General features: G+C 34.2%; 2 protein-coding genes and 2 non-coding genes across 4 annotated transcripts; 2 read left to right on the top strand and 2 right to left on the bottom strand.

Moving 5' to 3' along the window:
• Positions 1 to 1,267: 1,267 nt before the first annotated feature.
• Positions 1,268 to 12,523, top strand: LOC121230473 (rRNA-processing protein EFG1-like). Its single transcript, XM_041115366.1, has 4 exons — positions 1,268 to 1,369; positions 1,460 to 1,621; positions 1,673 to 1,747; positions 12,359 to 12,523. Exons 1-4 carry the CDS (start codon positions 1,268 to 1,270, stop codon positions 12,521 to 12,523), a joined length of 504 nt encoding a protein of 167 aa, XP_040971300.1.
• A 16,390-nt stretch (positions 12,524 to 28,913) lies between these two features.
• Positions 28,914 to 32,236, bottom strand: LOC107963281 (uncharacterized). The gene is made up of 6 exons (XM_041115367.1): positions 32,210 to 32,236; positions 31,498 to 32,123; positions 30,550 to 30,738; positions 30,314 to 30,443; positions 29,920 to 30,010; positions 28,914 to 29,425 (listed from the first exon to the last, which is right to left on the bottom strand). The coding sequence occupies exons 1-6, from the start codon at positions 32,234 to 32,236 to the stop codon at positions 28,914 to 28,916; spliced, it is 1,575 nt and encodes a 524-aa protein (XP_040971301.1).
• A 20,950-nt stretch (positions 32,237 to 53,186) lies between these two features.
• On the bottom strand, positions 53,187 to 53,293 carry LOC121231484 (small nucleolar RNA R71). Its single transcript, XR_005929543.1, has one exon. It is a non-coding gene; the product is annotated as a small nucleolar RNA R71 (small nucleolar RNA).
• A 13,728-nt stretch (positions 53,294 to 67,021) lies between these two features.
• Positions 67,022 to 67,128, top strand: LOC121231462 (small nucleolar RNA R71). Its single transcript, XR_005929521.1, has one exon. It is a non-coding gene; the product is annotated as a small nucleolar RNA R71 (small nucleolar RNA).
• The last annotated feature ends 4,961 nt before the right edge of the window (positions 67,129 to 72,089 follow it).

The following is a 72,089-nucleotide window of genomic DNA, read 5'->3' on the forward strand; positions in this document are numbered from 1 at the left end:
TATGCATAGCTGCTCATGTCATGTACATCCAATTCAACAAATTTCCATGTATATTTAGACATTAGTCCATAAGATAAACATGGTATTACATATAATTATAATTTTGCATTTGTTACAATATATAATCTTCATATAAACTAAATAAATATCCATCACACAATGTTAACACATCAATTTAAGTTCAAGTATGAACAATAATATTATTGCATTATCATTGACATATGAACTTACCTCGGTTTCGGGTACGACTATTTATTTCGAGTTTGCGCTTAACCTTGTTCGACCTTGTTCTAAGTCTGAATCTTGTTTTCCTTGATCTATAATATCACATTTAGCCTACTAATTAGTCACATTATTCATAGGGGTCCAAAAATCATATTTTTGAAAATTTTCATTTTGACCCTTAAACTTTTGCATATTTACACTTTTGCCCCAATGTTCGAAAATTAAACTTCATCCTATTTTCTTATGTTTTATGACATGCTGATCATTTTTCATAACTATGACAGCCCCCAATTTCCACTAAATCACCCTTTTATGACCAATTTTACAACTTTTATAAAACGGTCCTTTCGGATGTTTTCATCAAAAACCGCTTAGTAAAAGTTGTTTATTAAACATGAAACACTCATTTTCTTCCATTAGGCATCAAAATTTCATTTCTTCCATTAGACATCAAAATTCATGCATATTACTCATGGGTAAATTTTTAAACATAAACCCTAGCTCAAAATAATGGTAGAAACAGCTAAAACATGTTACCGAGATTTCAAAAATGTAAAGAACTTTAAAATCGAGGTTCGAGAGCACTTACAAATGAGCTTGGAAGCTTGACCCAAACCCTAACCATGGCTTCCATGGGGGTTTCGGCTGATACATGGAGAAGATGACCAAATTTTGGCTATTTTGGCTTTTTAATTCTTTTAATTATTAGTTTACCAAAATGCCCCTAACTTAAAAATATTTTATTACACCCATTTCATGTCTATTTTTTTCCAGCAAGTAACTAATGGTCTAATTACCATTTAAGGACCTCCCATTTAAAATTTCATGACAATTAGACACCTCTAACATGTAGAACACAACTTTTGCACTTTTTACAATTTAGTCCTTTTGACCGAATTGAGTGCCCAAACATCGAAGACCATAAAAATATAATAAAAATAAATTTTATTACATCGAATTTGCGGTCCCGAAACCACTATCCGACTAGGCCCTAATTTGGGATGTTACAAGTATAGTCAGACTGATTCTGGATAAATTGAAAATGGGTTTGGATAGGCAGAAATATTATGAAGATCTGAAGCGGAGGGAAATTGAGTTCAGTGCTAGTGATCGGGTTTTCTTGAAAGTATCTCAGTGGAAAAAGGTATTAATGTTTGGGAGGAAGGGCAAGTTGAGCCCTAGATTCATTGGACCCTACTAGATTCGTAAGAGAATTAAATTGGTGGCTTATTAGCTTGAGTTGCCTCCCGAGCTGCAACACATTCATGATGTGTTCCATGTATCAATGTTGAGGCGGTACCGATCAGACCCTTCTTACATAATCTCGATTAAGGAGATTGAGGTTAGACCGAAGTTGTCTTTTGAGGAGAAGCTTGTGTATATTTTGGATAGAGAGGTAAAGGTTCTTAGAAGGAAACATATCTCACTAGTTAATGTTTTTTGGCAGAACCATGGCGCCAAGGAAACCACTTGGAGTCGGAGGACTCAATTCGTCAATAGTATCCTCATCTGTTCGAATCAGGTAAATTTTTAGGCCAAAATTACTTTTAAGGGGGAGAGTTTTCACATCTTAAATTTCTAACTAAAAATGTTGTAAAATTATAACAAGATTAAGTAATTAGCCTAATGGTTAAGAGTTATTGAAATTGTCCTTAAGACTAGAGTTTAATTCCCTTCACTTGCAATTTCTTTTTTCTTTTAAGCATGTACCGTCCACCCCTAGCAAATTGTTAGATTTCAGCCTGACTCAAACATTGGAAAATCTGATAAACTTGAGCATTCAAAGACTTTCTCTAAATTATAAAAAGGTTATCAGTTTTTTAAGAGATTAAACCAATTTTTATGTAGAATTTATCATCTTTTTTTCCCCTATTGTCGTCCGACACCCTTCTTTTCTCTCTTCTTCCTCAACTTATACTCTATTTTCTTCCATTATTATGTCATTCCTTACCTCTTCCATTATTGATACTGTTTTTCTCTTTTGCCTCTTCTTTACTTTATCTTTTATTCAACATTTTTGTTACTCTTTTGCCCCTTTTGTTGTTTTCCCTCCTTCCATTGCCACACATGGAGCCTTGATTGCTTCCATATCCTTTTTTTAGTTTTTCTATTAATTTTTACACACTTTGGTTGAACCCTCCTTGATCTTTGTTAGGGGTTTTTCAATTCTGTGATAACCATACATCATAGATCTAGTAAATGGGTGAAGCGTAAGTGTCAATTCTATCAAGACCTAACATTGTTTCTCCTTCTTTTAATTTTCCTACTTTGGCTGATTGTGTTTAATGCCATAGCCGATCTTTTTATACTGATTATTTGTATTATTTTTTTTGAAGGAATGAATCTGAACATCTCGGATCAGCAGTGATAAAAAAGGCTATTCATATCTTCATTGTTGCCAAAACAATGTAAGTAGGGATCCTGAATACCAAATCTAAGTGGTCGTTGTGTTTTCCTAATTTGGTCAAACCCTATAGGGTTGTTTTAGGTTGGTCTTAACTCACGTTTTTTCATGTTATGTATAGATCTAAGCGAGATCTATCTAGATCTAAGTTGTAGAAGTTGCTATTTTATGTTAGTCCATTGGATTCGCATAAATCAAGTGTGGGTATGTCCTTCGTATGTATTAGTAATTCTAAATGATATATTATATACATGTGGTAAATACTGTATGTTGATTTTGGGCATGATCGAATAGTCGGTTACAGTTTAGAGGTATATCAAGATTGGTAAGTAATATGAGGTAATGGCCAAATGTTAGGGCTTAAAGTTGTGACTGATTGTGTGATATTTGGGTTGTTTGATGTGTAATATTAAATCATGCTGTTGATTGACATTGTTTCTTGTTTTCTTGTAAAAGCATGCCATTGATTGAGATTGTTAATATTGAAAGCATAAAAATATGCCATCGTTACCTTTGAATTCAATGCATGTAAGCATGCCACTGAATTGATATTGGTATTGAAAAACATGATTTGCTTTATTGAAAGTATGTCATATTGCATTGCATGGGGTTGGGTTTTTTGGATGATAGAGGAGTTTCACAGAGTACCGATGGTTTACCTGCAACATTGGTTAGTCAGTATACTTCACCCCGGAGTATTATGGTGTATTGGCATCTTGTCTGCAAAATGGTTATTCGTGAACTATTCGCAAACCAAATTGGCAGTTTATCTACAATATTGATATTGGTGGTTCAACCACATTAAGTTTCAACTCCTATTGTCTTGGTGTTCAGATGACAAGTTCTGGAGAACTCGTAGTGTGTAGCAAAGGAATGGGTAGCACTTTGTATTGGTGCATAATAATGCCATGTATATGAAATTGGAAAACTGAATGCTACGATGCCATGTTTATTGTAAGATTGTTACTAAAATGATTGAATGCTAAATTGATTGATAATCTAGTTATTCACTGTTGCCATGTTTAGACTCACACTAAGCTTTTTAAGATCACCCCTAGTTTTCTCTTTACAGATAACCTCAGGACTAGGGTCAGACACAGTATTTGAAGGTCTCATCACATATTTTGTAACACTTCTTACCCGTGTTTGACACCGAAACAGGGTATGAGGCATTATCTAACATAAACACATGCAATCGTATAAAACTGGGTCATAAATTTGCGTTCAAATTTAAAACTTTTCACATTTCATCTTAAAGTCCCTAATATGGGCCTACGAAGCCCAAATCATGCTTTAGAAATGGTTCGGGACCAAACTGAGAACTTTAGAAAACTTTGAAAATTTTCATGAAAAGCAGAGGCACACTCTTGTGTGATATTAGGACACGGCCGTGTGGCTCCCATGGCCATGTCCCTAGCCCATGCACTAATCTGACTTGCCATTGCAAACAAATTTACGTCACACATAGATATCACCACTCATTCATCCACATATGTAAGCATACACATACTTGAAATGCATCATCATGGACTTATAATATAGCCAATATACCAACATCAAATGGTCTTGCACAACAATGAACTTTCAAATAGCATAGGCCAACATTTTAGGCCAAAACAATTATGAAACATACAAAAATAACCAAGTCCCCTATATATGCCATAACCGTGAGTATAAGAATTATCAATTCCCAATTTGTTAGTTTGGTACTGTGATAGGTTCTCTGGCGACTTCCAACCCGAGCTAACATGAGGACATTATAAACACAAAATAAACGGAGTAAGCTATATAGCTTATTAAGTTGGTATGTAAATAATAAGAAATTTATTAACATGCTTTTACCAATTCTCACAATATGTTCTCAAGATAATACAATCATAATTGCTCATAGTTCCACTATTTACTCTTGTTCATCTCAAGTTGTCTTCTCAAGTCATAGTCACTAAATTATTTATATCTTGAGCTACGGAACTCCAAATTAATATATAATAATTTTCACTAAAACTAAACTCACATATCTTCTTACCATAAAATTTTCAGAATTTTTAGTCTAGCCAATAAGTACAATTTATTCTTTAAAGTCTCCCCTATTCTGCTATTTGACAGTTTCAACCCTTCTTCACTAGAAATTAATCATCTCATCGTATGGGATTCGGATGATGTTCCCGTCTATTTCAATTGAACATAGACTCAATAAGAATTTTAAAAATATAAACTGTAACCAATATTTATTTTTAAACAATTTTTAATAATTTTCCAAAGTCAGAATAGGGGATTTCAAAATCATTCTGACCTTGTCTCACAAAAATTAAAATATATCATAATATGAATTTTTTTTCTTACATTGTTTCTTTTATGTGAAAATAGACTCAATAAGCCTTAATTTAATATCTTATTCAACCTCTAATTCGATTTCTACCATTTTTGATGATTTTTCAAAGTCACACAACTACTGTTGTCCAAAACTATTTTACTGCTAATTTTACTCTATCACGTTTTCTTTGTATTAACTTTCATTCAACATTCACATAGATTTTGTATGTCCCCGTATCACTTAAATCAGTTATACTTTCATTTTGTTTTTCATCTTGGCTATGCCAGTTGATACACTTAAACCTCAATGAAAACACATTATTTCAATTCAACATCAAATCATATTATTGGTTCATAATTCTTTCACATTTAATCATCACATAGTCATTTTCATTTTCACTTATTCATTTCCATTGAACACATCAGAATAATAACGGATACACGGTGGCCTCCACATAGTATTTGTAATAGTCTGATTTAGTCCCTAGTCAAAATAGTGGTTCGGGACCACATATCCTAGTCAAAAAAATATTTAAATATTATTTTTCACGTTTATGATATGTGAATGAGCATGTGTAAAAGTCTCGTATGAAAATTTGAATGTTTGTGTGCTTAATTTTGAAAAAGGACCTAATCGTGTAAAATGTAAAAGTTGTCTGCTACTTGTTAAAAGTGCCTATTTGATTTGGCTTTATGAATGTGAGGTCCTTATGAGGTTATTTGACCATTGAATGAATTAAATGACTTAAATGGGCATTATATCATAATTTATTTATGGTTTAATAAAGGGCAAAATTAGTATTTAGCCTATTATGTTAATTATATGAAAAAAAAATAGAAAACAAAGACATTTTATGCTTAGCCTTGCTGAAAATCACAAGAAAAATAAAAGAGAAAGAACATTAGGTTTTGGCCATTGATTTTCTTTGATTGAGGTATGTGTTTTGTTCTTTTTTGATAATTTTTACGTTTTTGTAATCATTGCTTTGTATACTATCAAGCCCATGTCTCAATTTCTGATTTTGATGATGATTTTGAAATGTGTCATGGATGAATTCATGAGCTTTATGTTGTTAATTGATGAAATATGAAAGTTTGATGTTGGGTTTATATGTTTTGTCTTTGGATTTTTGATGATTTTGAGTAAAATGGGCTAAATTATGAAATTTGTAAATTGAGGGACTAAAATGTGAAATAAATGAACTACATGGACATATATGAACCTTATATAAATTCAGCTAAGCTTGTGTACAAGCAAATATGTGTATTTTGTGATTTTGTGAATTAGGGACTAAAGTGTCAAAATATGAAAATGTGAGGGCAAGTTTGCAGAATGCCCTAAATGTGTGTTTGTGGATAGTTTTGAATGAATTTGTGATTGAATTAGTTAAATTTGAATTTATATAAATCGAGAATTAAAGAATACAGAGTTAGATCGGAGAGGTCGAAAGTTGTCGAGTAACCGATTTCATTCATCCGAATCCGTACAAGGTAAGTCTATATACAAATAAATGTATTTGAAATGGTTTATTTATGCTTATTGCCATTTAACTATGATGAATGAATATATGAGTTGAGAAAAATAAGACATTCGAGAAAGTATTGACAAAGTTCCGACGTTCGAAAAGCCCCGTACGAACTTTAGGAACAGTTAGGATACATATGTCATGACATGGGATTCCGAAATGTGTTATCGTGTAAGGGACATTGGCATTGTTTATGCTTTTCGAGCTTTCTATGTATCCTTATGTTTCCGAATGGTTCAAACGGGCATTCTGAGAAATGAATGGCTTTGTGAAATGCATATTCGATTCAAGTACGTTTGAATTGTACATTATGTTGAGAATGAAAGGTAAGTACATGTATCTTTGAGAACATATGAATTATAAGCGAACCATATGATATATGTTAGCATCTTGGTCATAAAGTACATGTATTCTTGATGTTTATATGCTTATGTTGATAAGTTTTTTTGTATATGGCTTACTAAGCTTTTGAAAGCTTACTCTGTGTATGTTTGCATTGTTTTATAGATATCAAAGCTACATAACCTCGAGGATCGTCGAGGATCGTCACCACACTGTCGAACCTTATTTTGGTACTTTTGAAAATGTATATATTGAAGTATGGCATGTATAGGCTAGAAATGTTTAGAATTTTTTTGTGATATATATTTAGCCATGTAATATGGCTTGGTATGGATATGATTATGATATGGTTTTTGGTTTATGAAATGTGAGGCAATATGATATATTTGGTCTGTTTATGTATGGATAAAAGAAATGGTAAACGTGGTAAGCTTTTGGTTTATGTTAGTTATGGTAATTGATAAGTTTGATCATAAGATTAAATGATGTATTGAAAGAAATGTTTTGATATGCTTTTGTCTTATATTTTAACATAGATTGCTAAGGCTTATGAGCATGAAACTGGTTGGTAATGATATGCCATGAATGGCTTATGTTTTGGTTGTGAATTGGTCATAAAAGGTTGTGTAAATATGCTTAGTTTGGTGCTTGTAGGTTTGACCCAATTGGGGTGGCAAGTTGGCTATTCAAATGGCCTATTTTTTTCCACATGGGGGTGTGTCTCAGCCGTGTGCGACACACGGTTACGTTACACGGCCGTGTGTCCCCTGGGGTACCCTACGAATTAAAGTCAGTATACCCTCTAGTTTTGACATGGCCTAGACACACGGGCGTGTCTATTGATCGTGTGTGGCACACGGGCTGGCACAAGGGCGTGTGGTTGGCCGTGTAGCCAAGTCAGTAGCCTCCCTAATTTTCACACAGTCCAGCACACGGGCGTGTCTTATGGCCGTGTGGATAAGTCGGTATTTATGCCCTGTTTTTCCATGGCTTAGACACATGGGCGTGTCTAATGCCGTGTGAGGCACACGGCCTGTTCACACGAGTGAGTGACCTCTGAAATGTTGAAATATTTTCTAAGTTCTGAAACTTTCATATATTATCGATTTGGTCCTGAATGCTTGGTTTAGACTTTGTATGCTTGGTTTAAATTCATATTGAATATGAATAACTTGTATTTATTGAATTGAGATGATATTTGATATTTGATTGTTCTGATCTGAGTTATAATCCGGTAATGCCTCTTAACCTATTCCAGTGACGGTTATGGGTTAAGGGTGTCATAGTACCACCCTTGTAGCCAAAGCTATTTTATTCACAAAGTGGACTTCACATAGTACCACACTTGTGTCCAAAGCTATTATATTCAAAAAGTGGCCTTCACATAGTACCACACTTGTGTTCAAAGCTATTATAGTCACAAAGTGGCCTTCACATAGTACCACACTTGTGTCCAAAGCTATTATTTCACTTAGCACAATTTCATATCCTAGATGTGGTCTTACATGCAAATCACTTATTTCATTTAGCACATTACCATGGTCTAACCATGGTCTAACCATGGTCTTTTACCGTTAATTCATATTTCACTACGCAACGATCGTGATCAATCCTGCATTTTTACTCAATTCGAACGTTTACTTTAATTTTCAAATTTTAATCAAATATATAATAGTATTGCATAATTAACACAAATCAATAACGTTTATTAACATACGAACTTACATAGACCAAAATGGCGAAAAGGACCAAATCGTCTAATACTCGTTTTTCCCCTGTTCTAAGTCTGAACTTCGTTTTTCTTGATAATCGAGCTTGGAAGGTTGAAAAACCCTAGCCATGGTTTCCCCTTGTGAAATTCGGCCTTGGGGTTGAAGATGGACAAAAATTGGCTTTTAATTTTGTTTTTAATTCATTTTAATTACTAAATGACCAAAATGCCCCTAATTTAAAAATATTCTATTTCACCTATTTCATGTTCATTTTTGTCCAAAAAATTAACCAATGGTCTAATTACCATTTAAGGACCTCCAATTTAAAATTTCATAACAATTGGACACCTCTAACATGTAGAACCCAACTTTTGTACTTTTTACAATTTAGTCCTTTTGACTAAATTGAGTGCCCAAACGTCGAAATTTTTTAACGAAATTTTCATAAAATCATTCCATGAAACCGTAGACCATAAAAATATGATAAAAATAAATTTTTTCCTCATCAGATTTGTGGTCCAGAAATCACTGTTCCGACTAGGCCCAAAATCGGGTTGTTACATATTTTCATACAATAAAGTATTTTAAAATTTTACTTAATTTTTTTGTTTTATTTTGGGACTATAATTTTTATTAAGTATGGATTGTGGTATGGGTGGTTTTTATTTGGGATTTTTGCATGCATGAGATATTTGAATGGAAACAAAAAAAATTAAATATTCGACCTAACACAATTTAAAATATGGGATTTTAAACAAACACCAAAAGCAACTCTTTTTTCATTGCGAAATGGTGAAGCATAGTTTTCCAAAGGTTTATCGACAAAATAAATTGAGGAATTTTATTTTCAAATGACACATCTTTTGAATAAAATTAGACTTCAATTATGGGTGGTAAAAACATGAATTTTTGCAGGGCGATAATACTTTAGCAACAAAAATTGTTTGGGATGATAAGTGACATTGATATTTTGTGAACTTTACATTAATGAAGTTAATGTCAGTAATAGACCGACAACTCATCTAAACTCAAAAGGATGAAAAATGTTATTTCTTTCTTTTCAAGAAAAAAACAAAAAAAAAATGGAAAACCTCAATTGTGTCATCCCAAACCCAGTCGGGATGGTCCGACCCAAATTTAGAATGACACATTAGTCACCAAAGTGACCCAGAAATAAACACATACAGAATTTGAGCGTAGATATTTTTTTTCTACATCTAATCAACATTTAGCATACATTTTAATCATATTCAGTCATACAAATTCAAATAAAACCTAATTGCATGCATTTCTAACATAAAACATACAATAGGTACTTAGAGGTGAAATGGTCAATTCACTCAAAACATGTAATTACGCATGGTATACAAAATTAATCACATAATCTAGTTATAGTGACTGGTTAAAACCATTCCTAAAAATTTCAACTTAATCCGGTTATTAATTCATGGTTAATTTTTAAAATGTAAATCCTGGGAACTAAATCATAAAAATGTCAAAATATCATATTAATTGAATCATAAAATTAAATGTAGATATATGAAATTAGGCATCTAAGGTACAGGTGTAAAAATTTTCAAACATAATTCAAATACTTTCTAATACTCCTAATCAACAGTTAAATTATGTTTATTCACATAATTGGATACATTATCAAAATATGACTCATCAAGTAGTCTCATTATGCATACACGTTAACTAAGGCTTAGAATTCAACTACTCAACTTGTTAAATTTGGCCTAACATGCATATCTAAAGAACCTACGTGTCCAAAATATACCATTTGGTTCATTAAAACATGCCGCAAACATCAAAAAATTTCTTTGACCTCGAAGTATCATTTTAGCCATTAAACATGTCTTTAACACTTATGCATACAATTAAAACATACTTTGCATCATTCCAAAGCAATCAAAACAACAAATTAAAACCACAATTCAAATCCAAAATCCAAAATTAGTTTATAAAATCTATTCCCAAGGTATAGTCCTATATTGCCTTTAAACCACATTTAAAACTAAAGTCACCTACGCAAAATTATTACCTTGCTTGGATCACCTTTCTTGCTTGCCTCTCACCCCTTGCTTCCCTTATTTTTATGCATATTTAAAGTGGAGAGTGTGAATTTAAACAAGCTTAGTGAATGTTCAAAAATACTAGTAAGCATACACAATTTCAAAAGTTAAGCAAAAGCATACTATAAGCACATTTGCACACTCATGAACCACAAGTTAAAAACACACTTCCATGTTACAAAGGCCTCTCAAATATGGTCTTATCCTCACATATAGTTGCACACTCATCACATATACATCAATTTATGATAATATTTCACATTGAAACTATGAAACATACCTGTATAAATATACACCTTGCATTAACGGAACTCTAAACACACCTAAATTCATAGAGCCTAACACATCCCATAAGTGTAGCACAAACTAAACACTCTCCAAACACACCAACACATCCCATTGAATGGAGCTTAACTCAACATTCCTTTATCTCTCCAACACATCTCATGAGCCTCTATACCCATATCACATATCAATAACGGTTGAGTACTTACAATCCTATGGCATGCCAACTATATCCAATGGTTTCAAAAGATTACAATGCCAATATATTCACATTTACACATGTTTCATTACTGTTTCATGCACATTTTTGTATAAAATTTGTCACATACATTTCACTTTTCACATACACTAAACATGCTTAGCATAGGCATGTATTTTGCACTCTCAAGTGCTATCACATTGATCTCATAGAGCCACATCCACTTTAAATCATATACACGTGCATAAAGTCAGTAGATTACATATCACAAACATTGTTTACATCACATTTCACTATTTTAACACACTCTCAACACATTACACATAGCATAGACACAATTTGCACAATTTTAAGCAATAGATTAGAAATGTTTACTGTAATATCCCGAATTAGGGCCTAAACGGAATAGTGGTTTCATGACCAAAAATCTGAGATAGAAATAACTATTTTATAATTATTTTGATGTTTATGATATGATTTCATGATTATGTGAAAATTTTGTGATGAAATCCTATGCCTAAAGTGCTTAAATTGAAATTAGGCACTAAATCGAATAATTTGCAAAACTTGCATTCTAGGAGTTTTTAGTATGAAATTGGCCTAAATTCCATGCCAACAAATTGTCATATCAACTTGTGGGAACGTACGTATGATTTTGTACCTATACGCGAACAAATTGTTAGAATGGGTTTAGCGAAATCTTCGGATTACATGGCATAGTTTAGACTTAATGGTAAGTCATATCTATTGTTGAAACAGGAAAGGAGTAGACAAATTTGTCGTAGAAGGCCGGCACGACCCCATACGAGGTCACAATCAGGACTAAATGCATCGAGTTCATTATCATCAGCTCCAACCTTGAATCCTATACTAGTGGGTGCACCTCTCAGTCAGTGTAGTTCATACTTTTTTGGTGCATTTACTAACAAACCTATGTTTTTCACACAAGTACCAAACTATGCACCATCATCGATATATGCCCCATTATCCATTCCACCATCATATCATGCATCAACACCTTCCTCGGGAATATTTTTTACACCATGTTATCTGCAGAAGCATATTATACATCATTGTCACCAACAACACCATCATTTCCATGATTTCTTAAAATTCCAGCATTTTATGCACAATTGGGTAGTTCAGCACTGTATATTTTTTCATCAATAGTGTCACAAGCACTACCAAAATCAATATTCTTTAAAAATGGATCATCTTCACAACCATCTACTAATACAATCGACAATATATGATCATAACCTAGGATGCAAATGCAGTCTAGCACGGAAAAACAAGATGAGGATGAAGATAAAGCTAGAGGTGAAGATGGAAATGAAGATAATGCTGGAGGTGAAGATGGAGATGAAGATAATGATAATGATGACGATGAAGATGATGGGGACAATGAAGATGACGATGATGAGACAGAACCCCAACCATAATGAAATCTTCATCATACCAACACCAACTGGGTTGTGGCACACATTCGGCCAAGCGATGGAGATTATTTTTTCATATTAAATTTTTTCATGTACATCATCATTTAGTTTGTTAACTTTTAATTTTTTTAATTTATATATGCAATGCTTCCATTTATATTTTTTTTTTGTATTTTTACATCACCAATCTACGTATTTACACTTTATCAAAAAAGTTATTTATTTTGTATGTTTAATTCAATTTTGAATTATCCATTAATTTTAAAATTGGTCAATATAATATTAGAATAGATTACATAATTAATGATTTTTTTGTTATTCTTTTGTTAAAAAATGTAAAAATATAGCTAAATTAATTAATTTTTTAATTCAACTTGTTAACTACTAAAATTTCCATTCTATATAGGTAATTAGCACTGTATTTGTTTACTCCCAACAAATTCTCCAACATTTCATGGAATCGATGTTAGACGGGCTCATACCCTGTCGAAGAAAATAAATAGTATATCATAGAAAATAATATTTACTATGTACCCATGTTAATAACATATTGTTGTTCCTCATCTTTTTGGAATTAGTCTAGGTAATTTTCCCTGATATGACGTATACAATACCTATGGTGTGCACGATCCTATAGGCTTTCACGTCGATTAATTGCAACCTATATTTTGGGTTCCCTATTAGAAATAACGCATATATCGAGTTGTGGCATAACATGCTGTCTCAAGTTAGTCAAGAAGAAGTCCCAGGCATCCACAGTTCCTTGTTCAACAATTGCAAAAACTATTGATAGGATTTTCTGATTATTGTCCTATGCAATGACCAATAAGAAGTGATGCCCATATCTCTCTTACACGAATGTACTATCAATTTGGACTAGTGGCTTACCGTATTGGAATGTTTCAATGCATGGCTTGGATGTCCAAGAAAGATGATGGAAAATTCTTTTGCCTTGGACCATTCGGTTTTCATGATACAAAGGTTCTGTTTGTAAATTGATTAGGGTACCTAGGACATACTGATTCAGTACATTCAACCATTGTCGCATATCATTATATGATTTATCCCACCCATTATGCATTCTTTTCCATTATATTTTATTTTGCAACCCATGCCTTGTAGTACGACACGGTGTAATCATACTCACTATGGATATTGGCAATCAAAATTGGCAAGGAATCTTAGGATTCACTTTCACCATAGTTAAGCTCATGTTAGAGATAAGGTCATAATTCAATTTCAAATGATCCTTAACTTATCTACAACAACACATATGGAGCGTAATATTTCTTTATTGTCTAGAACCTCGTATTCTTTCTCATCGATGTCATGATTTTCCAATGACATCTACTGCCATGCATTGCACACTTCCTCTCATATTTTTTGCTTGCGATTTTGTAATATGAAAATTGACCCCATACTTTACACTATACTATTTCATTGTGGCAATAACATCTTTGGAGGAAAACTCTATTCTAACTTGTAAATCGTCGAAATTTGTAGAAAAACTCTCATGACTCAAACTTCTATGAGGAAGTTATGAAAATTCTAACCCATCTTGAATATCAATGTCGACATTAATCATCTGTGGTGGAGGTTCATACGCCATAAAATTTGGATGGGTTCCTCCAGCATTGCCTTGACCTTCACTGTCAGAATTACTCCCCTTTGGTTTAGTAGGAACAACCTATTGTAACATCCCAAATTTTTAATTTTAGATTCGTAAAATTATGACAAGAATGAGCTGGTGGCTCAATGGTTAAGAGAAAATATAGAGAATGGAATAATCTTTGGGACCTAAGTTTGAATCCCTACTATTACGTATTATTGAATCTTATGCAAAGTTTTCTCATTGCTCCTATTGCATTGCTGTCCAACTAAGTAACCCTAAGGTTAAATATATTTTTTTGTACAACTTCATTGTTCTCTTTTTGTTGCTGTCGTCCAACATACCATCTTCATTCTCTCTCAATTCATTTTTTTCCTTTCTCTTTTCCTCTTTTGAGCCGCCCAAACCCTAGTCTTTTGCACCCTCTTTGATGTATATTTCTCCTCCATTAGTGGTGATTTGATGTTCGTTTTCTTCACTTTCTTGTTGCCTTTTTTCCATTCATTTTACATCTTTCATTTTTCTATTTTTATCATACGAAAACAGCCCTCATTGCCGCCACAAAAAGATCGCCATTGCCACCCTCTCTCCTCCTTGTGTAGGTGATGTTTATTTTCTCTTGTTCTCTTCCTTTTTAGTTCCGTTTATTACTGATTTATTTCTGGAATTTTGATGTTATTTTGCTATTCAAAAATAACCTCATTTCAACCTTATAGTTCCCTAAAGATTGCCCAATGCAAACCCCTAAATCGTCGTTGTTGGGGGTGTTTGTCGTACCTTAAAATCTCTCTAGTGGCTATCGATTTTTGCCCTTAATATATTGATATAATCTATTTTTTCTATCCCTTTATCATTTATTTTTGAAACTTAAAACAGTCCCTTAAGCTCTTCTTTGTTTTGTTCCTAAGCAGCCCATTTTTTTGTTATCCATGATGGTGTGCCGCCCATTTTATCACTTTTGTTGCCCTTTCCTAGTTAGTAAAATATTTTCACTCGTATCATCTAATTGGTTTTTTAATCATGTTATTTTTTTAGGTGAACTCGTTTCCCTTCATTCGACGATACAAAAGTAGTTAACGGGTAGTGTAAGTGCAAAATTTAGTGAAAGCTAGTGCTGTATTAATTTCGCTTAAAGTTGTTGTTTTGGCCAGTTATTTCTAAGGCTTTTTGCTAATGCTTAATTATTGAATTTTCTTATATAAAATTTATCATAGGTGCTGATCGTAACATCCCAAACCAGTAGTAAAATTGGAACCTAATTGCACTCTCACTAGGCATTGTTTTAGTGTAAGATTGATCGTTTTAGCGAATCTAAAAATTTGTTATTGAAATATTGTTTTGGCCGAACCCTTATGGGTGTTTCAAGACTTCTTAAGTGTAAAATTAAAATTTTAATTTTTTTAGATCAATGATCATTTAAGGTGCGAAAGTGCAGATTTTTATGACGTAGTGTTGCGAGTTGCGAATTAAGGTGTGGAACTTTAAATTATTGTTTACAATACATTCAAATATATGTTCAATTGGTAAATATTTCTTATTGTTCGGACATGACCGAATGGCCAAATAAGTGTATTGAATGGTGCCAAACGAGGTACGTTATTTACAATTGATCGAGTGATGAGCCTTATTAAATTTGCATGAATGCAAAATTGACGTGTTTGATTAATTGATTGCATGCTTGATATTGATATACTGTGAAATGACATTATATGGATTTTTATTGTTTATTAAGTGTTTGTATAGCATTCGACTCATTAAGTCATTGTTTGATTGCATATTAAGTATTTTTGATTGTGATGTCATTGTATCAGTTAACTGAAAACTTGCAATCCATGTACTTAAATTGTTACCGTAAGCATCTTAACGTGCCACTGAACTGAATATGTTACTGTAAGCATATTAAGCATGTCGTTGAATTGAATATGTTACCGTAAGCATGTAAAACATGCCATTGTACTGAAATCGAACTGAAAGCATGATTTTGCTCAATGATTATATGTCATATTGCATATGCATGGGGTGGGTTATTATGGTGTGTAACGAATGGATGGGTAGGAACCTTTTTACATTGCATCATGCTCATGATATATTTATAAGCTTATTGAAATATGCCATGTACCGTATTATAATGAGATTGTTGACTAATTATATTAATATTGACTCACATTGAGCTATTTTAAGCTCACGCTTTAGTCTTAACTTCTTAGGTAATGATCGAAATTAGGATCGGACCCGACATGCAGATGTATCATGGACTTCGGACTATTTTTACTATTATTAATTTTTAATAAGTATTTATTCAATATTTGGACTGTAAAATATCATTTTGGACTGTAGTTTGGGGTTTTTGGATTTGGGTTTTATGCATGTATTATTCAAACACATTGATTATATATTTTAACCGAAAAATGCATGTTACTCGACCTAATTAAAATCTGACCTGAATAGTGTTTTTCCACTACTTTGAAAGATAACAAAATTTTGTAAAACTAAGCGAAAGACAATGGGTTTCTAAAAACATCACTATCAATAATAAAAATGAGGCTTAAGAATAGATGGCTCAATAAATGAATATTTTTCAAACTAACTCAAGTGCAACCGTAGTTTTCCAAAATTTTGGATTGTGTTATGGGTTTTTGGATTTGAGTTTTATGCATGCATTATTCAAACTCGTTGATTATATATGTTAATCGAAAAATGCATGTTACTTGACCTAATTAAAATCTGACATGAATAGTATATTTCCACTATTTTGAAAGATAACGAAATTTTGCAAAACAAAGCAACAAACAACGAGTTTCTATAAACATCAATATCAATAATAAAAATGAGACTTAAGAATAAATGGTTCAATAAATGAATATTTTTCGAACTAACTCAAGTGTAACTGTGGTTTTCCAAAATGAGTTAAATTAGGGTTTTTATGGTACGAAGGTTTACTTAGTCATTTCAATGGCTAATGTAGTATTCACAATCTGGCTATAACGTCTAAGCTGATATGGTTTAGAAAATAATGCAATTTCCAAACCATCAGGCCCTAACTACCAAATTGGATCATCATCAGTTTCAACTTCCTATTCGTCCTCAACCCCAATTGCGATTTCATGTACCAGATTGGATATCTCTTCTCCAGTGAAGGTTGTAAGGAGAACATCATTTGTTCTCATCAACCCTACGCTAAAACCAAGATTACTTACGGATTGCCCACCTATGTCACTTGGTGGCATACTTGCATAAGTGTTTGCAGCATAAGACATCAGTTTTTCAAAGTTGAAATCAAAGGTGCTCATAGAATGTCATGTTGAGGTCTCTGCGTTTGAGTTACCAATTAACCCCGACTGCAAGCCAAATTTTAAATTGAAGGCTGAAACCGAGGAATGCATTCCCATTGATGATTTCGACATTCTCAGATATGTGTTATACAACAATGCCATGAAACCATTGTAAAATAGTGTGGTTGGGCATTCTACTTCCTGTTCCTAAAATAAATTAACTGAAATTGTTGTCAAACTCAGACTACCTTCCACTACATTGCAAAACTGAGCATATAAATCTACTATAGCATTTCTAGTTGAGCAATTTGTATCAAGCATTAACTCGATAATGTATCATATCTTATAGGATTCATTGATGTTAGATATCTATATTTCAAGCTCAAAATTCTCCTTTGCCTTAAAGTTGAGACTTTCATTCTAATTATTGAAAAAAGCTCATTCAATTTGATACTTCAATTGAAAGCCAATTCTATAGGTTGGGCTGATACAAAAATGGTCTCAATTTCAGTATCACAAATTTGACTGTTGTAATAAATAACTACTTTAATTCATTTACTTATCTTTTCCAAAAAAATATTTTTCACATGTTTAATATAAAATTAAAACAAAAACATTATACAAAAAAAATAAATACTCATTAGCCAAATTCAAACACCGACACTAAATTTACTTGAACTAATTTACTTTGTTGGGTTGATTTTCCAACTTCAAATTTTTAATATCAACAATCTTATCCTTAGTATGCTAATCTTCTACTCGAAATTTAACTGTGAAAACCTCTCCATATTAATCTACATTTTACAGGAAACTTTTAACAGCCTGATTTTCAACGATACCAAAAATGGTAGTTTCAAAACTCCATTTTCTAATGATTGAGTCATTAAATATTAATAAATATTTATGAGGTTATTACAGTATTATACTCAATTATGGTCTAATAATTTTAATTATGTGGAAAGTTAGTCAAGGTACAAGTGTATCAGTTCAAAAGTTAGTGGTTTTGGAAATTGACGTCTTGGGACCTCGTTTCTGTAAATTGTAAATTAAATTTTGAATATGTAACTTTACAGAATTAGTTATTAATTAAGGTATAAGGAGTAAATTGTAAATGTTAATCGTTATAGATTTTTAGTTGATAAAAGGATTAAATGGGAAACATTTAAGGACTTGCATGGAAATTAAGCCTTAATGCATTTATTTGGACGGTTTAGTCATATAATGACATTAATTTTATTATAAAATTTGAATTATTATAATAAAATATATTAGAAAGGAAATAAACATGAAATAAAAAGAAAGATAGTGAAATGAAAGAGAAAAATTTCCTTCCATCTTCTTCCCATGACCGAATTCTCCATAGTTAGAAAACCAAGCTTTGGTCAAGTTTCTTCCTATTGCATGGCAAGTAAATCAAACTCGTTTTTCGTAATTTTTATATTTTTGAGATCGTTGTAGCTTAATCTAGCTAGCTTGGGTACTAAATTGTAAAATTGTTAAAGTTTTAAAATGTTGTCATTGATGGTTTTTGATGTTTTTGTTGTTAAATAGCTTCGTTATAAGCATATATTTGTTATGGACTAAATTATAAAGTGAATTTTGTGAGTTTTGAACTGAGGGACTAAAATGAAAATATTTTGAAATTAAAATAAAGTTTCTGTAGTTTTTGAATTTAGAGGGTAGTATAGGAATGAAACTAAAATCGGATTGAAAAACAAAGCTTAAAATTTATAGATATATCTATTTCGATCTTAATGACTAAATTGAATAAAATGTGAAACTTTAGAGAACTTTTGTAAAATGAAATAGAATTGATATATTTTGTAATAAGCTGTTAAAAGATGTTTAGAATTGATAAATTTAAATGAATTATTATAGATCGAGATTTGAATCAATCAGATGATAATCGAGAAATTACAGATTAGTCCTCAACTTCTTGTTGGTTGTTGTTTTCCAAGTAAGTTCATATGGAACTTATTGTATTCTATTATTATGTTTAAATTTTGTGTTTATACCTATTAATTTTATATATATACAAGTTTAATTTTTATTAATACGGAATCTATCGAAATGAATTGTAAAATAAGAAATTTAAATGATAATAGTAATAGATGGGTAGAATTGACAGATCGAAGTTGTGTTATGATTGAATGAAGTGTATATGGTGATAAATCGTCGTAAATGTATGTGAATTATTATTGGAAATACAAAAAGCAAGTGTACAACTACAGAGATTGAAAATGGATTGAATACAAGGAATAAGGTTTGTTTGAACTTAGTGAATTAACTAGGATACAAATGATATGTCGTTAGGGTTTATACAGTTTTAGATGTTGGTCTTGGATGTTTTACCGATGGCTAAGGTCCTACATTTTTTGCGGATTCTTCATAGCTAGTGTGAGCAACATCATGTAAAGTTACCATCCCAACCCACAACTCGTGTAAGCAAACCCATTTTCACAGCTCGTGTGAGCATTCTTATCCCATGTGTCTGAAATATATTTACTATAGTTCTTTGGGCAATAAATAGGTTGTGAAAGTGAATTGGTATAAAGATTCAAAGATGTATTAAATGTTGTACATGAGTTTAGTACGGTATTTGTGTTTCAATTCTTGAGTATATTAATTTTCAGGTAAGTTTGTGTGATGTTATTTGGATTAATATTTGTTTATGTTGTATTGTATGTTTTTAACTTGTAATTAAATCATTATGAAATAATGAATTGGTCGTGAAGGACTAATTTGTGAAATTTTATATGATTTTTGAAAATATTGGTTAATGAGAATGTATACAGAAACGTTACATGATTATGAGAATGTCAAGGGATTGAATGGGTTAAATTATTATATTTCCAGACAAGCATGGTTGAATTTGATATGAGTAAGAACTTAAGTATATACAATAAATTGAGTTTTAATCGGATATCATATCTTTGTTATAATAAAATCATTGCACGGATATATGTAAATTACATTAGCAGTTCTTGAAGTATAAGGAAACTAACCTATTGGTTGTTTTTGTGGAAATGTATACGAAAGTGCAAGGAAGACAAGGATGCCATATCAATTACCAAATTGGTTTAATAGTTTAAGTTGGCTTAAGATCAAGGTATGTTGTGTTAATTTCATTTGAGCTTATTAAGAATTTGTAATGCTTATCTTGTTTGTTTTTCTATCTCTGTGTAGGTTATTTTGTAGAACATGTTGGCCGGATCAACTCAAAGCTTACACTATCCAACCTCTGGTTCGATAGTCTTTTATTTGTTCCAGATTTGGTTATGTGGCATGTATATAGGATTTTATTTATATTTAAGTTATCTTGGATGTTTATGATTTTTGTCTAATGATGTTGATGATGTTTGATGATTTGGTATTATTATGAGATATGCATGTGGCAAGTGAATAGCCAACTTGAAATGTGATTTACTTGAGCTAATGGATGTATAATGGCCAAGTTTGGTTATGGTTTGTATGTATATAAATGGTTGTTTGGTATGGTCTAATGGTTGAATTGAATGACATGTTGTTATGTGGATTGTATAAGGTTTCTAGGTGTACGTTTGAGGTGATATAAATGTGGAATTGGTATAAGTTTTTTGTGTGAATTGGTACCAAACTTGTATGTGGTTTATTTTGATAATATGACCATTTATGAGTGATTGTAACTTGAAGTTTTATTTGCTTATAGTGAACCTATATGGTTATAATCCAAATTGTTATGAAATGAGATTAAATATTTGAAATGATTCACATTATGTAATGGTGCCATTGAGGCATATTGGTTAGATAATAGATATTAGGGATGTTGATTTGTGGTATGCTATGGTAGGTATTATACATTCTTATAAACATGTCTAAAAGTTGATATAGGTGCATGTACGGTCCAATTAAGAAATTGATTTTGGTAGCTTGCACAAAAAGGGGAACTTTAGTATTACACAGTTCCCGAATGTTACCCGGGCTAGCCACACACCTGTGTGAGTACTGTAGATATGTCACTAGGTTTGCACACAATCTCAACTTGTTACACAGCCCAGGTACATGGTCGTGTGACTTTTAATGAATTTTTGCATTTAGGTCCACACGACTTAAGTAAGACACATGGCCTGGCTACATGGCTATGCAACTCCAATTCTACATGAACATAGCCTACCACACGGCCTAGGTACACGGTCATGTGACCCCTATTTGAAAAAATTCCCATGCATTTTGTTAAGTTTTCAATTAAGTCCTATTTGTTCCCAGGTTAATTTAAGAGTTTTCGTAAGCTCGATCAAGACTCAAATTTAATTGTATATTATAATATTTGAATATTTATGATATGATTGATTATTTGAATAATTTATTTATGATATAATTTATTTATTTATACATAAGCTCGTATAAAGCCCGAGAAAAATTATATTTGGTGATTTTGCATTAAATTGATTATGATTGTATGATTCATATTCAATTTGAATGTTAATTATGTAGTTATAAAGTAATTCCTTTTTTTATTTGAAATAATTAATGTGAATTGAATGTGTTCTATTTCAACATTATCTAAGCGTTCCGTAGCTCAGGTCCTGCGATCAAACCAAGTGGGGGGTGTTATAAAACTCTACCACGAATATGAACTAATTTTTAAAATGCTAGAAAAGAAAGGACATACTCACAAATCAGAAAAACTCTTCTAACAAGAAGTGTTTTTTTGAAAAGTTTTTCTTTCCCAATTTTCGTATTCTTGTGACAAAATTCTGTTGTGGAAAAGATGAGATGAACTGTGAATTTTGTCCCTAGATTCTCGAGTTTTTAAATTATTATTAAAATTTTCTGACTATTTTCAAATTTCAATCCAACAATTAATTTTTCTTTTATTTTCCTTTCAAGTTTTAATCCCACGACTATTTTATTTCGAAGTAACATTTTTTTGTTAATGTGGCTAGAGATAAGGGGAAAGTGTACCCTATAGTATGCACTTTCCCCTCTTCTGCCACATCAATAAAGAATGCTCCTTGCAGTTTTTGTCCCAAAAAATGACTTATTTCTTTAATTATTTTTTTAAAATTGACATATATACCTAATTTCTTCAATTCTAATATGAATTATTTATATTTTACAATTTTTATAATATCCATATTTTTTGTAACGTCCCAAATCTTATTAATTTGTTTCTATAAGTTTTGACACACAAGTGTGTATTTGCTTTAGTGGTTAAGTGTTCTGGGTGTCTGTGAGAGGTTTCAAGTTCAAGCCCTAGCTTTGGCGAATTTTGGCTTTTTCCTGAATTGAGGCTTAACTTCTAGTCAGCAGGCTTATATTAAAATATTTGTAATTTCATATCAGAATGGGTCTGTTGGTCTGGTGGTTAAAATGTGTGTTGGTGAGTTGGAGGGTGTTGGAGGTTTGGAGTTCGAATCCATGTGTGAGCAAGGGAGGTTTATTGTTGTTTAACTCTGCAATAGAGTTCCAGAGGTAGTAGAATTCTGAGTAGTTACCAGAGATGGGTCTAGTGGAGGAAATTAAGGGATTGAAGGGATTTACCAAATCGGTTTAGTTTATATTTTTTTTCAAACTTTATTTTTCCCAAAATTCTCTTTTGGTTCTGACGTTAATTGCCTTTCTCCCTTTCATCTTTGCCAAAATTTCTTCTTCTATCTTTTTTTTTTCTGTTCCTAGTTTCAAATTTGCTATTCATAACAGTTCTTTGTTGTCCAATTGAGTATCGTGCGAATTCGATAAGTGATTTTGGTGCCTTAAAGTTTTGGTTTTTAAGTTAATAATTGGGATTTTTTGTTAACTATTTGGACAGTCAGAAATTTGGTGTGAGAGGTTGTTCTAGTGCCGAATCATAGTGGAAAGCGTTCGTGGTTTGGAAGGTAAGGGTTTTACGCTCAGAAAGTGTCTAATTTATTTTGGTGTTTTGGTTCAGTTCGATCGTTTAAGAGATTAACTGAGTAAAACGTGTTCAATTATAGGCTTGGGTTTGCTCGGGAGTGATTACGCATTGAAAACGAACAAGGTGTGTACCCAAAAATGCAGAAAATGTGAAACGACGAAAGCCGAAAAATGATTCTGTCGATGCCACACGCCCGTGTAGTAGTACACAGCCGTGTGATTGATGAGGCCAAGCAGTGCGCGAGGGACATAGCCGTGTGATGGCCAGGTGAGGCCGTATACAGTACACGAGCTCGACCAATCGAGCCGTGTGGGCTACATGGGCTTGTGGGATTCTAGGCCAGGCTGTGTGATCCACATGGCCAAGGCCAATATAGGCCGTATAGGCCATACGGGTATGTGGGCCCACACGGGCAGGCCACATGGGCATGCGAGCCTATTTTTTTGAAATAATCTATAAGGTTGCACAGGTCGTCCAAATCGACTGTGACCTACCGTAGGGTCAGTAAGTATTACTTAGACCCCTGATTCTATGATCTGATTATGTGATGTATGTATTAAGCATGTTACTCTTAGCATGCGTATATGACCAATTGTATGATCTGTTAAGTTGCATTATAGCATGCCATGTTTGTATGATGCATTGCATCGGGGTAGGGTTAGTATTATGATGGAGGAAGCGTTCTGAAAGTCTATTAAGCCTGATATCTGGCAGCATAGCTGCAATTATCTGATTATGTGCCGCATTTCAGTACAGCACAGTGTGTTGGGATGGGTGGGTCAATTTTATCCTCACATGGTGTGTTAGGTTAGACGGAGTTGGTGTGTAGGGCTGGTAGGCATGATTCTATTATTCTGCTCTGTTATGCATGTGATATCTGAGATGGGCTAAGGCCCAGTTCATATCCAATTCTATATCTAAGTGGACTAAGGTTCACATCGATTCTGTAAAGGGCTTAGGCCCGGATTATCTGTTATTTGGATATATGACTGACTTCTGCTATTGTGTATATCTTCTGTGGGGATTACACACTGAGTTTATGAAAACTCGCCCTTTTCTGTTTAATCTGTGTAGGTAATCCCCAGACTTGACGAATCGGTGCAACGGATGACTCAACGGTGACAACCACTATCGAACTGCTTATTTACAGTTTTTGTGGTTACATCGCTTATTTCTTGTTGGTATTTTATGTATGATGGACTTTGGGACTGTTTGGTTTTTAATTTGGGATTTTGAACTGTTAATTACGAATTTATAAACTGCAACGCAACAAAGTATGGTTTTCCTAAAATAAACTAAGATTTTTTCGTAAATGAAACGGTTTTCAAAAATTATTTAGGTTTCAAAAGCTTTCGCGTAAAAGAAATGTTTTAAATCAAATCAATTAGAACACGGTTTCCCCAAACTAGGTAAAAGTTAAGAATTGGAACGATTTGAAGGTCAACGCGTTTTCAAAAACACTCTCATGTGACATCGTCAGATTCAGCCATAACGTCCAGGTCAGGTTTTGGGTCTTACATTTTTTTACTTTTAAATTATATTTCAACTTTGGATTTAATATCGGTTTATGCCTAATCCAAGAATTGTAATTTTACATTTTAATTAACAGAAGAAATTTGGGCTAACATACAGAAAAATACTGATTTTTTGGAAAAATTATCGAATTAGGTCAATTTTTCCAAAATTTACCAGATTAGGCCAAAAAAACGAATTGACCAAAATTTATTGGATTAGGCCTAGAAAATGCTTCCAACTGGATGTACTTTCCTGCCACATCCACTGAAAACACTTTCAACTAGAAGTATTTTTGTTCTCTCTCCACAAGCTAGGGTTATTTATTGTTTTAGTTCTTTTTATTGTTTTAGGGTTAGGTTTTAGATTTTTGTTAAGGGTTTAGAGTTATGGTTTTGAAAGTTTAAGGGTTTTAGGGTTTATGAAATAATGGATTAGGATTTTTTATACTTTTTTAAAAAAAATTATATTCTTTAGAAACTTTTTATAATTTTTTTGAGTTATAAAATTAATATTATTTTTAAAATTTTGAAATTATTTAGAGCACAGTTTGGTACCAAAAGGGTATTTATAACAATTGTATTTACACCAATCGTATATTCGAATTATTCGAATTGTAAAATTTAATTTGATTCGAAATTAAAACTCGAACTACTAGATTCGCTTAACTCTTAGTTCGTATTTTTTTTATTTTTTTGAATGGAATTGAGTTTTGATCTCCCGTAGTTTACGATAGGTTGAGGTTGATAAAATAATTTTAGAAATTATTATCTTGGGATATTTGATGGGTGAGTGGGAATTTTGTAGAAGTTGCTTTGGTAGTAGAGAAATGCTCTACGTAGGGCATTTTTTCAGTGAAATGCCAGAAATATGCATTGAAAGTGCACCTAGTTGAACACGTTTTCATGCCATGTCAGCTGAAAACCTGTCCACCTGGACACGCTTTCAGTGCATCTTTTTGATATTGCACTAAAAACACGTCTAGTTGGACGTGTTTTTAGTGAATTTTTCATACATGTCATTGAAATCATGCCCTATGTGAAGCGTTTTCCCTCTACCAAATTCAATGCGTGCAAACTTCCCACTCACCCCTGAGATATCCCAAGAATATTTTCTGAATCAATTGCCACTCACCCCTGCTGTATAAAAGAATGGCTTTCAACATTGAGTGTCTTAAGGCAATTTTGAGCAAACTAAATTGCACGAAGAATCGTAAGAAGAAGAAGTTCGCAAGGTGTTTCATAAGGCATAATTTGGAACAAACACGTAATTGCATCAAGTAAGATTTGATTTTTTTTGTTCACATATAATTACATTTCTATTTTTCTGCATAATGTTTTTGTTTCCAACATGTGAAACAGTTAATTTCATTAAAATGAGTGGACGAATTAATGTTGTTGTTTATTACGACAGTGAAGTCTATTGCACCGATAATGGGGTCGTTTTTAATCGAAGAACACAATACAGTTGACTTTCAACCCAAACATACAATTGTAGGAGCTGTGTACAAGAATTAGGCAAAAAATTGCCGAATCCACCTAGATACGTGTGTCGTCATGGATATATCATTTTTGTTCTTCGGTCGACCTTGTCAAATATGACATTTTCGATATTAGAGGTGCAATAGGGATAGAGGTGATGGTGCAGATGCATATTGCTAGTGGATCACCAATACTCAAGTTATATTCGGAGTTGGCAAACACAGATGAAAGTGGTCGGAGGTCGACATATGTTCTAATTTGAGAGGTCAAAATAGAAGAAAAAGCTAAGAGTCCAATGACACAATTGTGCGGTGGGTTCACTATTTTGCTAGAAAGTTTTGATTATGATATCCTGGAATCATCAATGAGAAGATGCTTGTTAGTTTCAGCCCTTGATTTCAACTGTGGAAGGCAGAATGTAATACCCCCAAACCCGGCCTAGACACTATGGCCGAATCTGGAGGCGTCACATGTGAGTGCTTTTTAGAAAAACCTTAGCAAGTTAAAAGTCATCCAATTTGTTATCTTTACTTAAGTCATGAAATCTCTATTCCAAATATTTAGTGAAAACATTTCATTAACGCAGAAGCTAAAACATTATTAATTCATAAATCAATAATTTCACGATTTAAAATCCCCAAAATAAACCCAAAATAAATATTTAAATAAAGCACACAAAATAAAGTGTTACTTAAAAATCTGTAAATGTCTACCAGTGGTCACCATCGAGCCCTCCGTCACACCGGTCCATCTACTGCTGGGGATTACTTGAACAGATAAATAAATCAATGGGTGAGTTTTCGCAACTCATTATGTACATCCCCACAAACAACATCCATACAAACAGATAGCAGAATACAGTTATTCGGCCTCAGCCATACAGATAGCGCATGCATAACAGATCAGATATCAGAAATATCATGCCCACCAACCCTGTACATCATCTCTATCCAACCCAACACACCATGCGGGGATAAAATCGACCCACCCATCCCTACGCACTGTATATGGGGATATAATCGACCCATCCAACCCTACACACCATAAAGTACCGCATCGCAGCACATATCATAAGTATGCAGCTTAGCTGCTAGATAATGGGCTCATGAAGCCCTTTAGGTACTTCCTTCCCTTCGTCAAATCCACCCCGATGCAATGCATCATACAAGCATGGCATGCTATAATGCAGACAAACAGATCATACATTTATTTATAGAACAGAATAGAATAGATCAGATAATCATGCTAAGTATATCATACATACCCATACATCACAGAATTAATAGTCTAGATAAGGCTTACCAACCCTACTATAGGTCACAGTCGACTTGGGCGACCCGTGCAACCTTACAGAACATTTCAGAGTAAAGGGGCTCACACGCACGTGTGCCTTGCCAGTGAGGGCCTACATACCCGTATGGGTCACATGGCCCAAATTGGCCTTTCCCGTGTGGATCACACGACCTGGACCAGATTCCCACACGCCCGTGTGGTTCACCCGTGTGGGCCTACATGCCCGTGTGGCCCACACAACCCATTTGCCTGAGCCTGTGTCTCGGACACGACTTACAAGCCATCACACGCCCGTGTCCGTCGCGCCCGTGTGGCGCTCGCATGGCCTGGCTCGTCAGTGACACTCCTGTGTCTCACGACACAGGCTACCACATGGGTAGACCACACACCCGTGTGGCGTCAACAGGCCATTTTTTGGCTTTCGCGAAAACTCATTTTCTGCGTAATAGGAGTACAAACTTGGTTCGTTTTCACTGCTAATCCAACCACGAGCACTCCAAAGCCTAAAATCGACAATACCGAGCCCAAAATCAGTCTCTTAAGTCAGATTATTAAGAATGGGCAAATCTCGAAATGAGAGATCTACTTACCTTCAATGAATAACGGTGATTCCTCGCTGTTAAGAGCTCGATTAATGATCCACAGACCCTAAAATATTCCCTAAATAGTAACCAAAACCCCTCTTAAACAATCTCCAAGAAAAACCCTTAAATTTTATTGAAAACCAAACTTACCGAACCGACGAAATCATTAGCAACACGCCACAACTAATCAAAAAAGAAAAAAATAGAGAAGAAGTGAAAAAGAAGAAGAGAAGTTCGGCAGCTAGGGTTTGGAAGAGGAAGAACGACAGAGAAAATATTTTTCCAAAAAGAAGGAAATAAGAAAACTGCTAATTTTTCCTAAAACCCTCGACTCAGAATTTTAATAATACCTAACACTTTACTGAAACTTGCAGCAAAAATAATCCCATCGCTACCGCAATGAATCGAACTCCAGACCTCCAACACACCAACACACATCTTAACCACTAGAACAACAGACTCGTTCTGTTAGGTTTTTACCATCAATTCCTTATAAACTCATTAACCAAAACCCAGGCTTAATTCTTATAAAAACCTAAATTTTAGCCCAAGTTAAGGCTCGAACTTAGGACCTCCCAAACACACCTCAAAGCATATAACCTCTTAAACCACATATATATACCAAAAAGAATCAAAACAAAAGTTTTGATATTTCCATGGTCAACAACCACAAAAGCCGAAATTACAAAAATTTGGGGCGTCAACTCTACCCCCTAAAAGAAAATTCATCCTTGAATTTTACCTGATCAGAAAGGATGAGGATACTACTGTCGCATCGAATCCTCTAGCTCACAAGTAACCTCCTCAATGCTATGATTCTGCCACAGCACCTTCACCAAGGGAATAGACTTCCTACGTAAGACATTAACATCGTGATCTAGAATCTGAACTGGCTCCTCCTCGAACGTCAAATCCGGTCTAATCTCAATCTCCTCCACGGTCACAACGTGCGTAGAGTCAGAGTGATAGTGTCTCAACATCGAGACATGGAACACATCATGTATACGGTATAACTCTGGAGGTAGCTCTAACTGATATGCGACTGGCCCTACTCGCTTCAGAATCTGGTACGGCCCAATAAACCGAGGACTCAGCTTACCTTTGCGATCGGACCTTAGAACCTTTTTCCATGGCGAGACCCTAAGGAAAACCATGTCCCCCACAGAATACTCGATGTCCTTCGTCTTTAGATCAGTATAGGAATTTTGTCTATCAGAAGCTACTTTCAAACGTTCTCGAATCAAACGGACTTTATCCTTAGTTTCTGATACCAATTCTGGACCCAGAACACGTCGCTCACCCAACTCAGTCCAGCACAAAGGTGTGCGACACTTATGACCATAAAGTGCCTCACACGGTGCTATTTGTATACTAGACTGATAACTATTGTTGTAAGCGAACTCTGCGAGAGGAAAGTACTCCTCCCAACTGCCTCGAAAATTGATAATGCAGCCCCTCAACATGTCCTCTAGTATCTCGATCACCCTCTCTACTGACCGTCTGTCTGAGAATGGAAAGCAGTACTGAAGTCTAGCCTCGAACCCAAAGCCTCATGAAGCTTTCCCCAGAATTGAGACGTAAAACGAGGATCCCTATCAGAAATGATCGAGACAGGTACCGCACGTAGCCCTATTATCTCAGAAATGTACAGCTTGGCCAACTTCTATAGAGAGAAGTCTATCCTAACAGGAATGAAATGTGTGGTCTTAGTTAATCGGTCCACAATGACCCAAACAAAATCCTTCTTAATGGGTGTTAGGGGCAACCCACTAACGAAGTCCATCGTTACTAGCTCCCATTTCCACATCGGTATTTTCACTGGTTGTAGCAAACCCGACGGTAACTGATGCTCAGCCTTAACCTGCTAACACGTCAAACAGTGAGCACAAAAGTCGGTAACCTCACATTACAACTCTCGAAGATCTTTATACAACTTGTTTCCACCAGGATGCATAGCGTAAGGACTACTATGCGCTTCCCTCAAAATCGACAGCCTCAAATCCTCATTATTAGGTACACAAATCCTATCTCGGAAGCACAATACCCTATCATTATTTAACCCAAAATCTATAGTAGCCTCAGTCTCAACCTGACAAAATCGCATCTCAAGAGCCTTATCCTCTAACTACTTAGCTGTAATCTGTTCAATCCATGTTGGCCTCACTTGTAGCTCTGCCAGAATACTTTCGTTGTCATAAAGACTCAATTGAGCGAACATTGCTCTCAGATTGGTCACAGCCCTACGGCCTAGTGCATCGGCCACCACATTGGCCTTTCTAGGGTGATACTTAATACTACAGTCGTAGTCCTTAAGCAGCTCAACCCATCGATGCTACCTAAGATTTAACTCCTTCTGAGTGAGGAGATACTTGAGGCTCTTGTGATCAATGTAGATGGTACATCTCCCCATATAGATAATGCGTCCAAATCTTCAATGTGAAGACCACTGCAGCCAACTCCAAGTCATGCATTGGATAATTAGTCTCGTGAGTCTTAAGCTGTCGAGACGCATAGGCAACTACCTTACCGTCTTGCATCAAGATGCAACCCAATCCCACATGTGATGCATCACTGTAAACCACGAAGTCCCTACCAGGCCCAGGTTGTATCAGAATTGGAGCCTGAGTCAAAACTATCTTAAGCTTCACGAAACTCTCTTGCTACGCGTCAGTCCAAACGAAAGGAACTCCTTTACGCAACAACTTAGTCAGCGGCATTGTAATCAACGAGAACCCCTCTACAAAACGTCGGTAATACCCTACCAGTCCCAGAAAACTGCAGATTTCCAACACACTCTTTGGCTGTTTCCAATCCAACACCGATTCAATCTTACAAGGATCCACTCAAATCCCCTCTGCAGAAACTACATGACCGAGAAATGTCACTTCCTGAAGCCAGAACTCACACTTGCTGAACTTCGTATACAACTGTTTCTCACGAAGGATCTGCAGAACCACTCTTAAATGCTCGTCGTACTTGTCCTCAGACTTAGAATACACCAAGATATCGTCGATGAACACCACCACAAATTGATCCAAGTAGGGCTGTAACACATAGTTCATCAGTTCCATGAATGCCGCTAGTGCATTAGTCAACCCAAAAGGCATGACTAGAAACTCGTAATACCCATAACGAGTCCTAAATACCGTCTTATGCACATCAACCTTATTTACCTTCAACTGATGAGAACCTGATCACAGATTGATTTTAAAAAACACTGAAGCCCCTCTGAACTGATCGAATAAGTCGTCTATCTTCGGAAGTGGGTACTTATTCTTAACTGTCAACTTGTTCAATTGACGGTAGTCGATACACATCCTAATTGTATCGTCCTTCTTCATTACGAACAGAATAGGTGCTCCCCACGAAGGCACACTAGGACGAATAAACCCATGATCCAACAGCTCTTGAATCTGAGCCTTAAGTTCCGTCAGCTCCTTCGGTGTCATTCGATAAGGGGCGATAGACACCGGAGCTATACCAGGAATCAACTCAATCCCAAATTCTACCTTACGATTTGGAGGTAATCCTGGTAGTTCCTCTGGAAAGACATCTGGAAAGTCTATCACAACACGGATGTCCTTAACGAATAAGTCCACAGGATCAGAGATACTGATGTAGGCCAAAAATACCTCACATCCTTTCCACACCAACTTCTCTGCTACCAACGCAGATATCACATTACTCAGATAATTCTGTCGTTCTCCAATAACGACTATCTCATTATCCTCCTCAGTCCTCAGAACAATCCTTTTTCCAGCACAATCCAGACTTACACGACGCTTCAGCAACCAGTCTATACCCAGAATTAAGTCGAACTTCCCAAACGGAAGTTCCATCAGATCAGCAAGAAATATCATTCCTTGGACTTCCAACGGAACGTCTCTGAACAGTTTACTAACCTTAATAGACTGCCCCAATGGACTCACCACTGAAATCTCACTAGAAGCACTTTTATACGGTATCCCCAAAGTCTTAAACACAGAACATGCAACGTAGGAATGTGTAGAGCCTATGTCTATCAGTGCAACATAAGGTACATTAAGGATTAAGAACGTACCTGTGATAACGTCTGAAGCATCTCCATCCTCACGATGACATGCAGCATACACAAGCGCAGGTTGCCTAGCCTCAATCGGCCCAGTACCTCGGCTTGATGCTCTCTATCCTCGGCCTATACCGTTACCACCCCTAGCCTGACCTCGGCCCCTAGGTGACTGCTGAACTCCCCTCAGCGGCTGTGCAGTCTCACTAGCCGAAGCTTGCATCTGATTAGTCCTCAATGGACAATCCTTAACACGATGCTCAGATGATCCACATCTAAGACAAGCTCCAGTAGACCTCCAACACTTGCCCGGATGGCGTCTATTACAAAGCTAACAAATCGCCACCCCAGCAGGTGCAACAGTAGGCCCAACTCTCAGGGGCTCATCAGATTTGGCCTTTTTCTTAGGCCTCACCCCAGCATTCGAAGATTCTAGATCCCTCTTAGACTTCCCTCTTTCACGGTTCTGGCACTCAGCACGCTTAACCTCCTCCGCAATCTTGGCCTTCTCGACCAACACGGTAAACTCACGCTCTCACTATGGAACTATTAGGACCCTCAAGTTATCCCTAAGGCCATCCTCAAAATAAACACAACGCTCATACTCAGTCACCACCATGCCTCGTGCATAACGGCTCAGCCTCAGAAAGTCAACCTCATACTCGGCCACTGAACGATCTCTCTAAGTAAGATTTAGGAACTCACGTCACCTAGCATCAATGTAACTAGACCCCATATATTTAATCTGAAAAGCTGTCTTAAACAAATCCCATGTCAGACTGTCAGGCTGAGTGCCATCCCTAACCGTTAGGTACTACTGATATGCTTCATCGCGAAGTAACAAAACAGCCCCATTGAGCTTCTGCTCGGCAGTAAAATCCAGATCATCCATAATATACTCTGTGGCTTCCATCTAGTACTCAGTCACATTAGGAGCAACTCCAGCAATTCCCCTAAATACCTCAGCCCCATTGGACCGAAGTCATTCCGTAACCGACCCATGGCCTCTAGATCCAGCATTATCCCTAGCAACCCTCTCCAGGATTCGCAGCATGGCCTGGGACAATGCGTCATCCCCAACTGCACGGTCCTGAGACTCAGCACCAGTCTCAGTAACAGGTGACACTGGCGTCTCGCTAGTGTCCAAATTAGGGATCGTATCAGATGCAAAGGACTCAGCTCGAATCCCTCTATGGCCTCTAGTACCCCGTCCACGAGTACCACGTCTGCTCATCATAATTTTGAATTAATCTATATTAAAAAATTTATGCAAGTCAGTTTACAGTTTCGATAGTTGCTATCGGGTATTTTATACAGAAGAGTTATAAGAGTACTAAGAGTCTGTTATCGCAAATCATAGTTTACTACGATTTTCAATTTACACTACCTAGAGTTTACTACGGTTTTCAATTTACACTACCTAGAGTGTTTTAATAAGCATACTACCTACAGTAGTTACATAGCAAACATTAGTATTTTCAAACAGGAATTCAGTATATTCTAAGCATGCTTTCAAGCAATTTTATACAAAGTTTCAGAAACTTACAGGATCGGTGCCGGAGACTCGGTAAACCACATACTTAATCAGAGTATTTGAAAACATTCAAAAGTATTTCTCTAAAACCAGTTTTGGAACCCAAAATTCATAGCCAAGTTTTGAACCTGGCTCTGATACCACTAAATGTAATACCCCTAAACTCAGCCTAGACGCTATGGCCAAATCTAGCGGCGTCACATGTGACTGCTTTTTAGAAAAACCTTAGCAAGTTAAAGGTCGTCCAATTTGTTATCTTTACTTAAGTCGTGAAATCTCTATTCCAAATATTAAGTGAAAACATTTTATTAACGTGAAATTTAAAACATTATTAATTCATAAACCAATAATTTAACAATTTAAAATCTCCAAAATAAATATTTAAATAAAACAGACAAAATAAAGTGTTACTCAAAAATCCGTAAATGTTACCAGTGGTCACCATCGAGCCCTTCGTCACACTGGTCCATCCACTGTTGGGGATTACTTTAACAGATAAATAAATAATAGGGTGAGTTTTTGCAACTCAGTATGTACATCCCCATAAACAACATCCATACAAATAGATAACAGAATACAGTTATTCAGCCTCAGCCATATAGATATCGTATGCATAACATATCAGATATTAGAAATATCATGCCCACCAACCCTGCACACTATCTCCGTCCAACCCAACACACCATGTGGGGATAAAATAGACCCACTCATCCCTGCACACCATATATGGGGATATAATCGACCCATCCAACCCTACATACCATAAAGTACCGCATCGCAGCACATATCATAAGTATGCAACTTAACTGCCAGATAACGAGCTTATGAAACCCTTCAAGTACACCCTTCACTTCGTCAAACCCAACCCGATGCAATGCATCATACAAGCATGGCATGCAATAATGCAGACAAACAGATCATATCTTTATTTACAGAACAGAACAAAACAGATCAGATAATCATTCTAAGTATATCATGCATACCCATACATCACAAAATTAAGAGTTTAGATAAGGCTTACCGACCCTACTACAGGTCACAGTCGACTTGGGTGACCCGTGCAACCTTACAGAACATTTCAAATTAAAGGGGCTCACACGCCCGTGTGTCTTGCCCGTGTAGGCCCACACGCCCATGTAGGTCACACGGCCCAAATTGGCCTTGCTCGTGTGGATCACATGACCTGGCCTAGATTCTCACATGCCCGTGTGGTTCACCCGTGTGGGCCCACACGGCCCATTTGCCTGAGCCCGTGCCTCCCACACGGCTTACAAGCCATCACACGCCCGTGTCTGTCGCGCCCGTGTGGCGCGCACACGGTCTAGCTAGTCAGTGACACACCCGTGTCTCGCAACGCAGACTACCACACGGGGAGACCATATTCCCGTGTGGTGTCGACAGGCCACTTTTCGGCTTTCGCCAAAACTCATTTTCTACGTAATCGAAGTACATACCTAGTTCGTTTTCACTACTAATCCAACCACGAGCACTCCAAAGCCTAAAATTGACAATATTGAGCCCAAAATCAGTTTCTTAAGTCAGATTATTAAGAATAGTCAAATCCCAAAATGAGAGATCTACTTACCTTCAACGAATAATGGTGATCCCTCACTGTTAAGAGCTCGATTAATGATCCACGAACCCTAAAATATTCCCTAAACAACAACCAAAATCCCTCTTAAATAATCTTCAAGGAAAACCCCTAACTTTTATTAAAAACCAAACTTACCGAACCGATGAAATCACTAGCAACACGCCACAAACTAGTCAAAAAAGAAGAAAACAAAGGAGAAGAAAAATGGAGAAGAAGGGAAAAAAAGAAGAGAAGTTCGGCAGTTAGGGTTTGAAAAAAGGAAGAACAATAGAGAAAATATTTTTCCAAAAAGAAAGAAATAAGAACACCCCTAATTTTTTCTAAAACCCTCAACTCAAAATTTTAAAAAAACCCAACACTTTACTGAAACTTGCAGCAAAAATAATTCAATCGCTACTACAGGGAATCGAACTCCAGACCTCCAACACACCAACACGCATCTTAACCACTAGACCAGTAGGCCCATTCTGTTAGGTTTTTACCATCAATTCCTTATAAACTCGTTAACCAAAACCCAGGCTTAATTCTTATAAAAACCAAAACTTTAGCCCAAGTTAAGGCTCGAACTTGAGACTTCCCAAACACACCCCAAAACACATAACCTCTTAAACCACATATATATATACCAAAAAGCATCAAAACAAAAGTTTCGATATTTCCATGCTCAACAACCACAAAAGTCAAAATTACAAAAATTTGGGGAGTTACACAGAATGTCCAATAGTCAGGGTTTGGAGGTAACCCAGAATACTAGATCCAACACAACACTCAGTTAGTGGTTTTGATTTGAACCTTGGCCGAACGAAATCTACTCAAATAAGCGACATGGATACTCGGAAGAAGACAAACCAACCGAGATTATATGGGTTTTGTAGGAACCCAAGGTATACAATGTTGTCATGCCCACAACAACAGGATAAGAACAACACCTTATTACTTGATTTATTAAATTTTTAACCGCTATTTGTTGATTTTTTTTCATTCATACTCTTTTTTTTGTAATTTGTGAATATAAGTTTCTATTATACTGTAGAGGAAAATACAATATACATCTTTGTCCCATTTTGCTTGTGTAGACTGGATCCCTATATATCCCTAGGAAATGGTCGTATTAAACTTGATTTAACAATATAAAATGACAACGAAAACCAATTTTGATTCAAAAACAATATTTATTTAAAAACATTTCATATCCAATATCGGTACGATCTTATCGACTATAACTTAGTTAAACAATTAAGATTTACATGAGAAGTACAAATAAATAAATCATTCATATCATCAAGCAGAATGTGTGCCACAATGGGGTGGTCATTGGTTGCAAGCAAAATTTCATTTTCATTCAAACTGTATATCAACCTCCTCATTTTCATCATCACCTCTACCGTCGAGTACATGTTATGGTTGCAGCCTCTCATCTTTTTCACCTTCATCCGTGGTTTATTGCAGAGTGCTTCTCAGTTGCCATAATGTCTCCTCTGTTCTATGAACATGTGGTTGCGAAGATGGTCCACCTTAGTAGAATAATGACCTAGAGGTGTTTGCGGCACCGTCGGCTTATGTGGATAACCATATTGTGTCCCATACACCGATGGTAGAATAATCGAACTTGTAGTTGGTGCCCCAAACATAGTCGGGCTATACGTTGTTGTCAGAATCATCATCGTCTAATATGTCGATGGCATCGGCATGTAATATACTGGGGACAGAGGTGGTGATCCAAAAATACTACCAGGAGGTGGGGTTAGTCAAAATGTGGTACAAGATGTAGTACTTATGTCAAAATGACGGGGTTAGTGAAAGCACTAGAATAAGTTAAGCCATACTAACTGAGGGGTGGTGTGACCTGATAACTATTGAAAAGAGTTATATTTTATGCCTTAAGACCTAGCTAATTACTTGTACTTAGGTACATTTAGTTGTATTTTAGGAAATTTCATTCACATTTTCATCATTTCATTAGGAGCTTGGACTGTGTTTAAATATTAGGTATTGTAACACCCTTAACCCATATTCATCGCCAGAATAGGGTTTCGAAGTATTACCAAAATTTATCGATCAAACAGGTAGAATTCTCAAACATTTCATATTATCAAAACAAGTCATCAAAGAATCATTTTAATCCAAATTATAAACATACCAAATCCAAATCAATTTTCCTAGTTCATAAGCACTTAAACATAGAATTAAATTTACATGCACCTATCTAGATTTAGTTTAATTTACCATGCTATAATATGGCTTAAAAAACCAACACATATTTATATGTATAAAACCAACCAATATTAAACTTATAATCTCATTTACATTCAATCCACAAAATAACTATTATTTAGACACCCTAGGTACATGCCGACACAAAAGATGAACATCAACACATTTGAGTTTGGGAGCTTTGTTAGATGCTGAATCGGTGATCAAAATTGTAATACCTAATCTGCGTAGGAAAAAAAACCGTACACTGAGTAAAACTTAGTGGTCTTTCTATAATCCGAATATTTAAAGACAAGATAATATAATAGACATATTTTAATTATAAGCACATTTTAATATTTAAGACCACATTTATTCATACAATGGCATTAACCATTCAATATTCAATTCATAAATACATCATTTCATACCATTCTCAAATCTCATCACTTGCTATAGAATAGCTTTTCACAATTTAATATATATCATTTAAATAATAATATTATTCAATCCATATCCAATTCATGAATACGTAATTCATGTGTCTCATTTTCATGTTTTAATTTACTATCCTATTTTTATTCACATACAATATCATCAAATATCAATCATAGTACTATTTTATTTAATTACCCTTATTAACACGACTTAGACTCGGATGGATATACGGATCTAACCAACACACCAGTTTGACACCCAGTGCCTCATCGGATAAATCCAAAGTAATAACTGCGCCCAATGCTATATAAATTTGACACCTAGTGTCTCATCGGTTAAACTGAAGTAAATTGGCACCTGTGCATCATCAACTCGAAGTCGAAGAAATTCCTGAACTCTTCCAATCCTATGGCATGCCATCTATCTCCAACTCACCCCGATACAGTTAATAGGGTTTAATTTCACTTTCCAAATACAACCAATATTCAATTATCATATTTGCACATATATATTCATTTCAATTCAAATAATCAATATATTCATAATATATATCAATTCAATCCATTCAATCAACTTTTAATTCAATTCAATGTTAAAGTTTCAAATACTTACCTCAACACTTACCATATGCATTAAATAAAAAAATACAACAATTAATAACTAGTTTCGGATTATAGAAATACAGACCAAGAATTTCAAGCTATTCCACATCAACTTTAACTTTCCCCTTTTTAGTTGAGGATTCTGGTACGACATTAGCTACGAAATTAAAATAATTAATGTGACAGCCCAATTTTGGGCCTAGTCGAAACAGTGGTTTTGAGACCACAATCCGACGTAAGAAAATTTATTTTTATTATATTTTTATGGTATATGATTTCATTAAATGATTTTTTGAAAATTTTGTTTTAAAATTTTGACATTTGGTCACTCAATTTAGTCAAAAGGACTAAATCGTAAAAGTGCAAAAATTGAGTTCTATAAGCTAGAGGTGTATTTTTAAGTAAGGGGCATTTTGGTTATTTAGTAATTGGAGGTCCTTATATGAATTATACCATTGGTTAATTTTTTTGACAAAAATGGACATGAAATAGGTGAAATAGAATATTTTTAAGTAAGGGGCATTTTGGTTATTTAGTAATTAAAATGAATTAAAAACAAAATTAAAAGCCAATTTTTGTCCATCTTCAAGCTATGGCCGAAAATTGCATGGATAAACCATGGCTAGGGTTTTTCAAGCTTCCAAGATCGATTGTAAGTCCGTTCTAGCCCCATTTTTAATGATTTTTACGTTTTTACAATCCCTGTAACAAGATCTATCTATTTCTACCATTTATTTGAGCTAGGGTTGATGTTTAAAAATTTAACCATGTGCTACATGTGTGTATTTTGATGTTTAAGGGAGGAATATGAATGTTTTTTTATGTTTTAAACGACTTTTGCTAAGTAGTTTTCGGTGAAAACGCTAAAAATGACTAATTTGTAAAAGTTATAAATTGTCATAAAGTGTGATTTAGTGGAAAATTTGGGCTTCTATAGTTATGAAAATGATTTGGCTAGGCTTAAAGAACAAAGAAATTGAATGAAAATAATTTTACGAGCCTAGGGGCAAAAGTGTAAAGATGTGGAACCTTAGGGGCAAAAATGTAATTTTTCTATAGTATGATTTTTGGATCACATTGACTAATGTGACTAATAAATAGACTAAATGTGATATTATAGATCAAAGAAAACGAGGTTCGGACTTAGAATGGGGGAAAAACGAGAAATTAACGGTTAAGTCCTTTTTGCCATTTTGGTGTCGAGGTAAGTTTATATGAAAATAATCCAACATGTTATTATTATTATATGTTTAATGCTTAAATATTGCATGAAATGTATATGTATATGTATATGTATTCGTCTTTATGAAATTGATTCATGATGTCTCAATGACGACTCGACAAAAATTGGTGTCTTAGAAATCCTGGTTGAACCCTAGGAATAGCTAAGATACGGATATCACAACATGTGAGTATTGAGATCCCATATAAGACCATATATGGGATATAGCATCGGCATCAGTATGAGATCCCATGTAAGACCATATCTGGGATATGACATTGGCATCGATATGAGGTCCCGTATAAGACCATGTCTGGGGCATGGTATCGGCACCGTTATGAGACTTCATGTAAGACCATGTCTGGGACATGGATTTGATATGATATTTTGTGTAAGACCATATCTGGGATATGGCATCAATACAAGATTCTGTGTAAGACCATAGCTGGGCTATTGGCATCGATATGATATTACGTGTAAGACCATGTCTGGGACATGGCATCGTTATGAGATTTTATGTAAGACCATAGCTGGGCTATTGGCTTTGATATGAGATTACATGTAAGACCATATCCGGGATATGGCATTGTACGACATATGCATGATTTCCGAGTATCCTTTAGTATTCCAAGTGGTTCAACGGGTAACCCAATGAGTATGTCAAAGATGAGAAAGAGTATGTAAGTATTACGAATTGGTATAGGTATGTAATTAAAGTTTACAAACATTAACTTCATGACATTGTGAGTTCATGATTTCTACGAGAATCTCTTTATGAAAACTTTGTGTATATTGGATATTTGGTAAGAATGTAAATGAGTAAGTCATACCTATGAGAATGATCTTGTGATTATAGGTCTATACTTATGATGTATAAAAATCTGGAAAATTTGATTGATGATCATGTGTGAGGCTTTTAGGCTAAATTTAATCGAGACATGATATGTTTAAGTCTTTGTTGTTGATGTAAGGTTATATTGGCCAATGAATGGCATGTAAATATTTGATAATGGCTAGATATGTATATGCTTTGGTGTTATGTATGTTTAAATGAAAGTTAATACAAAGAATTCATGAAAGAGTAAAATTAGCATTAAAATAGTTTTGGATAGCAGCAGCAGTTTACCTTTGAAAATCCATAAAAAATTGTGAAAATTAATTTGGAGGTTGAATAAAATATTACATTAAAGCTTATTGAGTCTAGTTTCACATAGAGGAAATGGTGTAAGCAAAAGAATTTCATATTATGAGATATTTGAATTTTTGTGAGATAGGGTCAGAGTGATTTTGGGCTCCCTATCTTAACTTTAGAAAATCATTAAAAATTGTATGAAAATAATTATTGGTTAGAATTGGTATGAATAAAATTATTAATGAGTCTATTTTCAATATAAATAGACGGGAACATCATCCAAATCCTATACTAATAGATAATTAATTTTTAGTAAAGAAATGTCAAAGCTGTCAAAAAGCAGAATAGGGGTAACTTTGAAGAATAAAATATACTTATTGACTAATCCATAAATTCTGAAAGTTTTATGGTAGAAAGATATATGAGTCTACTTTCAAATTCTTTTAACAGATCTTAATTTAGAATTTTGTAGCTCAAGATATTAATAATTTAGTTACTATGATGCGGTAAACAGCTTGACATGAACATAAGTAAAAAGTGCAATTATGATTGTTTTATCTTAAGATCACGATATGAGAATTAGTACAAGCATGTTAATAAACTGCTTATTATTTTCATACGGACTTACTAAGCTATATAGCTTACCCCCTCCTTTTCATTTCTTTAGTGTTGCCAGGTTAGCTCGGGGTTGGAGATCGTCGAAGGCAGCATCACACTATTAAATTATCAATTTTGGGGTATTGATGAACATTAAGTGTTTTCATGTGAGTGGCATGTATAGAGACTTAGTCCTTTGTGTTATGTGTTTAATGATTTGGCCAAATGTATTGGCTTATAATGATTCAAGTGTATATAGCCATGAGATGTGGCTTATATTGGTTATGGGTTTGTAAACCTATTTATCCATGTGCAATGTGCTAACACCTTGAAATGTGATCATGTTCTTATATGTACCTAGATCTTGTGTGATGTGGTTATACTTGTTTACTATAATTAAGTTGAAGTTAATTACTATGATGATAACTGTGGTATAAAAGTATAAGTGGTATTATAATAGACAAGGCCAAATGAGTATGAGAAACACAAGTATGATGACATGCAAATGTTATGTTTGCAACTTAATTGAGGATGTTTAATCTTTAATTGGATACCATGTTCTATGCCTTTAATGTTGTATAAGTGTGTGAGGAATTAAGGTTGACCAAGGCTTAGAAAATAGCCTAAGTGTTGGCCACACGAACAGAGACACGGCTATGTGTCTCAGCCGTGTGGAAGACACGGCCTAGCACACGGGCGTGTGTCTTGGCCGTGTGACCTTGAAATATTGAGAGTTACACAGGCTGAGGACACAGGCGTGTTCAAGCCATATGGGCATGTCTGATCACACGGCCTACCCACACGGGCGTGTGAATCTCCAAAACTAGAAAATTTTCTAAGTGTTGTAAAAAGTTCATAAGTTCTCGGTTTAGTCCCGAACCACCCCCGATGTATGTTTTGGGCCTCGTAAGCCCGGTTTTGCATAGTTGTGTACGTTTAAGTCTGGTAATCCTCGTACCCTGTCCCAGCCTCGGACTCGGATAAGGGGTGTTACAATTAAAATTCATCAATACAACACAATTCAATTTCATATTGAATATTTCAATTTTTATTCAATATTTGCCTAAATTTCAATTTAGTCTCTAAACCAAGACTAATTTTTATTCTTCACAATTAATTCTATATTTTCATACAATTTCCCCTTTAAACTAAATTTAACTCTCTATTTTCACTTAAATTTCTAAATTTTAAATTTTTCACAATTTAGTCCCTATTATTCAAAATTTACAATTCGTTCTACAATTTAATTCTTTTTTATTTCTAACTTAAGAATCTATCAATTTAATCTCTAGTACTAAAATTATTCAACATTAACAACCTTAAAAACTCAATAATTACTAAAATTTTGACAAGGATTCGGCAGTTGATACGTGATATTCGTGACAGGTTTTAAATATTTATAATGAATCATTCTTGAAACTAACTATTATCACGATCAAGGCAAGTGTACCTATCAAACAATAGTATAGTTTTAGCAAGACCGGATTATTGAACCCAAAGGAACTAAAAGTACTAGTAATGACTGTCTTTTTATTATCTAGCCTAAGAATAATGGGGTTTGTTTTAACTAACTAATTAACTAAACTAAGAAATCATAGAAAATAAGATTGGGAAATTAATTTTTGAAAAAACTATTGAATCAAGACAATACCTAAGGAAAAATCCACCTAGACTTCACTTGTTATTTGACTCTGAATCGGACGATTTATTCATTTGACTTCATCCGTAGAAATCCCTAAGTTATATTATTATCCCTCTCGAGACTAACAACGTCTAATTCTAGGTTGAATAATTGAAATCTCTTTCTAATTAAATTCCCAGGGTTGCATTAACTCGATCTATGGATCCCCTTATTAGGTTTCACCCTAATCCGGAAAAATCTTGTCACCCTATCACTAGGCACGCAATCAACTCCGCTTAATTATGACAAATGTACTCTTAGACAATGTCTATTCCTCTTCTGAATAAGAGCTTAACTTGAATCAATATCCTGGAATATCAAGACAAGAATTAAGACCACATAATTAAGAACAAGCCAAATATTTTTTCATACAATTCAGATAATAATAACAAGATCTATCTTAGGTTTCATTCCCCTTAGGTATTTAGGGGTTTTAGTTCATAACTAAAAAGGTAAACATCTTAGAAGAATAATGAATACAAAACATAAAGAAAAACCCAAAACTCCTGAAGGAAAATTGAGGGGAGATCTTCAGTCTTGATGATGAATCCGGCTTCTGAGATGGATCAATCGGCTTTCCTTGAGCAGTTCCCTACTTCCTCCTATGTTTCCCGCCTTTTCCTCCTCCTTTAGGGTGTATTTATAGGCTTTGGAATGCCTAAGAACCCTCAAAATTGGCCTTTTTCAAACTCATCTTGGGCTCGACAGGGACACGCTTGTGTGCGATTACTTCAGGCTGTGCTCAAGCCTGTTAAAAAGGCACGGGCGTGTGGTCCACCCGTGTGAGTCGTGCTTCAATTCTGCCAAATTGACACGGCTGTGTAGTCTGCCCGTGTGAGGAGGTCCAGACAATGTTGATTTCGTACGTTGACCCATTTTCTCTATTTTTGGCCCGTTTTTCGTTCCTTTCACTCTCCTATGCTCACCTAAGTATAAAATATGAAATTAAGGCATTAGGAGCATCTAATTCACCAATTTTAAGGAAAAATCATCCATAAAATATGCTAAGTATGGGATAGAAATATGTATAAATTACGGTTTATCAGTAGTATTTAACACTGGGATTCCAAAAGCATAAAAATTATAAGAAAAAGGGATTAAATTGACTAACCAATTGAACTTGGAAACTTTGAAACCCCTAAGCCTTGCATTTCTTCTTTCTTTTCCTTTTTCTTTTTCTTTCTTTCTTTTTGTTTCGTTTGGCTTCTTTCTTTCTTTCTTTTATTACTTGTTTTATTATAATTATATAATGTATATACTAATACTTAAGATTTTATATTATAATACATATATTAAATTTACAAATATTTTACCTAATTTCGCCTCATTAAAGAAAAATGGCATTATTGTTTCTTTAGTCCCTTTAATTATTCTTTAATCTATATGCAATTTAGTACTTATACATAATTACTTTTAATGCATGCAAATTCACTTAACCAAAACCTAATTAACTACACAACTAACTTTGTAAATATTTTTAATAAATATTTATGAGTCGGATTTACAAAAAAGGAGTCCTAAAAATACACTTTCTGACACCCCTGACTATCGGGTCGTTATAGATACTTTTCATTGCTTGTGGTAGGGCTATGTTTGGTGGTTTGGCAGGTGTAAGTTGAGGAATGAGAAATAAATGAGTGAAGGTTTTCTAGGGAAAAAGGTTGAACATTTTGTCAACACGAATGGCATGGTAATTCTGCGAAAACCGAGTCAACACTTAACGCATACCAATTTCAGCCCAACTATACTTGTACCAGAAAAATATGCCTAAAAAAGAGGAGAATATAATCTTGGGCTATTGGTTTTTATCCTAGAAAAAAAGAATTTAAAAAGAAGATAATCTTGGGTTGTTGAAAAAATGAATTTTAAAAAAAGAAGATAAACATGGGTTGTTGGATTTACCTTAGGGAAAAACCTATAAAAAGTAAAAAGAGGAAACCCAAAGGGACGAACAATAGGGAAGAGCCTTAGGCAAAAATAGAGGGTAGCGGCTGAGTAGAGGCAGAAAGAAAAAGACAAAAGCTGTCCCTTTCAGCCATCACATGACACTTTACTGTAAAGCTGTTTTATCGAATTCTTTCGTATTTTTACTTTGTTCTTCCATGAATTGAATGATAAAAATGGTGTTAAATGTTATTTTGGTTTTGAATTTTATGTGTCAGCCCATGAGCTAAATCTCATTGGGTTGGGATTACATAATGACGCTTTTTCTTTCTTTAAAGGTTGAAGTATATATCTTATTCAATTTACTATTTCATTTAATTGTTTATATTTCTAACTTGTATGCATGTAATCCCTAGACAGACAATTGTGCAACATGCCCATAAACTAATTTAATTCTGAAAATGTATGTTGGATTAGTTAGACTGAAATTGAATTATATGAGCAAGTACTCGACAGATACTTGCAGTAGACTATAGACATAGAGCAACGTTCATATAGAAGGAAAACAATGCAGGGTACCGCATTAATGCCTATAGATACATGCAAAGTAACTTGAGGTTTTGCTTTTGAAAGAAGCAAACCATTTTTGAACCCTTCTGAGCAGTAAACTGAGTATGATTTTGCCGAAGCATTATTAGAAGTAAGGGTAGATTCTTAGTAATCCAAACCTTCCAAATCACTATCATATATCCTTTATTATTTGCCATAGTATCTTTGTCACATCATTATTAGTTATTTATTTACATAATATTCCTATAGTAATTCTCATAATTGTCATTACATTTCTACTCTCGTTTTGCCGTAGCATTTCGAAGTATCCATTAATTCCACATATTGCATACATCATTATTCCTTTTAATTTCCACTGCATACTTACCATAGCCTTACCATAGCATTAATCGCATTTTATTATAATAACTTGACAACTTTTGTGCCTCAATTCGATCCTTGTGGGAATGATACTCACTCATCACTTTATTACTTGATTCGATGTGTATACTTGCCTTTAAAATAGTCGTTGGGAGTGGGGGGAGCCATTGGGATTTTCACCGTTGGGGTGCAAGGTAACCGTTATAGAAAACGCAAACATTATCGCCAATCTAATGAAAACGTGACTAATTGGACGTATTTTTCTTTTCTCGACGTAATTCGATAAATTTTAAAAAAATGGCCTAATCTGATGAATTTTTTTAAAAAATTTGATATTTTTCTATATTTTAACTAGAAATTTAAGTGAGTTTTTAGACTTCCTAAAAATTTATATTAATTGATAAACAAATAAAAATACTAAAATTTTGAAAAAGAGAAGGAGAATGACGACAGAATAACGTGAGGGCAGCATCACGTGGGACCCAATTCAGTTTTGGCTTGGGGAAGTGGGTCCCAGTATTTGTCAATAGAAAGGCAATGGGTCCAATTGGCATCTAAAGACACTTTTCCTTGCTTTGTTTATTTATAATTTATTATTAAAATATTCCAAAGGGTCCAATGTGGTGGGGAACGTGTCAGAAGCTTGTTGGTTGAGGAGGAATGGGTTGGACGCGTGTAGAGAAGTGACTGTGGGGATGTTAACTATTTTCTTGGCATTTTGGGAAAGCCTGAGTGTGGTTGGATGGGTAAATTAAGGACCTTGCATTTAGGTTTATTTGTCGTTTCATACATATATTATTTTATGTTTGAAGCTTGTGGTTACACAAATCCCACGTTTATTTTCATTAATTTTAATTAATAACCAAACCTATATCTACTGGTTAGCTTAATGTTTAAGCTTCCAACATCAAGTGATTGCCCACGAATAAAATAAACGTTTCGATGTAATCATAAAACAAATCACGGATTTTTTTACTAAATAGGATAAAAAAATAAAAAAATGTTAAAATAATATAAAGCAAAAATTATGTACTAAAATAGTATATTTGGGGTGGTGCTGCTATAGTAGAGGCGTGACCAATTCATGTCAAATAAAAAATTACTGTTGTCGCTTGTCAAATTGCGGCACAGGACTAAAATGTAATTATATAAAGTATTCAGGGACCTGTTATGTAATTGTTCTATTTAGAATAGCTGCTAAAAAAAGGGAAGGGTGCCACCTGAGGCAGCACCAAACTTTAAATATGGATAATTGCCTTGTAAGCCCTCCATATTTATTATTTTCTTTTTATTCCCCTTCAACTCATTATATTGTTTTTAAATAAGCCTTTAACCTATTTTTGTAGTTAAATAAGCCCTTAACTTATGGTTTTTACTCATAAAAACCTTTCATTTTAATATTAAAGTAAATATATTTTACCCAAAGTAAAGCTATTTAAAAAATATAAACTAATTCACATTTTATGTTGATGTAAATAATTTATTAAATAAAAAATGAAATTGTAAAATTTCTTGAGAGTGCTTATATACATGATATTTTTAACTACTCTTTCAAAAATTTTGATTACTTTTTTAGATTTTATGTTGATGTTAAAGTGTATATAATTTTTATTGCATCAACAAAAAATAAGATAAAAGCTTGAAATTCAAAATATATTTACTTTAATATTAAAATAAAGGACTTTTATGAGTAAAAATTATAAGTTAAGGGCTTATTTAACTACAAAAATAGGTTAAGAGTTTGTTTAAAAACAATATAGTGAGTTGAAGGGGAATAAAGAGAAAATAATAAATAAGGAGGACTTACAATGCAAGGCAATTAGCCATATTTAAAGTTTGGTGCCGCCACACTGTTAAGCGGCACCCTTTCCCTTTTTCTTCAGCAGCCATTCCAAATAGAAAAATTACATAACAGGTCCCTGAATACTTTATATCATTACATTTCAGTCCTCTGCCGCAATTTGACATGCGGCAACAATAATTTTTGATTTGACATGGGGTGGTCACGCCTCTACCATAGGCGGCACCACCCCAAGTATGCCATTTTGGTACATAATTTTTGCTTTGTATTATTTTGATATTTTTATTATTTTTTTTATTTTTTGTCCTATTTTAGTAAAAAAAAACCCACAAATCACCTTAAATAACCTACCAGTAGCATTTGATGTGTCATTCTACGTCATCTTGTTCTTCCCATGTCATGTGATTTTACCTACCGATTTGATAATTATATAGTAATTCAGAGATGAAGCCAGAACAAATTTTTAGGAGGCCGAATAAAATTTTAATTTTTATAGTCTATATATTTATAATTTTTAAAGGATTAAATCGAAATTTTATAATTTTAAGGGGGCCAAAGTATAATTTTACCTTTATTAATTTAAAATTTAAAAAAAAAATTCAAAGATTTAAATATAAATTTTCCATTTTAGGAGGGTTAGGGCCACTGCCAGCCCCCTGTATCCGCCTCTGTAGTAATTCCTTTTATCACTTCATTTTTAAAAAGTTTTTGGGTTTTTTTATATTAAAAGAACAGTTTTTAGTTTTACTATGTAATTACTTTACAAAATTTAATTGCATATAATTTATTAAGGGTTTGCATATAATTTATTAAGGGTTACTTATATAAAAATTAAAAATTTTAAAATGATTATATAAAAGTTTAACTTTTATAAAAATGTTCAAATAAAGATTTTTACACATTTCAACTTAATTTGAGTAAAAGTTAGATGGATTTGAAAATATTTAAATACATAACAGTTTAATTAGATATTGCTAGAAAAAAATATAATTTAAAACCTAATATACAAAATTTGAGAAGCTCTTATGCGAGCAATATTAAAAAAGTTTCGTTCTCATTTAATCATTTTTATAAATGTTCAGCCTATAGCTATTTAAAAAGGGTTGGGCCAATATGAGCTTTTAGTTAAATTTAATCACCAATTTTAGTGAAATTATTAAAAGTAATATGCAAGAGATAAATCCTTCAAATATTTTATCTAAATCTACAGATTTTGAAAATAAATGCTTCTAACAAAATTTAAACCCAAAACATCTTATATATAAAATTAAGCTTTAACCGTTAATACTTACCTTAAATATAAACTTCTCCAAAATTGTACAGTTGTAGGGTTAAATTTTTTTTACCTCTACTATTATAATTAATTATATTTAACATGTAATGTGATGCAAGTTATACTATTTTAAATAATTTTTAATTTGTTGTTTCTAAAAATGTACTTTGAAGGTGATGCTAATAAAACTTGGTCAATCATTTTTTTTTCTTCTAATATTTGATATAGTTATTGGATAAATTTGTTAAGTCTAAACGAATTAAAGTAACTTTAAGGAAAAAAAGAAAAAAACTAATACAAAGGGACCTCGGCACCCATCCTAGAATTATACTTGATTAGTACATTTCTTGACGGCTAGGGGCACAAAATTCGGACGAAATTAAAAATCTAAAAACCTTGACAGTTGTGGATATTTATATACCAAAAAAACGCACTTTGGAAAATTTGAAACTTATTTCAAAAAATAATTTTTTATAATATTTTTATGATGATCCAAGTTTTTGTTGAAATTTTTAAATATTTTTTAATAAAAAAATATTATAGTAAACTTACTTTAAATTATGCTTAAGCCCCCTAAGGGCATTCTAAATAATTGTTGATCTCTTTTTTTTATTAATAATTATTCTTGTAAGTTTATTTGTCTCTTTATTGAATTTTTTCATTTATTGAAAATACTTGAGCAAGGGTATTTATACAACAAAGGATATTCTTGCTATCAACAATAATAACAGCACTAACCCATTAACTACTAGTAACTAAATTGCAATAGAATTAACAAACAACATTTATCTTAACATTCCCCTAGTTTTCTAACTTTTGTTGAATTGATCTTCATTCGACAGCACTCGCAATCCTTTTCTAAAATTAGAAAACTGTTTTGGTATAATTGGTTTTGTAAGCACATCGGCCACTTGTCTTTTTGATGGAACAAAATTGACCTGTAGTATGCCAGCAAGAACTTTTTTATGCACAAAATGGTAATCAATTTCCACATGCTTCACCTTAGCATTATGAGTAGAGTTTGCACCCATGGCTACTGTTGATGTGTTATCACACCATACAACTAGTGGTTGTTTAACAATCACACCAATCTCAGTTAGAAGTTGCTTTATCTATAACAACTCAAACACACAGTTTGCTAGATTGCGATACTCCGCTTCTAATTAGGATTGGGACACAACAACTTTTTTCTTGGAGCATCATGCAATTGGATTGAGCCAAGATTAATGAAATAGCCTGTAGTTGATCTTCTATCTTCAACAGTAGAGGCCCAATCAACATCAGAATTGCCAACTAGGTCAAACTGTCATTTTGTGAAATACAGATCATGATTCAGAGTACCATTCAAATACCTTAACACTCTCTTTACAGCCTTCTAGTGAGTATCACAAGGTGCATTCATGTATTAACTAAGCTTGTTGACATAGAATGTAATTTCTGGTCGTGTAATGCACACATACTGTAGTGTACCAATAATAATCTAATATTCATGAAATCAAAAAGTGGACTACCATCTACAATAGCCAACTTGGGAGTGCCTACCATCAAAGTAGGAGTAGCAGTGGCTGCAATCATGTCTTAATCACATCACCACAAGAGGTGTGATGGACTTCTATACCCAGAAAAAAATGAAGCTTACCCATGTCCTTGAGAGAGAACTTGTTGTGAAGCTGCTTGATGAACTAACTCATTTCTTCAAAAGAGCTACCTATTACAACTATATCATCTACTTATACCATTATAAAAATTATTGAAACATCAGTTGTTCAAAAAACAACAATGGATCAGCTTTAGAGGCTTGAAAACCAAGTTGTTCCTTCAAATTTTTCCTCAATGTACGAAACCAGGCTCGACGAGCTTATTTTAAACCATACAGTGCCTTGTTCAGTTTACACACAAGCTATTTCCATTTGCTTGTGCATTTTAAAACTTGGTAGCTGATCCATATAAATTTCCTCAGTCAAGGTGCCATTAAGGAAAGCATTGTTAACATCAACTTGCCTTATGATAACTCTTGAAAAGAGTTATATTTCAAGCCTCTAAAGTGAATTAATTATTCGTAATTAAGTAAATATGTTTGTATATTTAGGATATTTTTAGACATTGCATAACAAAGCTTGGATTGTACTATAAATGCTATTATTTGTTACTTTTATTATTGGGGAAGAAAGGTTTTGGTATTTGAATGGCACTTTGAATCATGGTTTGTATTTCACAACAAGAATGCCATAGCAATTCTAGGAAGATGACGCAACACTCAGTTTACGTCACTCTCAGCTAGCTGTACTTGTACTAGATAAACCACCCTGAAAATGAGGAAGCAAAATGTGTGTGCTGAAAGGGAGGGACCTACCTTATAAATCAGAAAAGAGAAAAGAAAAGAGGGGAGGTTTTTTTTTTGAGAGAGGAATTAGATAGCATTTTTTTCTCTACATTAGATTCGTGAAAAATCATAGAGAAAAAAGAGGAGAGGGTAGCAACTTACAAAGCAAAAAAGTCACAGGCGCAAGGAAGGGGAAGAGAAATCTGCCCTGGGTTTTGCATCAAATCTCATTATTAAAGTGAAAGCTGGAATAGCGAGAGCTTCCTGAAGTCTACCTTTATTTTCTGATTTGAACTTTGTGATTTGTGAACTTAAAAATTGATGTTGAATGGTTTTGTTTTGGATTTGAATGCCCAATCCATGAGCTAAATCTCATTGGGTTGGAATTATTTGGATGAATTTTTATTATCTTTAATTCCCATGGTATGATTTTGAGAAGATTATTGTTTTCATTCGATTTTTGGTTATTTTAAATGCATGTATGCAAGCTCTAGACATAGATGATTGTATGGTATGTTAGTAGATCTAATTTAGTTCTAAAAGGACTAAATAGATTGGATTATTAACGGTTGATACAGGCAAGTATTCAAAAGCATATTTGCAGCACTCTGGACATAGAAGTTGTGATCTGTACAAGGAAAAAAAGAGCAGTCTTGATATCATTCTTGAGTTTTGTAGACGTACAAAAAAACTCAAAATGGTAGCTTAAAGTATAGCTTTCGAAAGAAGCAGATTGCTATAGTGAATCCCTGAGCAGTAGAATGGTCAAGATTTTGCCATGGCATTATTATGGTCTAAGAATAAAGCCTGAGTTTATCATTCAACAATACAAATCCTCCCTACTTATTCTTTGGGAATTTCCACAGCATTTCAATTACCCTAGCATTTTTTTCATTCATAATTAATTTTATTAATCCATCCATTAAATCTCTTCATCAATTTGTCATTTATTTCTTTTACATAGTTTAATTAGTAAATTTCATAAGTAATAGCATAACCAATTATTTTAATCAATTATGATCCCTATGGAGACGATACTTACTCATCAGTTTATTACTTGATTCAATGTGAATACTTGCACATTCACATTACACATCACATGCAGCAAGTTTTTGGCGCCGTTGTTGGGGATAGATAATATTGGTGAAATTTTTGTTGTGTTATTACCTCTTTAATTTTATTAGTTAGCTTAATTAGTTGTTTTGATTTTTTTTTTATTTTTTAGGATTTTTGTTGGTGCATGAGTAGAGATATTTTTGCAGTTGAAAAGTATTCTTTTGATCCAGAAATTGAGAGAACCTTGAGAAGAAGGAGAAAAAAATTACGAGAAATGGAAAGAATTAGAAATGATCAAGTTAGAGAAAAGCCATTACATCATGATGGAAGGGATGCTAATATTCCTCAAATAATAGATGACAGAGACAGACCCATCAGAGAACATGTAATGCCGATCTTGGATGATCTAAATCCAGGGATTGTTAGGCCGCATATTCAAGCTCAACATTTCGAGTTAAGCCGATGATGTTTTAAATGCTACAAACTGTAGGGTAGTTTAGTGGATTGCCTACTGAGGATCCACAGTTGAACTTAAGACTCTTTTTAGAAGTTAGTGATTCATTCAAGCAACAGAGTGTTCCTGAAGATGCCCTAAGGCCGAAGTTATTCCTTTATTTATTACGAGACCATGCCAGAGCATGGTTAAATGCATTGTTGTTAGGTACAGTGGCATCTTGGGATGAACTTTGTCAGAGGTTTATACTAAGATATAATCCTTGAAACATGAGTGCCAAATTGAAGAATGATATTACGTCCTTTCGGCAATCTAAGGATGAAACATTATATGAAGCATGAGAGTGATTTAAAGAGTTAATTAGAAAATGCCCAATGCATGGTTTTTTAGCATTGGATGCAAATGGAAATGTTTTACAATGGATTGAATGCACATACGAGAATGGTGGTTGATGCATCTACCAATGGGACTTTGCTTGATAAATCATATAATGAGGCATATGATATTCTAGGTAAGATAGTAAACAATGATTATCAATACCCCACTACAAAAGTAGAGACTGGCAGAAGAGTTGTGGGAGCAATGGAACTTGATGCAATTACTTCCCTAACAACTCAGGTATCATCTTTAATGAATATGATTAAAACACTGAAAAGACTAGTTGTAGTGTAGGGAATGAAAGTAGCTAAGTTAGCATGTGTTTATTGCAGAGAAGATCATGTTTTTTTATGAATGTCCATCGAATCTAGCCTCAGTTTATTATATAGGGATTTTTAATCGCGACAGCAACATATATTCCAACACATATAATTCGAGGTGGAAGCAACATCCCAATTTCAGTTGGAGTAATTAAGGGGTGGGAAATTCCAGCAATGTTATTCGATAGAATATTGCAAGTGAACCACTTGTATACAATCAACCCATGCCACAACAAAATGCTTAGCAAAATTTAGCTTGGAGTTCTTCATCTATGGAAAATCTATTAAAGGAATATATGGCAAAGAATGATACTACCAGTCAAAGTCAAGTTATATCTCTAAGAGTCTTAGAGAATCAAGTAGGGCAAATTGCCAAAGCATTAAGCTCAAGAACACAAGGACTAGTACCGAGTGATACCAAAAATTCATGATCTTAAGGGAAGGAACAGTGCAAAGCCATTGTACTCAGAAGTGGTACGCAGCTACCAGGAGTTGTTAGTAGCACCATTATTGAAGAAAATAGCTTAGATTTCACAAATACGAAGAATTCAGAACCAGTAATGGAGCAGGCTACAAAAGAAAAGAGTAACCAAAAAAATGTTGAAATAGATTCATCTTGTATTGCCAATAAAAATGACACGGCAAAACAACCTCAACAATTGGAAAGAAAGCCACCTCCACCTTTTACTCAGCATTTCCAAAAATATAAGTAAGATTTTCAATTCAAGAAATTCTTGAATGTCCTAAAGCAATTACATAGCAACATATCATTGGTGGAAGCATTTGGAATAAATGCCCAACTATGTGAAATTCATGAAATATATCTTATCAAAGAAGAGAAGGTTAGAGGAGTTCGAGACCGTTGCTCTCACTGAAGGGTGCACAACAATGCTGAGAAACAAAATGCCACCAAAACTAAAGGTCTAAGGAGTTTACTATACCTTGCTCTATTGGAAAGCATTAAGTAGGCAAAACATTATACGACTTAGGTGCAAGTATAAACCTAATGCCTATGTCTATTTTCAGGAAGCTGGGAATAGGGAAGACAAGACCTACAATTGTCACATTGCAATTAGCTTATTATTCATATTCAGATCCAGAAGGTAAAATAGAAGACGTGTTAATTAGAGTTGACAAATTTATTTTTCTAGCATATTTTATTATTATGGAATGTAAGGTTGATAAAGAGGTTCCAACAATACTTGGGAGACCTTTCCTAGCAACTGGTAGAACATTAGTTGATGTACAAAAAGATGAATTGACTATGAGAGTTAATGATCAATAGATAACCTTTAATGTTTTCATTGCTATGGAGTGTGCAGATAAAGATGAAGAATGTCATGTTGTTAAGATTGTTGACTCAATAGTTTAGGAAAACTTTGCAAAATTTTATCATAACAATTTTAATGATGATGTAGACTTATTTGAGTTAATTGAAGCAAAAATGATTGAAGAGCTTGGGGAATTGATGGAAGCTAAGGAAATTGATAATGGATCAATGAGAAGTTTTGAATCATTAAATTTATTGGATTGTTCTTTTAAACCTCCTCAGCCATATATAGAAGATCCTCAAATGTTGGAATTAAAGCTTTTGCCAATATATCTGAATCATGCTTACTTGGGAGATAACAACACATTTCCTATAGTTATTTCTGCGGCATTGACATAGATCAAGAGGCTCAATTGTTGAAAGTTTTAAATAAATCTAAGAAGGCATTGGGGTGGACAACTGTTGATATCAAGGGAATCAGTCCAACAATCTACATCATAAGATATTATTAAAGGATTGTCATGGAAAATTTATCAAGCAACAAAGAAGACTGAATCTTATTATGAAGGAATTATATACCCAATTTCTGATAGTTCTTGGGTGAGCCCTGTTCAATGTGTACCTAAGAAGGGGGTGTCACCATGATAAGCAATGATAACAACAAACTCATTTTTACTCGTACTGCCATAAGATGGAGGGTTTGTATGGACTATCAGAAACTCAACAAAGCAACAAAGAAGGACCGCCATTTATCAACTAGATGTTAGATAGACTAGCAAGGGAAAACCTTCTATTGTTAGATAGATGGTTATTTAGGGTACAACTGATAACTCTTGAAAAGAGTTATATTTAAGGCCTTTAAATAGAATTAATTGGTTGTAAATGCATTTGTATTTTTAGGATATTTTTAGAACATTGCACAACAAAGCTTGGATTGTGATATAATGGTCATTATTTGTTACTTTTATCACTTGAGGAGGAAATGTGTGGTTTTGTGTGAATATAGGTTTAAAAAGAGTAAGAAGATGAAGAGGGAAAATAAATAAAGTGAAACATTATCTGGCAATTGGTAAGATTGATTGCCATGGCAATTTTGGGAAGATGACTCAACACTCTATCCACGTCATACCAGAAAATCCAACTTGAAAAGACGAATGAAAAAAATGTGCTGAGGTGGGATGGATCTACCTAATAAAAAAAGGAGAGAGAAGAAGAAAAAGAGAGGAGAATTTGTGTGAGAAAAAGACTAGTGACAACAATCTTCTCTCTACATAGAGAAAAACTCCATTAGAGAATTTTAGAGAAAGAAAGAGTAGCAACTACAGAAAGCAGAATACAAATATGAAGAAGGAGAAAAGAAATCTATCTTGGATTCACGTACGATCAGAAGATAAAAGAAAAGATGGAGTGTGGCGAGAAATCTTGCAATTCTGCCTTTAATTTTCCTGATTTTTGTGATTCAAACTTCTTTAAATGTTAATGATTGATTTAGATTTGGTGTTTACTTTTCCACTCATGAACTAAATCTTTTCTCAGTTGAGTTATTTGGGTGGAGGTTATTATCTTTAATGTTCATGATTTGAGATTGCCTATATCACTGTTTCATTCGATTTATGCCTATTTTAAATATATGCATGCAAGCTCTAAACATAGCTGATTGTATGCTATGTTCATTGATGTATTTTTAATTCCGAAAAGGTTAAATATATTGGATCTAGAATCATTTGATGCAAGTGAATGTTTTATAGAATATTTGTAGTACTCTAGACATAGATGTTGCGAGTTGTGCAGAGAAGAATGTTCATTGCAATTATTAATCCAGAGTTCTGTAGACATATAGTAATTTAGATTTTTAGCTTAAATCTAGCTATCGAAAGAGGGAGGCTATAGTAGTAACTCTCTCAGCAGTTGATTAGACAATATTTTTCCATGACATTATTTTGATATGAGCATTTCACCTGAATAATTCCAGCCTTATTCATTCAACAACAGAATTACTATTACTTTTCTCTATAAAATTCCACTACATTTTATTTGTCATATCTATTCTTTGTTTCTAGCATTAAATTACATTAATCCATTATATCGACATCTTATTCAATTTAAGACTATTTCCTGCTATTTAGTATAGTTAATAGGATTATAATAGCTTAATCAATCTCTTACCAATTTTCGATCCCTATGGAGACGATACTTACTTATCACTTTATTACTTGAATGACGTGTGTATTTGTACAAATGCATTAGTTATTTACACGCAACAACAACCAAATTGCCATAGCTCCTATTGATCAAGAGAAGACCATATTCACATGTCTTTATGGAACTTTTGCATTCTGATGAATGTTGTTTGGATTATGTAATGCCCTTGCAACATTTCAGTGTTGTATGATGGCAATATTTTGGATATGGTAGAGAAATCTTTTGAAGTTTTTATGGATGACTTTTCAGTTTTTGGTGATACCTTTGAAGATTGTTTAAAAAATCTAGAGTTAGTTCTTTGTCGGTGTGAAGAAACTAACCTTGTTATTAATTGGGAGAAATGCTACTTCATGGTTTGTGAAAGCATTATTTTGGGACATAAAATTTCTCAACAAGGTATTGTTGTTGACAAAGGAAAGGTTGGGGTTATTGAGAAATTGCCACCACCCTCCACAGTTAAAGGTATTCGTAGTTTTCTTGGCCATGCAAAATTCTATTGATGATTTATCAAAGATTTTTTAAAAATATCAAAACCCCTAATGTACATTGTTAGAACAAAACAGATCTTTCAATTTGGATAGGCCGTGCTTACAAGCATTTGAGGAATTGAAAAATAGCTAGTCACAGCACCAATAGTCATAGCACCAGATTGGACTTTACATTTCAAACTTATTTGTGATGCTAGTGATTTTCTCGTAGGAGCAGTATTAGGGCAAAGAAAGGATAATGTATTTCATCGACCACTAAGAAGGAGCTGTTAGCTGTGGTTTTATACAGACCACTCTGCTATTATGTACTTGGTGACCAAGAAAGATGCCAAGCCTAGATTAATTCGATGGATACTACTACTATAGGAATTTGATCTAGAAATTAGAGATAGGAAAGGCACAGAAAATAAAGTGGTTAATCACTTGTCTTGAATTGAGGTAGGAAATGAAGATGGTAATATTCAGTGCATTTAGGATGATTTCCCAGATGAGCAACTATTATTTTCCATGACATTACCATGGTATGCTGATATCGCCAATTTTTTGGTAGTGGGCTACTACTACTTGAGCTCACAATTCAAAGACGAAGGAAATTTATCCATGATGCCATGCAGTATTATTGGTGTGAGCAGCTTTTATTCAAACATTGTGCAGGCCAGATAATTCAAAAGTGTGTTCCAAATGACGAGATTCAAAGTATTTTATATATTGTCAATTAGCACCATACGGAGGACATTTTGGGGGGATGAGAACTCTGTAAAATTTCTCCAATCTGGTTTTTATTGGTCAACCTTGTTTAAAGATGCTCATGAATTTTGCCAAACTTGTGATTGCTGTCAAAGAACTAGAAATTTATCGAGAATGTATGAAAGGCCCTTGCAAACTATTTTTTAGAAGTGGAACTATTTGAGGTATGAAGAATTGATTTTATGGGTCCATTCCCACATTATTAGGGCAATGTATACAAACTTTTAGCTGTTGATTATATCTCTAAGTGGGTTGAGTTTGTTGCTTTACCAACGAATGATGCCAAATCAATACAAAAATTTCAACGTAAAAATATTTTTACTAGGTTTGGTACCCCTCATGCTCTAATTAGTGATGAAGGTTCACACTTTGACTGATAATTAGTTGCTAATACTCCTAACAGGTATGGCGTTTAGCATAAAATTGTCATGGCATACCATCCCTAGAAAAATGGATAGGCAAAAGTCTCTAACAGAGAGATTAAAATTTTTTTGGAGAAGGTAGTCAATCCCACCTGCAAATATTGGTCATCCAGATTGGATGAAGCTTTGTGGGCATATTGCGCTGCGTTCAAGATACCATTGGGGATGTCGTGTTTTTGACTTGTTTATAGGAAGCCCTGCCATTTGCTCATTGAAATTGAACATAAGACATATTGGGAAATTAAGAAATTGAATACGAATTGGAGTGCTGCTACTACTAATCGCCTATTGGAGTTGAATGAGATGGAAGAATTCAGAGCACAAGCTTATGAGAGTGCCAAGATGTACAAAGAAAAGACTACCTGATGGCATGACAATAAGATTTTTCCACAATAATTTGCACCTGGACAACAAGTCTTGTTATTTAATTCCATGCTTAAATTGTTTTCTAGAAAATTAAAACCTCGTTGGTCTGGCCCATTTAAGATGGTGCAAGTCTGTTCTCATGGAGCTGTAGTAGTCAAACACAGCAAGGCTAGTTCTACTTTCAAAGTCGATGGCCAACGATTAAAGCATTACTTTAGAGCTCCTATAATTTGTGATAAAAATTCCATCATTTTTTGAGTTGCTTAATATTTTTTTCCTGCACTATTTTTATTCATTTTTTTGTTTTGAATTTGTTTAATTTCTTCAATAAGTTTACTTAACTGTTATTTTCTTTTGTTGCAAGCACATTATGGCCCAGGTTTGCAGAAATTAGCTCATTCAATATATTAGTTAATTTTTGGTTTAATAATTTTTCTATTATTTTTCTTTTTCTAGCTTAATTTTTTCTGTGTCAAGGCACAACTTTAGGTTAATCTTACCCCTACGTCATTGTTATATTTCCTCTCACGTCTTACCCTAGTCGGTTAATTTCTTTTCTAAATTCTTTCTGTTTCACCTTCTTTACCCTTCTTTGTTTTTACTCCATAAAACTATAAAGGTCTCACCTTTTTCATTTTCCAATCATTATTTTCTCTAAAATGGCTCGCCAAGCACAATTTTCTTCTACCTCTGTGCACCCGAGGACATTTTTTAGCAAAATAGTAGAAGAAAAATATACCCAGAACATATCAAAGAGGCTATTTTGCATGGAAAAAAGTTTTCGTTTCCAAGATGCCCCATTTATGGGCTACTCTGAAGCGATTTTTTCGATCGTGGAGAAGCATGGGTGGAAAATCTTCTGTCTCCACCTCGATGATGTTCTCACCAAGGTAGTAAAAGAATTTTATGCTCATCTCACCTTTCTGATGGTCGCTAAACTAACTAAAAACTTGACTAAGGCAAACGCACATATCGAACAGTAGTATAGTTATGGTGAGACCAGAAATATTGTATCTACAAGGACTAAAAGTACTAGTAATTACTATCTTTTTATTATCTAGCCTAAAAATTAAAGGCATGTTTTTAAACTAAGGCTAATTATCTAAGTAACTAAAAACGTGATAGAGATTAAAGTTGGAAAATACTTTTGGAAAACCGATGGAGAAGACAATACCCAAGGAAGAATCCACCGAGACTTCACTTATTACTTCTGAATTAGAGATTTATTCACTTGACTTAATCCGTAGAAATCCCTGATTTATGTTATTATCTCTCTCGAGACTAAAAACAATTGACTTTAGGTTGATTAACTGAAATCTCTTTCTAATTAAAACCCCTATTGTCACATTAACTCGTTTTATGGGCTCCCTTATTAGATTTGAATCTAATCCGGCAGATTTGTGTCGTCCTATCTCTTGGATCGCATGCAACTCCGTTTAATTATGGGGGATCTATTATTAAACAGGGACTTTTGCTCCGCTGAATAAGCACATCAAAACCTGGATTAATATCCTAAAATATTAAAACAAAGATTATAACTCACAATTAAGAATAAGAACAAGTATTTATCAAAAAATTCAAATAGTAATAAGATCTGGCTTAGGCTTCATCTCCCTTAGGTATTTAAGGAGTTTAGTTCATAATGATAGGGGAAAACATTTCAAATTTGGGAAAACAACAAAATATAAAGAAACCCAAAGAACTTCTAAGGAAATTGAATGGAGATCTTCAGTCTTAAAGTAGATCCTATTTCCGAGCTGATTTTGATGGCTGTCTTCGAGTATTTTCTGCTTTCTCCTCTCCGTCTCCCCTTTTGATCCTCTTCTAGGGTGTTTATATAGACTTTGGAATGCTTCCAAACCCTCCAAATTAGCCTTTTTTGAGTAGAATTAGACTTAGGCTTGATAGGGATACGGCCGTGTGCCACGCCTGTGTGTAATTTTGAGTTGGTTTTTAGTCGACACGACCATGCCACACGGGCGCATGGCATGCCCGTGTGTCTCAAACAGGCGTGTGGTTTACCCGTGTGAAAGTGCCTAGGCCGTGTGAAATACTGAGATAAGCCTATTTTGTCTGTTTTTTGGCCCGTTTCTTGCTCTTTTCACCTTCTTATACTCACCCGAGTATAAAACATGAAATTAAAGGATTAAGAGCATCAAATTCATTAAATCTTTTGATAAACCTTATAAACATATGCCAAGCATGGGGTAAAAATATGTATATATTATGATTTATCAATTATCGCCACACTTAAGCATTTGCTTGTCCTCAAGCAAAATCCTCAACTCATGATTAAAATTAATTCTTCTTAACTTATAATTCTCATCAATAATGTTTTGAAATAATCCATAAATAATCATACATTTAGAATTCAACTAAAAGAACATTAAAGTTTCAAACAATCCAAGTTGAGCATTTTAATTATAAAATCATAGGTATCTCCCCTTATCTAAATAATTATCTTTAATTCCAAATTGACAAGAGTTGACATCCTCACTAAAGATTCACTCAATTTACTCAAAGTGTTTAAGATTCAATAATTAATCACTAAATAGTCAAACATGAAAAGTTATTACCATAGGCTTGCATGAAAATTAAATCTCCATACTATAAATGAGATGATACACGAATCAAAAGGTCTTTAACAAGGTTGTAATAGGGCTTGGGTTAAAGGTATGGATGAAGGCTGAAAAAGAGGGTTAGAATCGAGATTAATTTAATAAATTACCCAACTTAAAGGAATAAAGCTAATTACTGAACTACAAACAAGTGTCAGAATTGGAACTTTCTAAGATGAAGTGAGCTTTCCCTTAATAATAATAACTTTAACTTATCCAAGCTCTTTAAGACAATATGTAATTGAATGAATATAAATATACGGTTTTTTTTAAGAATAAGAATAAGTACAATAATGGAAAGTACATAATAAGAAATATTTCAGCAACTAAATGAACGAACATAGTTAGGTAACTAATTGAATCAAATCTCGATAAAAAGGGAGTCAATAAAAAGGAAGAAATTCTTAACGAATCAAAAAGGGTTACTTTGTTGGTTAACATTAAGGGGAAAATCAAGAAACAATGGTTAAGGCTCAAAGGGGTTCACTAAGGGTCAATTATGTGGGTAGGCCTTTTATGAGGTAAGTGGGTTAAAACCTAAGTGCCTTTATCATCTCAGTATATCAAATCAAAGGTGTGGTCTTGACATGCATAATCGAAGCAAGTTCTAGAAAAACAAATCAATGGTGACTCACTCATAACCAATAAAATAAGTGAGTAAGAAAGATATATGCTCTAAAAGGCTCAAAATCTCATGAAAATTATGGGTGTTTGATGTAAATTCAAAACTTCAAGATAATACCTCAATTCAGGGAAACAACCTAGCAATTTTACTTCCCAAAAGTCAACTTATCATGCTTGCTTCTCTAATGTCTTAAAGTTTAAACAATCAATGCATAATTGCCTATGATTTAATTCAAAACATATTGAAAAAAAATTATAAATCAATCAGAATTTACTCTAATAATAATATGAGAAAATTACTTGAGAACGAGATAAAAATTCAAGGATTTTCTGATAATCATATAAATAACCTCCCCACATTTAAGATGTACATTGTCCTCAATGTACAAAGATAGATAACAATAGACGCATAATATCATAAGAGAGGGAGAGAAGAGAAACTGCCCTAATTTTTTGGATGGAATCCTTGGAAAAATGAAAGTGAAAATTGTAGATATGGCCAATGATGTGTATGAGTTGGAGCTACTATTAAGAAAATAAACACAACTGTAAAGAGAATTAAAGGGTTACTCAATAATAGCTACCAAGATAAACATAATTTAAAAGTATAAACGACAATTCTTAAATAAAAATAAAAATAAAAATAAAGTGAAAAATAAAAGATAAAAAATAAATGGACTCAAAAGTCCTCATCGGTAGATGGATCTTGAGGTGGTGGTGGTGGTGGAGGCGAGATGTTGAAGTGCTGACAGATCTGCTGTAGAGTCGCCTCGATGCTGATGAACCTCACAAAACACTGTTGCTCGAAGCGAGTGAGTCGGTTGGATATATTGATCAAAGTAGTTGTAGTAGGTCAATGACTCTGTAGTGGCGGTGGGTGTGGGTCCTCGTGATGAGGAGGGTTATCATTAGTAATGTCCTCTTGCTCATCTTGGTTATCAGAGTGAATGAGTCTATATTGAGGGGAGTCGAATCCACGGCGTCGCTCTATCATCCTCATATGGATCATACTAGAAATTCCCTGAGGAGACATCTGGCCTACTAGTACGAGTGTTGATGATATCTCTGGAGTGCCAAAGAGGCCGAAGTGTCGAGTGAGGCGAGTCATGTAAAGGCCAAGGAAAATGGGGCCCCTCCTATGGCTGTCTGTCTGGTGGTGAAAAGCAAGGGCAATAAAGTATGCCAAATCAAATACATGACCAGTCGCTATGCTCAATAAGAAGTAAGCGTCGGTGGTGCTAACGACGCCAGTGCTCTCTCTCTTCCCAGTCAAGGTGTGAGCCAAGATAGCATGGATGTAGCATAATGCTGGGGGAAAAGAAGTCGCCTTTAAGCAACTTGCATCATAGTGAACAGTACTCGCTGTAAGGTTGGTCCAACAGCATGAGGGCAAGTGGTGTATGTGACGGTGAAGATGTAGAAAAACATCGGAAGCCATAAACTCCTCTATGTAGAGGCCCAAAGCAGCTCCAAACTCTGGTACACTCATGTGTCTTACGAGTCCACCAAGTCTAAAAGTGATAGTACTGGTCTTGTCATGGGTATTCATCACATGCCAATGCACTGAATAATGAAAACAAATAAACACTAAAAACAAACCGAACATCATTAACGACTAACTAAATCCACAAATATATCAAAAGAACCTATGATTAAAACAGTGAACGAAGCAAATGAAAAAAAAACAAGAATCAATGGAGGGAGATCCCAAATCTACTGTTAATAAGAGGCAGAAATTTCCAAACGAATACTAGAAAAATAAAAAATATTAGTAAATCAATAAAATAGACTAAAATAAAATAATAAAGAAAAATATAATGAAAATCAAGAAAATTGAAAATTGACTGTTATGGTTTGAGTGGACGGCGGCTAGGTGGTCAACGGTGGTGCGCGAAATAGGGAAGGGTAAGGCTGGTTCAACGCTAGTGGTTGAGAGGATGGGTGGTTAGATTGGGTTCATAGGGAGTGGGTGTTTGCACGCAAGGGGAGGAAAGGGAGAAGGGGCTGCGATTTGGTGTGGGCATGGAAGGGAGAGAGATGCGTCAGGTGTGCGATGGTGGGGGGTTTGGGGCTGGTCAGAGGACAGGGATAAAAGCTGTAGCGGCTAGGGGTTGAAGAAGAGGAGAAAAAGACAAAATAGGGAAAAAATAAAAAAAGAGATTAGGGTTTAAATGGGGACACGATCGTGTGAGACCCGTGTTAGGCCATACAGTCGTGTCACATGCTCGTGTTGTTCATGGCTAGCCCGTGTTGTTGTGAAAATTAAATGCTCATTCCTCACACGGCCTGGGACTCGCCCGTGTTGTCAGGCCGTGTGGTTCACACGGCCGTGTCGCATGGACGTGTGTTATGTCCTTCGCTTCTCCCACACTGGTGTGGTATCCCACACGGGCGTGTGACCGAACACACGGCCGTGTGCCTAGCCCGTGTAGCTTTCTAACTTGTTTAAAATTTGAAAATTTAAGCTCCAAGTTTCACATGGCTGTGTGGATTTATTGCAGACCGTGTGCATGTCGATTTTTCTTGAAATTTCAGCCCTATTTCCACACGGCCAAGGACACGCCTGTGTGTCCAAGCCGTGTGGGTCACTTACCTACATAAAAAAAATGAAAAATAGATAAAATAAATCGGTTAGTGGTGTTAGTGATTGGATTGCCTCCCGAGAAGCGCTTATTTAAATTCTAAGCTCAACTTACCTCATATTTGCATGATCATGGTGGTTCGAGGAGTTGAAACTCCTCATTCCTACTATCAATCGTATCAAAATAAGGTTTAAGACGAGTACTATTTACCTTAAAAGTGCCAAATTTGGAATGAGTTACCTCGACTGTACCATATGGGAAAACATTTAATATCTTAAAAGGAATTACTTCATTAGGTTCAAAAGTGGCAACACAAGGGTTTGCTTCATCTAACAGTACTTTGTCTCTGACCTTCAATTGATTTGATTCACCTTTAAGTTTGTCATGACACTAATTTGGTTCATCGTGTATTCTCGGTTTCTCCTTAACTTTTGTTCGGCATTCATCGAGTTTCTCGATTTGTAATCTTTGTTCCTCAAGATTTTTTCTTGGCTCCATCACTTTATACCTTGGGATTTCCTGTACAGAAGTTTAAACCAAGATGTTATTCTCATTGAAAGAATTCATAATATCATCTCGATCACTAGATAGTCTGATGGAATCACGAGCTTGAAGTGTAATCGTGCGATCGCCTACACGAAGCGTTAGTTCTCTTGTACCAACATCAATAATAGTTCTAGCAGTTGCTAAAAATGGTTTACCCAAAATTAAGGGTACGCCATTGTCCTCATCCATGTCTAAAACAACAAAGTCTACTGGGAATATGAATTTGTCAATCTTAACGAGTACGTCCTCAACAATACCTCTAGGAAATCTAATAGTTTTATTCGCTAGTTGTATACTCATCCTAGTTTGTTTAGGTTTCCCAATACTTAGTTGTCTAAACATTTTATAGGGAATGACATTTTTACTTGCCCCTAAATCGGCTAAAGCATTATCAACCTTTAAACTACCGATTAAATAAGGAATAGTAAAACTCGTTGGATCCTTTAACTTGTTGGGTAGTTTATTTTGTAAAATTGCCGAGTAGACTGTATTTAATTTCACATGTGACGAATCATCTAACTTTTGTTTGTTTGCTAGAAGCTCCTTTAAAAATTTCACTGAATTGGGCATCTGCGAAAGAGCTTCAATAAATGGTAATTTAATATGTAACTTTTTTAAGATGTTAAGAAATTTACGGAATTTTTCGTTGTGTGGTCTTTCTTTGCAGCTTTAGGGTATAGCTCGTGAAGTGTGTATTCTCTGCTTACCAGTTTTTGTTTGTCCTGGCTTTCGTCCACCTTGTTTTGTCTTACCATAGTTTCTTACCTTGGTTCTAGTGTGGACTCAACTAACCCTTCTTCATATTGAACAGTAATCGCATGAAGCTGCTCTCTTGGGTTAGCCTCAGTGTTGCTGGGTAAGCTACCTTGTGTTCTTTCTGAGATTAGCTTAGCAAGCTGACCTATTGAGTCTCGAGACTTTGAATTGACGCTTGCTGATTTTTAAGTGCAGTTTCAGTGTTCTGAAAATGGGTTTTTGCTACTAAAATAAACTTTGTCATCATCTCTTCAAGGTTCGGCTTTTTCTCTTGTTGGTAAGGTTTTCGTTGGAAGCCTGGAAAAAGTGGTGGTCTCTGATTCCCTTGGCCTCCCCATGAAAAATTTGGGTGGTTCCTCCAACCTGCATTATAAGCGTTACTGTAAGGATTATTTTGAGGACGAGGATTATTACCCATATAATTCATTTGCTCGTTCTCTATGTTGAGGCCGTAGGGTGGGTATTCTGAACTGCTCATTCCACCTCCACTTGCATCAGACTGCATTACTGGATGTACCTGCGTAGAAACAAATAAACCATCAATCTTTTTATTCAAGAGTTCTACCTGATTTGAATGCATAGTAACCGAGTCGACATTAAAAACGCTAGTTGCTTTTGTCGGCTTTGTCCTCATGACTTGCCACTGATAATTTTTCTGTGACATCTCTTTTATGAACTCATAAGCCTCTTCAGGTGTCTTATTATTGATAGTTCCTCCAGCAGCTGCGTTGATCATTTGTCTAGTTGAGGGATTCAAACCATTGTGGAAAGTTTGAACTTGTAGCCAAAGAGGTAACCCATGGTGAGAGCACCTTCTCAATAAATCCTTGTATCTCTCCTATGCATCATAAAGTGTTCCTAAATCCATCTGCACAAAAGAAGAGATATCATTCCTCAACTTTGCCGTTTTAGCCGGCGAAAAATATTTAAGTAAGAAATTTTCGATCATTTATTCCCAAGTAGTGATTGACCCTTGTGGTAACGAGTTTAACCACTGTTTAGCCTTATTTCGTAATGAAAAGGGAAATAACCGAAGGCGAATGGCATCGTCAGAAACGCCATTGATCTTAAAGGTGTCAAAAAATTCCATAAAATTTGCTAAATGAGTGATTGGATCCTCGTCCTGCAAACCATCAAACTGAACAAACTGTTGTATCATTTGAATTATGTTAGGTTTCAGTTCAAAATTATTTGCAGCAACATCTGGTCTAACTATACTCGATTCAATTCCTGTTAAATTGGGCTTAGCATAGTCATACATAGCACGAGGAGCAGGATTCTGATTTACTAGATTTGCAGCAACCACAAGAGGCAGCGGGTTGTTTTGATTTTCAGCCATCTCTTCGATGTTATTGGTGTCGTCCTCGTGCTCTTCCTCTATATACCATAAACTTCACCTTATTTCTCTAAGATTTCTACGAGCTGTACTTTCAATTTCGCTATCAAAAAGTAGAGGTCCTGACGGGTTTTTTCTAGTCATAAACAATAAAAACCTGCCAAAAGCAGATAAAAGAAAAATTAGTAATTAAAATAAAAACAAAATCAAATTGCAATAAAAATAAAAATGGCTAAAGTAATAAAAATTAAGTGTTCCTAATATCTTAGTCCCCGGAAACGACGCCAAAAACTTGATGGTCGCTAAACTAACTAAAAACTCAACTAAGGCAAGTGCACCTATCGAATAGTAGTATAGTTATGGTGAGACCGGAAATATCGTATCCACAAGGACTAAAAGTACTAGTAATTACTATCTTTTTATTATCTAGCCTAAAAATTAAAGGCATGTTTTTAAACTATGACTAATTATCTAAGTAACTAAGAACGTGATAGAGATTAAAGTTGGAAAATACTTTTGGAAAACCGATGGAGAAGACAATACCCAAGGAAGAATCCACCTAGACTTCACTTATTACTTCTGAATTAGAGATTTATTCGCTTGACTTAATCCGTAGAAATCCCTGATTTATGTTATTATCTCTCTTGAGACTAAAAACAATTGACTTTAGGTTGATTAACTGAAATCTCTTTCTAATTAAAACCCCTATTGTCACATTAACTCGTTTTATGGGCTCCCTTATTAGATTTGAATCTAATCCGGCAAATTTGTGTCGTCCTATCTCTAGGATCGCATGCAACTCCGTTTAATTATGGGGGATCTATTATTAAACAGGGACTTTTGCTCCGCTGAATAAGCACATCAAAACCTGGATTAATATCCTAAAATATTAAAACAAAGATTATAACTCACAATTAAGAATAAGAACAAGTATTTATCAAAAAATTCAAATAGTAATAAGATCTGGCTTAGGCTTCATCTCCCTTAGGTATTTAAGGAGTTTAGTTCATAATGATAGGGGAAAACATTTCAAATTTGGGAAAACAACAAAATATAAAGAAACCCAAAGAACTTCTAAGGAAATTGAATGGAGATCTTCAGTCTTAAAGTAGATCCTACTTCCGAGCTGATTTCGATGGCTGTCTTCGAGTATTTTCTGCTTTCTCCTCTCTGCCTCCCCTTTTGATCCTCTTCTAGGGTGTTTATATAGACTTTGGAATGCTTCCAAACCCTCCAAATTAGCCTTTTCCGAGTAGAATTAGACTTGGGCTTGACAGGGACACGGCCGTGGCCCACACCCGTGTGAAGGTGCTTAAGCCGTGTGTAATTCTGAGTTGGTTTTTAGTCGACGCAACCATGCCACACGGGCGTGTGGTTTACCCGTGTGAAAGTGCCTAGGCCATGTGAAATACTGAGATAAGCCCATTTTGTCTATTTTTGGCCCGTTTTTTGCTCTTTTCACCTTCTTATGCTCACCTAAGTATAAAACATGAAATTAAAGGATTAGGAGAACCAAATTCATTAAATTTTATGATAAACCTTATAAACATATGCCAAGCATGGGGTAAAAATATGTATATGTTATGGTTTATCACTCTCTGAACAATTTTTTTATATATGTGCGCGGTGTTTCGATGATGTTCAATGAAGAAACAATCAATGTGCAATATGGGTTATTTGATGACCCTAATGAACACGCCCAATTTGTTAAGACTGTGACAACTGAAGGACTCAACCAATTTTTGACAAATTTATGTGTAAAGGGGATGAAGTGGATAGTTTCTTGAAATTATTGCTACACCATTGACTGTGTATCGTTGAAGCCTCACTGTAGAGTCTAGTACCATTTCCTTAAAACTTGTCTCATCCCTTTTATTCACAACTCAACTATTTCAAAACAACGTCTGTTATTATTGCATCCGATTATGATGGGTAGAAAGATCAATGTTGGAAGCGTTATCTTTAGAGAAGACCACCGCTGCTCCCAAAAGAATACCGATACATTAAATTTTCTATCGCTTATTACAGCAGTTTGCCAAAGGGTGAAGGTTCCTATTCAAGCGAATGAAGACATAATCCCCAAAAAAGAAGCCATAACAAAGCAACTCACCCTGAGATTTTCTGGGGAGGAAATGCCACAGCATCTGGGCTTTACATCCATAGCTCCTCTTCTTATGACTTCTGATGCTACCCCATCAATGTCTAATCCGTAACATCCCTAACTCGTATATGTCACCGGAAAGAGGTTACGAGGTATTACAAGACGAAACATAACTTTCAAATAATTATATGCATAATTTTATTGAAACTCTTAAAACAGATAATTATTAATATAAATAAAAATAAATTAATCTCTTTACAAATCATATTGTGGTACTTTCTAAACACATAATCAGATTTATAATTCATAAGCAATAAGCACCGAACATATCATTTTATCACATTGCATTTGTTCATACTATAAATATAATATAATACTACAATCTATAAACACATATATAAGACATAATAAATAAAGATATTCAAACACATCTCATTTTTGGCAAGTTCCATTTGACAACATTTAGAAAATAACAAACTTAATTCCTTATAACTTAAAGTACTATTCATTTAGTCACTTTACAAAACCTCAGCAGAATATAGTAATGCATATTTCAATGTTGACTTTCAACTTACTAAATCCCTTTACAAGCATATATTCTTACATAGAACTAATTCCAAACTTATCCAAAATTTTCATATCACATTAAGAACATTACAACTATGTATTTGCAATGTAACAAACTTCATATTCAAGACCAATTCAACAAATACATATTTAACTAAGCACATACAATTATATATAAATCAACCCATCACTTCATATACTTATATGTAAATATATATATAAATACCAAATCGTGATCAATTTACCAACATAATTATTATCCATTTCTTTACTTAACGAAAGAATTTTAATAAGCTAATACATCCATTATATAAAAATATCATGTCTTAAACATATATCTCTTACGCAGCAATAATTATTAATAAACTAACATAATTTGAAAACACACAACAAAGCATCCAAATTTACTATTCAAATAGTCAAAACCCAAATACAATTGCCAAATATAAACAAGTTAAATTCATACGCTTTAAAATATATATAGGAATTATACTTTTTCCAAATCACAATACCATATTAAGTCATTTTATATTCGGCTACTCAATGAAAGTACACTATGAATCAAATTTTATACCTATTATTATAAAACCAAAGTTTTAAGCATATATGCACAAAATCCCATTTCTCAATAAAACCAAATACAAGACATATTTGAATCAATAAACTCATGAGTAAAATATCAAACATAACCATACTTATATATACCAAAACCAAATCAACCAAAACCACAACCAAACATAATCATCAAGCCAAAGCATAAATTGCAAGATTAACAAAATGGACAAGCCATTTTCGCATGGGTTATACATATATATACAACTTCAACCATATTCGAAAAGTAGTATAGCCTATACATGTCATAGGTTTCTAATTCAACTTTTAAAAGTATCAAAAGCAGTCAATAGTGTGATAGACTTCGCTGATGATCCCCGAGCCTGCAACTAGTCTCTAAAATCTATAAATAAAAGTAAAAATACACACACCCAGTAAGCTATCTTAGCTTAGTAAGTCATAAGCAAATATTAACTCTATAACAATAATAATTTAATAAGACATAACCAAACCATACTTGTAAATTCAAATATCCACAACTAAACATGAATTAAGTTTTGTCCAAATATGCATTCGTTCTTTATCCAAAATCATCTTTCATACACAATATCAATAAAAATTTCACTTGACCAAATACATACTATCATAATACATTTATACGATTCACATTTCCTTAGTCATAATTTCACATTCAATTACCATATAGACAAATGCACATATAAACTTTGGCATAAGTATGAAATTCACATTTCCATATCATACATATATATCATTAAACCGAATATGACCAATCATATACTTAAACATATGGTTTCATTCACTTCGTTCATAGCTCAATTCTTAATTCAAATATTATCTCAATGGCATTGATAATTTATTAAGGCATAACCAAGCCATACTTATGAAATTTAATTACCAAACATTTATCTATACATAAATTATAACATTTCCAAACACACATTGATTCATTAACATATTTAATATCACATAGACCTTATTTTGCTGAATATATATACTTCCTTATAAACACATTTAGGGTTTACATTTCAAATACCTACTAATTGAATGCACATAAATCCTTTAATATCAATATGACTTTCACATTTCAATTTATTCCTCATGTAACATTAGGCCGAATATAAGCTCAAAAATAAAAAATTAATATCACATACTTATACATTAATCCACATATAGATTTTCATATACACAATCACTACCATTAAGGTCATTTATAACTTGTATTCACATATCAAATAATCAAATTACCTTATTTCCGAAAAGGTAATAAATTGTCACATACCTGTTC

The sequence above is a fragment of the Gossypium hirsutum genome, chromosome A06 (assembly GCF_007990345.1).
Source record: "Gossypium hirsutum isolate 1008001.06 chromosome A06, Gossypium_hirsutum_v2.1, whole genome shotgun sequence".
NCBI classification, from domain to species: domain Eukaryota; kingdom Viridiplantae; phylum Streptophyta; class Magnoliopsida; order Malvales; family Malvaceae; genus Gossypium; species Gossypium hirsutum.

Coding starts and splice junctions, on each gene's coding strand:
- LOC107963281 (XM_041115367.1), bottom strand. CDS start 32,236: ATGGAGATGCTTCAGACGTTATCACAG. Junction 30,739..31,497: donor TCGTGGGGAGCACCTATTCT/GTTCGTAATGAA, acceptor TGGGCCTGGTAG/GGACTTCGTGGTTTACAGTG. Junction 30,444..30,549: donor CATTATCTATATGGGGAGAT/GTACCATCTACA, acceptor CTACGACTGTAG/TATTAAGTATCACCCTAGAA.
- LOC121230473 (XM_041115366.1), top strand. CDS start 1,268: ATGGGTTTGGATAGGCAGAAATATTATGAAGATCTGAAGCGGAGGGAA. Junction 1,370..1,459: donor AAGTATCTCAGTGGAAAAAG/GTATTAATGTTT, acceptor GTGGCTTATTAG/CTTGAGTTGCCTCCCGAGCT. Junction 1,622..1,672: donor TGTATATTTTGGATAGAGAG/GTAAAGGTTCTT, acceptor GTTTTTTGGCAG/AACCATGGCGCCAAGGAAAC.